The sequence below is a fragment of the Poecile atricapillus genome, chromosome 1 (genome assembly GCF_030490865.1).
Source record: "Poecile atricapillus isolate bPoeAtr1 chromosome 1, bPoeAtr1.hap1, whole genome shotgun sequence".
NCBI classification, from domain to species: Eukaryota; Metazoa; Chordata; class Aves; order Passeriformes; family Paridae; genus Poecile; species Poecile atricapillus.
Window position 1 is genome coordinate 139,191,234 of NC_081249.1, and position 72,089 is coordinate 139,263,322.

A 72,089-nucleotide genomic window follows, 5' to 3' on the forward strand; every position below is an offset into this window, starting at 1 on the left:
CACATAAAAACTCGTAAAAGCTGTTATGAAACATTTTCGTAAGACTACGAAGCTGGTATAACAAAGTACAGTATTAATTTACTTGTCTTTTCTCTAATTCTGTTATCAACTTGTGATCAGTGGGAACAGGGAATCTTGAAATGATTAAATATAATTTTTAATGTGTTAGAATATTTTAGCAAAAAATACAATTATTCTATTACTTTTCATACATTTAGCCCTTTTTGAAAGAAAATAAAATGTCCATCTTCTATGATGAATTGGATGGAACTCACTTGGTTTGCTTTTCACATGCTATTTCTGCATATGGCACAATTCGCAAGACTTGATGAAAATTCCAGAAAGAAAATGCTTTGCAGTTTCTATTTGTACAGGACAGTAGATAAACATCTTCAAACTCCATCAAATGAACTGAAGAATGATTCATCATTTCTCATGAGCCCAATAGAAAGCGATAGATCAAAATCAAGAGCACAATTTCTTTTTTTTGCACAATTGTTTTACATCACACACAATGTGGTCACCTGGAAGAGAAATTTCATTAGACCTTTCTGTCAGTTATGGTCTGTCATACAGGAGATACAGGCTTCCTTCTCAACATTGTTGTCTCTGGAGCAGTAACAGGAGGCACAGGCATGTGATTTGAACGCCAAAACAAGAGAGCACAGCACTCCTTTCATTTTTATTGCAGAGCTCAGTTCATAATTCAAATTATGATCTTCTCTAACTCTGGTATTTAATTCACCTGCAAAAAAGCTGAGTGTTTTGTGGAGGTAAGAAGGAATCAGAAGTGATATCTGTGGTTCCAAGAAGAATATGGAACATGGTGGGAAAATCATAACTAATATGATTGACATGTAACACATACATACTTACCCAACCAAACACACCCAGATGCTTTTCCTTTATATTTATCATGAGCAAGCAGAAGTATCTGGCTTTTTCATTGGCTAATAAAACCACATTAACACTCTATAAGAATTAATATATTGTTTAAAATAGTCACTGATAGTATTTTGTATTACTGCAAAAAGGATCAAAGTTCGGCACTGATCCAGTGTTGCACTTGACAGTAACTATTCCTGTTTTCTTATAGGCCTCATTCTAACCTACTTTAGGGGTTAGTAAAGTACTACATATTTATAAAACCATGTTGACCATAACTGCTTTCACAAATATTGGTTAGAGTAGTCATAATTTGTTAACATAAACCCATTAATTACAGATTTGAATAGTCCAGATTTAGGTTTCCTAAATGGACTTTTTTTTCAATTTTCAGATTAGCATTGGCCATGGACAGCCTATTACTAGCCAGATGGGCAAAGAACACATAGGAATGTGTAACTGTAGTAGTTTTGTACAGAATCTATCACAATGCTTAAAAGAAATCACCCATGAAATACGCAACTGCACTTTAAAGAAATAGGCAAACCTAGGAATCACAGCCGCAGTGTTTTACATTCAGGTCCATCTTTGCCCCCTATTAAAATTCCCTTTGAGTAGATGTTATTTTTCATGTAGCACATCAAAGGATAATGCCTTGCCAAATGTTTCTTAGAGATTGTTATAGAACTTTGGGTTTCATTCGGTCTTTTACTTATCAGACTCCTTGCAGGGTGTGATTCATTGTCACCTATCTCCACTGTGTCCTCTTTAAATCAGGCCTTCGTACCACAGCATTCACTTGCAACCTTGAGAACTGTGCATCCAACAGGAGATGTGTAGCTCCTCAATCTATCAGAATTCCATCTTAAACTTACAGAATAGAAGTATATTTTTCAGTGGGGTCTTCATCCTGCATGCTGTTCTGAACTAGAAAGATCCAAATAGATTTTGCTAACAATATTATTTACCTGGAACAAGACCCCAGAAACCCTCAGTAAAGGTGGTTAAGAAAGAAAACAGGTGAAAAAATGTTCAGAAATTATATATAAGATTCCTTTTTTCCCCTAATTTAAATAATTTTAAAATGCTTCTGTTCAGCTGCCAATGCATAAAGTAGTTTAATTTGGCAGAACTTCTGCTTGGAAGAACACAATGTCCTGCAGTGGGTTTTCTTATGGAAAGGTTTTCTTTTAGCTTTCAGTGTGCACAATATACACCAGTCCTATACCAATAAGCTAAATCCAGAGAATGTATGTAAACAGAAAGGCAAAGGGTGTGTGTTTCCCATTGGTAAATGAGTCTGAGTTTAAATTAATAGAATCTGGGATTCTAATTGTCATGCAAATTACAGTAACTTATAATATCCTCTGATTTGTCTGACTTTGTTCTTTCTATTTTTTAAACCCAAATCCTCAGATTTCTTCCTGTGATTTATTTTAGAACAGCATTTTGATTTGATTTTGCACATAGGGATACAGCTCTTATTACAGGTATTATTATGGCTAAGCTTCTTTCATATTTGTGCCTAGAAGTCCCAGAACAACTTAAATGGAAACCACTAGCTTTGATATAAAGATGAATTTTCTTATTGCCAGTTATAAATAATAAAAAAAGAAAAAAAAGTTTTCAGTTTTGTCTAATAAATTCAGTGACAACTGAAGCTCATTGCAAAACTTTTCTGGCATTGTGAAAAGCATCTTGTGATATAATAGAGATAATTGGAAACACCATTAGAAGGAATGATCTCAATCTTGCATTAGAAATCAAACAGCCTTGTTTGTCAGTATGTTGTTTTCATAAACTAAAATGAAAACTTTGATATCCTTCAGTAATGATACAAAATGGTTTAATTATTCTCTTTAAAGTGATTGTTTTGGACCATCAGAGCAGATTATCATAAGAATTTTTAACAAACTTTTGATGTTTAAAGTCACACTAAGAATGAGCTATATCCGAGTACAGAAAAAAACCAATATTTTATTTATAATCTTAGTTTAGTGTTTGAACTACAAATTCTGGTTCTAGAATTGCTTAAAAGATCATGGGTTTTATAGGCTTTCACAAGTAAATTAATTTTTGGTTTTTTTTTACTTTTTTTCCATTTTTTTCACAGAATGGTGCTTTTGGTAAATACAGAGCAAATCATTACATGGAGAAAAAAAGGTTTACTTGTTTTTCTCACTTGCAAAGTTACTGTTATTACTCCATTCTCTGTTGAATAATTTCAAAAAGGGCATGAGAAAACAAAAGAAAAAAGAGAAAGTGACAAAATAGACCGAATCTCACCACTAGAATTCACCATAAAAATTCCCAAAGTGTAACAGAATTCTTACAAAATTTCCTAGATCAGTTCTTTTAGGGAATCAAGATCTCCTATGAAAATATGGCAAATGGGAGTCAGGGTAGGTTGGGCAGGAAAACGGGAACGAGGAGGGTAAATAACTGCAGCAAAAACAGGTTCTGAGGAATACACATAATTTTGTCTGCTTTAGATCACAATAGAATTTTTAATAAATAAATTTCTTTTTCTTTGTAAAGACACTTTTGAAACAGTAGATTTAGCCCAGTCATTTGTGTCATTTGTTTTATAAACCATCTTTTGTTGTCCCCCCACCCCACCCCTTAATGTCATAAATGTTTTAGATTTGAGTCTCTTGAACATTGTCTTTCGAGTTCATTCGGATCAATAACGGTTCATGCACTGAACTGTGTATTGAATTTATTGTGTTAACTGTTGTTGTGTGGTTGAAAGGAGATTTATAAGAGTTATAGTGATTTAAGTGCTCATGCTCTATTGCTGGCATGGGCAAATGACTCTCTATGGGTGTGTCACCTGTAAGCTCATCATCCACATTAATGATCTCTACAGTCCGTGTTGGAGCATGATGGTTCTGCCGGTGATGCTGTTTCCTCATTTTGTAGAAAATTACCAGCATCACAGCAGCCATAAGAGTGATAGCCACAAAACAACCAATTATGATTTTGGTAGTCTTCATAACCTCATCTATTCCTGGGATCCCGTTGTTTGTGTCCGTCACAGGAATGGTGAATGTTTTTTCTGTTGATCTTGTGCTCTGTGGAGTGAGTGAGGTTGTCATGTTAATGGTTTCCCAGTTGGTAACTGGTGTGGGCCCAACCTGCTCTGTGGTCTGTGCCTCATCCTGAGAAGGTTCCACAGTCTCTACCGTGACGGTTGAAAAGTACGTGTAACCAGGGTTATCCAGGGCGGTCACATTCAGCGTGGCAGAAGCCGTGGTATTCCCAACAGAGTTACTCACCATGCATGTGTACAAACCCGTGTCTTGCACAGTTACCTTTGTAAAATTTAATGTGCCATCGCTGAGCACAGCAATCCGAACTCTGTATGCCCCATGTGTCATTACAGATCCATTTGGAGTAATCCAAGATACGGAGGTCAGGGAGGTCGATGCCCGGCATTTCATCTCTGCAGCCATGCCTTCTGTGACGTTGAGGTCTGCTGGTGGCTCCACTATGACTGGAGCATAACATGTGAAGTAATTCAGGTCCAGCTCACCAATGTACCTTCCTTTTAAACTGGGAGGCGTGTGGCAACGTGCACAGCATGCAGTATTCGAGGGTGCCTTGTCTTTAATCCACCAGCTGAGCCAAAGGATATCACAATTGCAGTTCCAAGGATTATGATGCAAGTGGATCCTTTCCAGGCGGAGTGGTGTGAACAGGTCATGAGGCAGAAGTGTCAGATTGTTGTGTGCCAGGTTGATCTCTACAAGTGACTGAAGGTTATCAAAAGCATTCCTTTCTATCACTTGAATCTGGGACTGTATCATCCACAATTTCTGAAGATGCATTAACCCTTGGAAAGAGCCTGGCCGGATGGCAGTCAGGTGATTCCCAGAAAGATCTAACTCATCCAGTTTTACAAGTGGAGTAAGGTTAGGAATTTCTCGAAGATTGCACATGGCAAGGTTCAAATACCTCAAGTTGGACAGACCTTCAAAGGCACCTTCTGAGATGTATGAAAGCCTTTTCAACTCCCCCAAATCCAGCCTCCGGAGAGAAGGGATTCTGTTAAAAGCATAAGAAGGGATGCTCTCAATGGGGTTGTTTCTCAACCACAGTTCCTTCAGTTTTGACAGGTATACAAAAGCCCCATTTGGGATAGTGGTCAGACGATTGTCAAAGAGTTCCAAAGTGTTGAGATTGGCCAGACCATTGAAAGCCCCTATTTCAATTGTTCTGATGTGATTCCTGCTGAGCTGCAGGATTTCTAGGTGCCTCAGATGCTTGAAGCTATTAACTTTAATGATTTGGATCTGGTTCTCATGGAGATTGAGTAGCCGGGTGTTGGTGGAGATGCCGTCTGGCACGTCTCTAAGATTTTTCCGTACACAGATCACTTTACTGAACTGGTTGCTGCAGGAGCAGACAGAAGGGCAAGTTTGAGCCCTCACTAAACCAGCCACCACAAGAAGCTGAAGAGCCAACAGCACTACAAGCAGGGGGTCAAATAGGGCCCTGTTAAACCTAGGACCTATCATTATCTGCTGTGGATGTAAGGTCATCTTGTTCAACATTCATAATTTATTTGGTGTTGGTCCTTCTGGAGTTTGAATCGTCTGAAAGAAAGGAAGAAAGGAAAAGGAGAACATTAATCTCAAATAATTGTGTTCTCTCAACAAAGGCTTCCTCAAGTCCTTTCAGTCACCTCTACCAATTTCTTGAAATTTGATAGTGAGAACAGGTAAAGAATTGCTAATACTATTTTTCTGTACAGATATGTACGTCAGCTCCAACTGGCAGTGAGATAAGAAATAGCCATACATTAGTTCTCCTGCACATTCCAATGTACAATGCATGTAGGTGGATGGCAGATAAGAAGTTCAACCATAGTGAATACCTAAAAGAAATGTAACTCAGGGGAGAGTTGAAAGAAAGGACAAGCATCTCAAAAGGCAAAAATTTGCAACATAGGAACATAGTAATATTGGAATCTACTAAGATAGGAATTATCAGAGTATTCAAGGTGCTAACCTTTTTTACACATTGCAAGATAAGACAACAGATAATGTGAAAAGCAAATGAGACTTCTGTGTTATGGATAAAAATCTTTGTCTATACAAACATGATTCCTGAATCAGACTTTAACCAGAAGTAATTCTCTAAAACTAAATGTCATGCAGATAACAGGGTAAGATCTTGCCTATAAAAATAAAAAAAAAAAAAAAATTAGAATAAAGAAGCATGCTCTATCCAATTTAATGATATGTCCTCTTCAATTCTTTTATTTGGCACCCAAAGCAAAAAAAAACCTCATCCACAAATGTATACTGAACACAGAAATGAGAATAGCCATTTATTTAAATGCTGAAAAATATCCCTGTAGCTGCAGGGCTGGCAGTTTCATTGGCACCTTGAAAAAACTCACAAAAAATTCTTACTGCAAAGGGAAAAAAGACCTTTACACTACAAATGATCATTACTATTTTAAGAACTTCAGTACTGATTCATGTGTGGCAGTTTTCACAGTCCCCAGCATTCAATTCATTTTCAATCTGCTGCTCAGTTCAAGATTCCTCTGTAGCCGAGATTAATGAAATTTCTATAAATCAGCCAAAAGTGAAGTCTTAGAAATTACAGCAAGCTTAAAGCATATTTATAACCTAGAGCACCCAGATGGATAGTACATATATATTCAGTAAAACAAAATACCATAAGGCAACAGTTTTCCACTCCAGGCTCCAAATTGATTCATTATGTGTAAAAAAAGGAGACCTTTCTTAAAAAAAGACAAAATCTCAAAAAACCTCAAAAAAACTCAATAAACCAACCAACAAACCAACCAACCAAAAAAAATTAAAAAAAAAAAGAAAAAAGAACCCAAACCAGGAAAATATATTGACTTTCATCTCACAACAATTCATTTAATGAAAGACCTTTTTTTCTCTAATTATATATTCAGACAATGTGTTTTTGAGAATTCATTTCTGCATTTTTAAAAAACCTGTTATAAGGGTTTAGAGCCAGAAAGTGTTCTCATCTCATTTTTAATAATTTACTCAGAGAAAGCCAATATAATGGCTAAAAAACTGTGAAGGGAACTAGAAAGTCTGGGCTGTATCTGTATGTTTGATCTCCCTGTATGTGCTATTTATAAAACATCATTCTTGTTATGAAAGATTCATGAAACTAATGTGTTTTGCAACCTTGAGCAAGTCACTCAACTTCTCTCTCTGCAGCTTACAGTTCTGTCCCATGGCTCTGGAGAACCCCGTGGCTGTAGTGTTAGATGTTACTGCTCCCACCCCTCCATCCCTTCCCTCTGCCAACAACGGTACTCCTGAGCATCAGCTTCATGGGTTTAGGACAAGGTACTAGACTAGATGAGGGCTGGCTGCTCAACACACCTTCCTTTTCACTGCAGGCTCACAAGGTCACTTATCTCTTCAGAGGTATTGAACAGGATGTATGGAGAAACACGCTAATCACTAAAATTCAAGTTCTCTTGCAAAAGTCCAAGTGTAGTAAAAGTATGTTCAAAAAGCAGGTGAAAAGGCCATAGTTCCCATCCTTCTTACATATTTTTGAAGAGAAGTCTGCAGTTGTGGTCAAACAAATACTATTAGAGCCTAATATCAATTTTAAGTTCCTTAGTCAAGATCTGTGACCCATGAATTTTGCTGCTGAATACTAATTAACCATCATCTGTGATAGTTAATGTGATTGTATTAGCATTTTTGTCACCTTTTTTTTTTTTTTTTTTTTTTTTTTTTGTTCAGTAATTTGTTTTTCCTTTCTCATTTTCAAAATTCTTCTAAAACTTTTACCCTGAGGACTTGGACTGAATATTGAATTCCATTAACAAGTAATAAAACAGACAGAAACACAACAAACCAATTATTTTACCATTACACTGGTGCAATGTTTTTGTCTTCACTGAAACTGGGATGAGAACTCAGCCTGCTGTGCCTGCATTCAGAGCTGCCAGTTACCCTTCTGTACAAGTGAGGTAGGCACAGGCAGCACGTGGGGCTTGCAGAGGTACAGGAATCTTCTCAGACCAATTCTCTACTAAAGGCCAGCTTTCTAGGATGCCATATAGCTTCTCTACCTTTCTTTTTGTGTCTGTCTGCTCTCACTCCTGCATCCTGGGTTCCCTGAAGGACCATGGAAACTACTGCATTTGTAGAAGAAAAAGGTACAGAGAAATAAGAAAGGCCATGGGAGAACAAGCACCCTCAACATCAGACTATGTATGCACCAAGCCCCTTCAGCTGCTCTCTCCTGGCCTCCATAAAGCTGATGATCCCAAGCCATGCTGCAAGCACCCCAAGGCACTTTCCTCCTGTTCCAATTACTTGAACCTGATGGTATCTCCCAACATTTCCTTTACCTAAATCTTCATCCAGCAAATCTTCCCTTTTCATCACTACACATGCACTCCATGAGGGAAAAAGGAACCATTTTATCTGAATACAGTACATCATTACAACAAATAAATTATCCAGTTATGAGACTGATCAGTAAATGTTGTCTAACCCAAACCCAAATATTTCCATGTCTCAGTTGCAAAAAGATTTTTGAAATCAATGCTTTTATCTAAATTCCCTATATCCTTCCTATTTTTGGTTATTGACTGAAACAATGAATCATTCACATAGAACAGCTTTTTCCTTGTACTGAAGGCCAAAATTGCCTGTGGCTTTTACATTTACTGTTCTCCCTAGTCCTGTGCTAGGGATGTCTCAATCAAACATATGCCTTAGTAAAATGATCTATCAAAGACCTCCAGGGAAATCTGACACCCTCAGCTTTCTGTAAAATTCAAATCTGTGGATACTTCAAATACAAGTTTGGCTACTGACTAATTGATAGCTTCTCTGAGTCTAGAATTTTGAAGACAGGATCACCATTTTGTAATATGTGAATACAAAGTTCTAGATATGTTTTCACATGTATTGGTATGTTTGATCTTTCTGTGTCTAAGCCATATCCTGTTTAATATATAAGTACAGAATATCTATATTTCCATCCCTCTGCAACATTTTCCAGGAGATAGTGAGAACAAATATTAGTTTTTGCAGCCACCATATGATTTAATTTTGGATTTATTTATATTACTTGATTTTTTTCCCCCTCTTTATTGGCAATACAAGAAGCAAAATGCAGTTTTTAGGACAAGACAACATTAAGTGGACTTGGTGGTGCTGAAGTACAGGGGAGCTGATGATCCAAAAAAGGTGACCATGACCAGCAGAAAATAGACTAGGCAATACTTTGCTAGTCCTCACTTCCAGCTAATGAGGTTTACATGAGGCTGTCATATGGCAGTAAGATTCCTAGTGGCAGGAAGAATGTAGTAAAAAGATAATTTCTTTTATACTGGTGGTTTTCCAGAGCTCAGAACTTAAATATTCAGGAGGCCTTGGTGCAGGTATTTCATATCAGGGTAATTTTAAATCATAAATATCTTGGAAATACCCTGGAAAAACAATTAACCAGCACAAAATCACAGTGGAAAATTAATTTTAAGCCTTGAAGGGTGTTATGGAAATATTTTAATGGACTTTACATAGAGATCCATCTGGAGCTCTGTACTAGAGTAATTTGCTATTCAATACCTATTTATGCTAGAGACACAGGAAAGTTTAGGTTGACAAACCCACACATGGAACACAGACCATCAAACAGCTTCTTTAGTCTATGTTGACACCTCTTTATCATCTAAGTTTTTTTTTTTTTATTTTTCTAGTACCAAAATAGCAACTCTATGGTCAATTCAATACCACGAGTGCCCTCTGCTGTATAGACTAAAAAATTTAGTTTAAAATGTTAAGAATTTCCTTACTGCACAGTTGGTTCCCCAGACACAGTACAATTATCAAATGTGTTTCCAAACATGGCCTTAAGTCTGTCTGTGGCACTGCTCTAATTACTACAGCATATATCATCTTTCTTTTTTAGCACAGTAATGTATATTCCGTTTATGGTCATGGAGACATTCCCAGACATACATGGAGAGTTGTTTGTTTGGTTTTCTATTTGCACAGAAATAGAAAATCTTTTTTTTTTTTGAAATTGACATTTTATATGCACGTTTTCCTCTCTATATCTATCTGAGTCTTTGTTACTCTCGATGTACTACACATTTTCCTCTGAGCTAAAAGCAGTGCCCTCTTAAGATCCACTGTAGAAGAGGAAGCAAGGAATGACAGAGCTAATCCACCTCTGTAGCCAAGCACAGTGTGGCTTTCCTTAGGGACAGCTTGAAGGATGCCGTAATTACCCTATTGAAACATAACTTTGCCAAATGTGTACACAGAAATGCTTTCCTTATGGGCACTGTAATAGTACAATATCTCCTGGTTTTTTTTTCCTATGGTAATTGGGTCTTGAGCCTGACGTGCTATGCTCTCCCTTTGCTGTACTACCAGGAGAAAGTGACTATGCTCCCTCTGATCGCTGAAAGATTTTCCTGTAATGGGGGGCTTTGATAATAAAAGAGAACTTCCACACCATTTCCAAAGATCTGCCTAATGAGGTATGGCAGGTGGCAAAGATATTTCCCCAAGCTCCAGTGACCCTTAGCTGGATCACTGGCAGTTTAGTTGCTGTTGGCAACTCATACTTTGCTTTCTATCTTGTCTGTGGGTCTCTGAATAACTGTCTCAGCAGCAGAGCTGTGCAGTACAAAGGCTATGGCTTTATCAAAATATATGGTTTAAGATACAGTATTATCTAGCACACTTTGGTTCATGATGTACAGCTGCCATGAAAAAAATTTAGATGTGATGCTATATGTACTGCATTGAAAATATAGACAGAAACTATCAAGTGCCAGATGATTAAACTATCACAGTAAAATTAATTATGTCATCACAAATACATCACAGTTAAGTCTCAGATGAATAATTGTTAAACCAGAAAAACTTTTCCTCAGTGTGTCCCAGAAAATTTCAGGATGAGAAGCATTCAAATAACGTGTTTCAATTTTTTTCTAGTTGAAAAATATATATGAATGCATTCAGAAAATACATCTTTGTTTCACTGTATATAGCACAGTTATGTATGCTGTACCTCACACCCTTTTAAAGAGGTTTTCTGAGGGAAAAACCCTTTGCAATGATATCTGCATTTTTTCAGAAAACAAGTCTCTCTACAGCTGCAAGCAGATTTCCAAACACGTGAAGAGGAGCTAGGTGCATCAGGCAGCTGATTATGCTGGGAAGTCTCTTCCGGTAGCATCAGCACGAGAGAATTGAAAATAGTTTCTGTATGGAACAGAGCGTGGAGTATGGCAGTAAAAATAGGTCCAAATCCCAGGGTGACCTTATGCAGAAGTAACTCTTGACTGTCTTTTCAGGAACTCTGAATGCTCCAAGGGCCTGAGACTGATGCCCTTTTGGCAGCAGTGCCAGCAGAAGCAGCCAAGGGAATTTCAACATAGAGACACACACACAATATGCTTGAGCTCCACAAAGCACTGAAACACATGAGGGTTAACCCTCGTCCCAGAGCAGAGACTGAACTGTGGGCAGGGAGTTCCACCGGGGTCAGAAATCCTCTGCCAACATCTGCTCTGCAAATGCTCCAGCAGCCTCACATGTGTGTCCCCATATGGCTGTGCAGGGTTGGGCCGATGGAACCACACTGCCAGGGATTCACTCACCATAACCTCCTGCCCACCTCACCTCCCCCCTTTCCTCTCAGGAAATACCTTTCCACCTGGCTAAACCCTCAAGGACTTGAGCTCTCAGTTCAAGAGCAGTGCAAACAGTTTGCATGCTGTTCCCTGCCCCTACACAGTACAATGATACCATTCTCATTTTCCATGGGATGCTTTTGTCAAAGGAACGCATGCTATGCTTTTAACAGAGAACTACAATGCATCATCATGCAAAAAGGATGAAACAGTTTACAGTAGATCTCATATCTTCCTCTTCCTAATCTTATTTTTTATTTCTTCATGGATTGGCTCCTGTCAGAGATGTTTGGCTTTTTTAAAACAGATTGGTTTACAATGAAACCCCACATCTGTGACTATAGAACTGGGTAACTTTATCCACATTCCTAAAAATCAGTTTTCCCTTTTCACTGCTATAGGACTTTAAAAGTCTCAACAACAGTTAAGGGAGCTATTGCAATTATGTCTAAAGACTTGTGAGGTTTCAAAGCCCAGCGGTTTTTATCTATTTGTTTTTTATTTTATTTTTATTTAAATACAGTGGAGGCCAAAGCGGGCTAGTAGACAGCCCTGCAATGCAAACTGATTACTCATGAGACCAGACAAATCAAAACACTCACAATGCAAATTATTCTCCTCTTTGCATGTTTCACTGTTTTGCTTTGGGACATAGTTCTGTGGCTCCTTGAAGCATTTAAGTGTAGGAGGCAGAGCGGATATTGCTGCACCGCAGATACTTCCCAGTTCTCTCCTGCAAGCCTTTTAGGGCTCAGCTGAATCACTAAGACACTGAGCTGAAAGACCTAAATGTGATTGGACACATTCAATCCTCCTGAATCACCATTGATTTCAGGGGAGTTCAATCAAGGGTGAGTTTGACCCAGTCTGCCTTTTTCTTCTTGTCTTTCATTTTGTTATACAGAAAACAGCTTTATTTCACCCACCTCATTTTCCAGCATGATTTCATGTTTCCTCTCTCACTTCTTCCTAAGGTTTAAAATTTTCTCTTTAACATCAGGCAAAAGAAATGAACACGATACAAACACTTAAAAATAAGAATTTGAGTGCCCATTGGTCCAAGCAAAAATATTTGCATTTTAGCTAGAAATTAAGATACTTCACAGCATTTGAATCTCAGTCTGGTATTTCTCTTTATTTAAAAGTATGATTTTACCCTTAAGCACCATTGGCAGTTTGTATCCCCAATAAAACTTATTTCACAGGAAAATTATAGAAAGCATCAGATGATATGTAATGAATATTCTTTAGGACAAACTTAGATTTCTAAAGAGGAATTATATGACTTTGTCACCTCAGGGAGTCACTCCAAGGGTGATGAGGACAAAACAATCCTAACTTCTCTCTTCAGACTATTCACAGTGGTACGAATAGGAGCAATCCATGAACCATTCATGATGAACTAAAATTCTTTCATAAAAGCCACCACAATACAGCTTGGTTCTACTGCACCCAGAAACATTCTAGAAATTCAATTGGAATTAACTTTTAAGTGGGTTAATTCTATTGCATTAAATCTTGGTGTGGACATTCTTATTTAGAATTTAATTTAAGCTAAATTGAATCAAGGCCACTGTAACTTCAATTAAGAGTGTCCATAAAAGGATGTAATGTAGTTTAGCTAGTCCCTTTTCAAAGTTAATTTGGGTTCATTTTCTCGAGACCCCATATAGACATTAGTAACTTTTGTTCTGTATTGACTTGGGCTTGATTCAAACCAATTACATAAAGGTAAAAAGGTTTTCTACCTCATCACTAATCCCCCTGGGTTACTGAAGTTCCATTTTGCTTCACTAATTCAGTTGATAAAATACATTTTCTCTGTCATTTTGTTGTTTGTTTCATCTCATATCTCCTTCTGGACAGATATTTATGCAGGGGAAAATAGGCAACTGAACAACAGAAATTTTACAAGAGCCTGATAATAAAATTCTCTTAATTACAGAAGTCTGTCACAGCACTTCATGTGCCAACTATGATATAAGGGGAAGTCATACAAGCACCTTCAAGATTTCTCTCTCTTATGGCAGAAATATCTCAGTCAGAAATTATAAAACTGCTCTATTTCTATAACTATGCTTTGTTAATTATTTTTTCATTTTTTATCAAATTAAAATCACAGATCCATGTTAGGAAGGCATCTGAGAACCACAACAAAATTAACATAAAACCAACCTTTAATAAAAATATTATGTGCTGTTAGAAAGCATTGGTCCAAAACAGTGCAAGTTTTAGTCCTGTCATACTGGGGTCATTTTTTTAAATACTATAGTATTTTTGTTTGTTTGTTTTAGCAGTGATTTAACAACATCTATTTAAACATAATACAGTGATACTTTATTTCAAACTAGTTTTGGTCTGGTGGATTATAAATTTTTATACATGGAAACATTAAATTGTAAATTAATATCCTTTTCAAAAATGTACTAGAACATTTCAAATTGATACATACATTGAACTTTGAGTATATGTAATATTAAAGTTTGTGTCATTTCAAAAATGGAAAGGCGAAAATGTGCAAGGCTCATGGAATCCAAGGTATTACCCCTGATTACTCCAGAATTTTCTCACTACCCACAAATGATGAAAACAGATGTGGGAAATGTCAGATCAACTTAAGAATGCATATATAAATGTAGCCAGTATGATGAAGGGAAACAAACAAACAAACAAAAAAACAAACAATCAAAACAATTGCACTTAAGAAAGTTTCATCCTCACCTTAGAAAACTGGAATCTAGTTTTTAAAGTCCAAAACTTAATTTCCTAAATAACAATATTTGCACTTGTCTACCTAATGTGCCAATGATGAATATTATTGTCACCCATACACATCATCCTCTGAGCCTTGCTGAGCTCTTGACCTCAGCAGGTAACATAGACAAGAAGACAACAATATTTTAGTTTCAAGAACATGTAATGCAGTAGCAGTTTTCTATACTTCTCTACAGTTATACAGGCAACAGAGATACACTGGTAAAATCCAAACTAATTTTAAAAGATTTGAAGATTTCTTTGATATTAGCAAATCCGAGAATTGTCCATTTCAGTGGCATGAAAAGACAGAGTTTGTACCATAACAACTGCAGTTTTTCCAAATTCACTTTGTGTTATGTAAAACAGAGGAGACTGACGTATGAAAGGAAATCATATTAAAGCAGCCATGGAAAACCTGCATCAATATTTTTTGGAGTATGATTTAAAATAGATACCTGCCTAAATACTTCTGTGCCTTGATGATGTGTCAAGAATGGTGTTTCCCTGCTTTCCTTTTTTAGGTGCTGAATTATTTGATGCTGAGTTGGAGAAGTGCTTGGTAGGTATTTCATAACCTTGATAACTATAGACTATATTGTTAGTATGTATTATTTTAAAATACCTTCTGGGAAAAACATACCCAGCTAACAACACACTAAAGCACCAGAGTCCATTTTGCATCATTGCATTTGTAGTGGCTAAGTGAGTCCAAATTACTCCCTCATTCTGTTAATAAACAAAGCAACAAAGAGAAAAAGAGACATGAGTTAAAAAGTTAAGGCTGCAAATAGCCTCGAGTCTGGCAAATGATGGTTAAACTTCTTGTCCTTGTAACTATGGAAACCCCTTAAGGTAAGAGTGGAACACAGGCACTTTGTGGTCTGCAATTTACAAGCTGTTTATTTAATTATGAAGGAATATGAAACTGTTAGGGGCAATGCAATTATCCTACTGTGATAGTGTTTTGAGAGAAAAAATAGGTACAGAAAAATATAAGAAGTTAATTTTTTGGAAAATTACTTGTTTTAGGACTTCTATGAAACTGCAGCACATTGTTTTTTACTGAAATCTGTGATTTTTTTTTTTTCCCCCAAAGAGAGTGAGGAGCCAAAATTAGTAATACGACATTTTGCCATAATATCCCTCAGTAGATTCATAGTAATTATGTCCATTCTATGCTTCATGAACAAAACCAATGTCAGGGTGCATTTCAATTAAACCCTAGGTGTTACCAAAGTGCAGTACAGCCAGAATAGCAAGCACATTATTACCAGATCTATCACTGCTGGGCAATGAACAGGTCACAGGTGCTCTTGCACACAGCATTTGTACACCTTTAAATATTGCAAGTGGGAAAATGTTTCAATTCAATTTAAGAGGCAGCTAGTGAAATAAAATTAAGAGTGAAACTATGTGGTGACTCAGGGGGGCTATAACAACTACTTACAAGTATTTTCCTGGATCTGAACAATAAACTTTGACCTGAGAGTTCTGTTTTTGAGAATTGCATGGATGTACTGACTGTAGGACCCTTTGCACACAATGGGAATTTTTGGCGTATATCCATCATTCATTGAATTGCCATAATTAGATGTCAAACATAAACACACTCTCACAAAGGCCTCTGGAAAAAGGACAGGTAAAATTCTCCTTTACAGCTGAAGAAACTGAGGCAACAATGAATTAAATCAGTTGCCAAAATTTAGCGTGTGTGTATATAAGACACTTTGCAAACATGACCTTCACACCCCACGCTGGCCAGATGCAATACATGTATTGTCAAGTATCTGCTGCAAGTTGTTGATGCTATAGATGGCAAATCTGAAGAAATACTTTGGGAGTTTAAAACTGCAATTTATAATGCTATTCCTACTTGAAACTTATTGGACGTCTCTTCTACCCAGAGAACAAAGCAGAGACATCAGTCTGGATCACTTGAGACACAGTGCAATCCTTCCAACAATGATAATGATAAAATTACTACAGTGATAAAACCTGAAAGAAAATTTCAACCATAGGATTGTATAATTGGCAAAATGTGACATTCATTATAATTTGGGGCCATCCAACTAAGGAGATGTAAAGCCCTAGAAAAAGAACAGCAGTCCACCTTCAAGGAACTGGCCTCAGTAGCTGAAGAAGGAAAAGGAAGACCAACTGGATTTAATTCCATTCAGCACCACTCTCCATGCCCAGCCATCCAGCCAGGTTTTTACCCAGTGAAGCGTTCACCTGTTCACACCATGAGAAGCTAGTTTCCCCGTGAAAATTCTGCAGAAGAAAGTGCCAAAGACTTTACTAAATTCCAGGAAGACAACATCCAAAGCTCCTCCCACATCCACTAGGCAGGTCACCTTGTCACAGAAGGAGAGCAGGTTAGTGAAGCAAGACCTGCCTTTCCTAAACCCATCCTGGCTGCCCTGATCCCCTGGGTGTCCTGTACATGCTGTGCAATGGCACTCAAGGTAATCTGCTCTGTGACCTTCCCTGGCATGTGGTCAGACTGATACAAAACTTTACAAATCTCATTTTCATTAGCTATATTCTGTCAAGTGTCAATTCTTTAACAAACATGTTTCTGACCTGGTAAAGGACTGATGTTGTTTCATGTATTACAGAACTTTTGAAAGATAATGTTTCAAAACCAGTTTCACTCTAAAGTGACTAATTACTAAAGTTTTAATTTCTAGATTCCAATAATTAGTTCCTTAATCCCAAATATCTTTGTATAAAACATAATCATAGGGTCATGCATGCATATATAAGACAACATTTGGATTTTACCTTAACAGGGAATAAATATTCTTCCCCTTTAGCTAGCTTAGTTTAGTCAGACATTGGAAACAAGAATAAAGAGACAGACTAGGTCCAGTTTTATAACAGTGTCAACCAATTTAACATGGCAAAATAAAATAAATATGTACTTTTATTTTAAGCAGTTTTAATTTTATGCAAATGTTAAATTAATTATGGAGTAATTTAATATTGGAGCATTCTGTTTCTATATGTGCTGGAGTATGACACCAGCAAAATCCGATATCATCCATCCCAAAATGTGTTTTCTTGAGGTATACAAGACATAGTGCATATCTTTTCAGAATATATTATCTGATTCAAGAATTGATAATATGGAACTGCCTAGCAAGTCATGATTAACAAAGAGAGCTTTGAATGCAGCTGGGTGAAAATCCAAGGCCTTAAAGGAATTTGTGAGAAAATATGGCAAATTATATGAGTTATTCTCTGTGTCCAGACCACCTATAAATCCAAGAATCATAAATTATAGAATAGATGTTATCTTTCTGGAACTTTATACTGTAGTAATTTTTATAGAGAAAAATAATAGATGACTTTTTGCATAGACATGGTTTTAAAATTGATGCATACACATTTATTTAATAGAATGTCTTCTGTACGTAGGCTCCTTATAGCCTGCTTGTCAAAGTCACTGGCCAAATTCAAAGTATTATTCCACCAATGTGAAATTCATATCAGATTCAGGAAAGCTAGCTTATAATACTTTAGCAGATGATAATTTTTACCACGGTTCTGTATATCTGCTTCAAGCTACCTACAGGCTTTAATGCCCAGTATCAGCAGTGCTGCCTGCTTGTTCAGCTGTTCAGACTCTTAAATGCTGATACAGTATTCTATGTTCATGAGCTCACCACACACTTGCATTTTTAACTAGTTCCATGAGAGGAAAATCATAGGTAAAATTTTACTCCTACAGAAACCAAAGGGAGTTTTGCATTTGATTTCAGTGGAGTCAGGACTCCATGCCATATATCAATAAGAATTTCCTATATAGTGCCAATTGCAGATTATTGCTGATGTAAGCACTAGGGCTTTGATGACATTCTTTTAGGATAGTTTTCAGGGAGATGGAAACATAATTTTCATTTAATTAAAACTGTCAAAGAACATAAAAGGAAAAAATAGTAACTGAGACAGCTAAAAAAAGAGTTCCTATATATATAAATCAGCTATAAAAATCCCAGTAACATAATATTTTAGAATGTCAATATATTAATGCAGCTGATTTAAGGCAGCTGTCATACCTTATGGTAACAAATAGCTTCTAGAAAAGGAGAGCTTTAATGATACAGAGCCAAGTACTGAATTTAGGTTATTTTTTTCATACTGCTCATTGAAAGACAAAGAGTTAGTATAGGCAACACATGATCTGGCCAATAGTTAAAGATAATAATGAAACACAACATAGCCTGTGAAGCTTTCTTTCAAACTTATGCATTTATACATTCATAGCTATACCTAATACACCTAAAGATACCTCAATGTTATTTTTAAAAAGGCACTTATTTGTTCTCTATCAAGAAAATACTTTATGAATTTTTGAATTCTGTTACTCTAGCCTGAGCACATCAAAAATACAGTTGAAGAACAAAAGTGCTAATGTGTCTAAACATTGTCTCTTTGGCTCAAAATTATATTCAGGATTCTTGTGTATACTTCCTACTCCAGAAAGACGCATGAAGAAAAGGACATTAAATATTTCCAAGGTGTCATTAGCAGGCACCCATGTAAGCACTTTTAGTGGATATGGATAGTGCAATCCTCCTGTGAAGTGTCTGAAGACTTTTGGCATCATCAGGCACTCTGTCACCAGAGTATTTCAGTGTTCACCAATTCCACATGGCTGTGAGCTACTAAAAGCAATGATAAATATAAGTGTTAATTTGCATTTAAATATCAATGATACACACAGTATATATCCCCAACACTGCAATGCCTTGCAGACCTGCATCACAGAGTGGACTTTTTAGACTGGAAGATTACACGATTAACTAACTGTAGAGTGGATTCTGCTATCTGCCTATAGGCAAATGCATTTCTTTGCCGATTTCTAGATGTATCCACTTGTGCAATAATGCCTAATGGCAGCTATTACCAAGTAATTGTCTGTCATTGTCTGCCTTTGATCTGCAAGAATGGTTTTAAAACTTGGGCTCAAGCATCTTCAGTAAAGCACCTTAATTTCTTTATTCATATCGCTGTTCATATGTTCCATACTTAAGAAAGCTCAGAAAGTGACAAAATGTAATCACAGAAACTAGAACCAGCAAAGATTTCAGGGAGTTCTATCTCACATTCCTCACGTAGAAGCACAGAGATTCCTTTACTAGACCTGATTTCTGAACTGGGATCTAAATCTCAGAAGGATTTCATGGAAGACAGGACAGCTGCTGTGTATCAGATATAAGGAACATGCACAGATTTAAGAATTTTCTCTAACACTGCAGCCATAGATCTAAATCTAAGCTATGACTAGATGGGAGGGGATGATGGAAAAAAATTATACAGGGAAAAGAAAGTGATATACATAACAGTTTCCTGTGTCTGGTCTTTATAATTTTTTTTCCTTTTCAGTAGATTGAAGGCAACATTTTTCTCTGTAATTCTAAGAAATTATCTGAACTTAGTTCAATACCCCAGATGGGATAAACTGGAGTTGTTTCATTCAAGTCAATGAAACCAGATGATTTTTATTCCAGTTTGTGATCCTTGGTACTCTCTAAACTATATTTATCCATTCTTGAAAAATAAGTTTTCTTGGGAGACCTTAGAGCAGCCTTCCAATACCTAAATGGGGCATACAAGAAAGCTGGAGTGGGACTTTTTACAAGGGCATGCAGTAATAGAACGCGAGAAAATGCCTTTAAAATGAAACAAGACAGATGTAGATCAGATATTAGGAAGAAATTCTTTACTGTTCACTATTCCAGTGAGGCACTGGAACAGGTTTCCCAGAAAAGCTGTGGATTCCCAATCCCTGGAATTTTTCAAGACCAGGCTGGATGGGGCTTTGAGCAACCTCATCCAGTAGAAGATGTCTCTGCCCACGGCGGGGGGGGTGGACTTGGAGGATCTTTAAGATCACATCAAACCCAAACCATTCTATAATTTCATGGGTTTATGAATGTCAATAGGTTCAGACAGCCAGCTGCTATGAAAATGGAGCTTTTATAAAATAGGCTTAGGATGGTGCGATGGATTACTATCTGTGGTAAAGACAAAATGAACAGTTTTATTTTAACTATGTAATAAAGAATTCTGATTGCTGAATGCTGAAAGCATAGTAATCATACCTTAAGAGTGGACCTAGTTTTAGCTCTCAAGAAATAAACTTCCCTTTCTCTGAATAATGAGTTATTTCTTTTTCTCCTTTTGCTTCCTTAGTGGGATAAATTATAGAGTTGCAATCAAAATTATGAAATAAAAACAGCAACCATAATTCTCATCAAGGAAAAAGAGGTTCTTATCTCCTCCTTTACAATGCTGTCTGGTGTACATGGAATTTAAGAGGTTTTACATTGACTAATAGATGGCAATAGCTTAGAGTTATATAATGACTTTTATCTAGGTGTTTCCCTGTGAGTTTTAAATCCTTCACTGAAAAAAAAGTCTATCTATCTATCTATCTATCTATCTATCTATCTATCTATCTATCTATCTGTCTATCATCTCTGTCACAGTTACTTTATTTCCCACTGAAACCTTAGTATTTCTGCAGAAGCCCATAGCATAGGTTTTTTATAGTTTACCATGTTATATCAAGAAATATTGAAGGCTGCTGTCTTCAACAGAAATCAAAAGCAAAGATGTGGGCTATATATCTATGCTCAAATTTGACATAAAGAAATTAGGGTAAACTTCCCTAGTGTTTTGGAAAGTACACATTTGGAAAAGGATTTGACTCCAAGTGGAGTGGATTTCTCAGTCACCTCTATCATGTTAAAGAACAGTTATTTCTGTCAGAACAGCACTAGAGCACTGCTGTAGAATTAGACTGGGAGAAAAATCTGCTTTTACGAATTTGACAAAAACGCTTCTTGCAACTTTCCATTTTGTTCAGCAGATGCAATGGATCCTTTTTAGGAGAGTCACAAAGCTAGGTACCCACTGAGAAGAGAATGGTACCCTGTATCCTGTAAGATAAGTACACTGATAATCTCTATTGGTGTTTGCAGAAGCATGTGCCAGAAAGTGTCTTTTTGTATTTGTTATGAGTGAGACAGGGTGTGAGAGATTACTTGGGAAACAGACATGAATTATCTTACCTCTTCCTCAGAGTTACCATCATTTGGTGGGATCTACTAACATTCATTTTCTGCTGCCCAGACTGCCCTGAGCAACATTTCATGCTTAAAACAGGTAACAAACTAATGCTCAGCGGCAAATACCAGGATTTAAAGCCCACTCTATGGGGTAACCACAAAAAGAGAGCAAAGCTATATTAAAATATTTTCATAATACTTTACAGCTGTTTAAAGAGGGGAATGTTTTCTGCAGCTCCACTTATCAGCCCAGAAATAGTTCAGTATACTGAAGTCAGCAAAACAGCTTAATAATTTCTCCTTAATGTATGAAAGTAGCATAGTAAGGCACCTTTCAATTTAATTAAGGGTCTTCTAAGAACTGACAAAATTCGTTTCTCCTTCTTAAAGAACACTAAATCCTTCTTTTAAATTTTAATTTACCTACAGTCTTGTGTCCAAGTTGCCAGCAATTTCTTTTTTTCCATAAGTGTAGTACAAATTGCTAAGTAAATTCAAAATTATAGAGCAGCAAAAAGAAAAGATTTTTTTCTTTTAATGGTCTTGGGTGTTTTTTTCCTCAGCAGGATCCCTCACATTTATACTAAATACAGCTTCATTTCTCAAAATGAAATTTAACAAGCCATACTTAAGAGTGAGAAATGCACTTACTGGACCACATTCAATTGCTCTTTGATGTTATTCTTTATGTCCCAATTTTTACTAAAAGGCAAAGTAAGAACATACTAGGACATGAGAGGAATAATTTTATTAGTCATTGCTGGACAATACGAACAATGCAAAAACGGCAGACAGTATACCTGGAAGCTGGTATAGAGCTACTGCTGTCCTCGTGAAATTCTGATTTTCAGACTGTTGATTCAAGGATTTTGAACTGGACTTTGCTTCACCTTTCTTGCAGACTGCAAGGAATAATGACCAATTCCATTTTCAATCCAATGATCCTTGGCCATGTCGCTCTGCCCATTATATAGTGGCACAATCATCAAAAGCATGAATAAAATCCAAAGATCCATACTTCATACTACAACTAAAATGACCTGACTTTTTATGCTCCTGAGAAAAAGTCCTTTTTTTCTGAACACATGCTGAATTTTGCTATTTCTGGAGTGTTCTCTCAATGGGAAGTTTCAATATCAATTCAGTGCATAGCGATCACTTCATTCAACACCAAATCAGTTATGGATGCTGAGCCAGTGCTCTATGTCATGAAAAATGCCTGTAGAAAGTCCTGACTGTGCTGTAATAGTGGTTACTGTCAAAAATAAAATTCATAGGCCAGATCCACAGCTTGTATAAATCAGTGCAGCTTCACTGGCACAGGCTCTGTCTCGCTGCATTCATTTAAATAGTTTCTCAAACTCCTGATCCAACATTTTCATCCAAGTGCTGGTTCAGGTAACTGTGGGCCAAAGTACATACACTTAAAAAAAGCAACAACAAAGGATCTTTGTTCACTGCTAATGAGAAAGAACTAGTTTTTTAATATTTGTCTGGTAATTAGTTCATTATATTCATATATAAATTATATTTAATGCACTATTTCTCAAAAATGTTTCCACTTAATCAACAACAGGGTCATAAAGATCTTCTACAACAATTTGTGTCTCTGTCCTTTACAATGACAATTGGATTTCTGTCACAAGGAATAAACAAGGGGAGGTTCCTAGGAGATGTGGATGATGGTTATGAGGAATTCAGTTTTTGATATGCATGGGAATCTTTCCTCTGGAATGAAGACATTAAAAGGCTTAGATTATAAGTATTTAAATTTAAATTCCATTTTCACTCCTCTTCTGATGAATTATGACTTGAAAAAGCTATAGCAAAAGTAACAAACAAATTCAGAATCAAAAGTCGCAAGCTCAAGTTTTCTTTTTTACTGTAAACAATGTTGTTTTCACGATCATATTAAATCCACTTTAGATGCACTTTCATCAGCTGGTACTAAATAATCAGCTATTTTGAACTGTAGAAACTAAGCTAATTACTATTTCCCCAGTCACCTCACGCAAGGATATCTCCTGTGCCATTGACCAGCGAAGTGATTGAGAGGATTTCAAAAGAGAAGTTGGAATGTTTCTATGATGTTGTTGTTTCCCACTTGTCCCTTCAGGCAAATGTCATACCCCTCAACAGTATCACATTCTCTTAGGAAATATGCAGAAATACCACCTTTCTGTTTAAAGTTACAGATTTCTCTTAAACATGAGTTAAAAATTGGAGAAGGTAGCAGCCTTCCATTACTTTGAATGTTTGATCTTAGTGAGGCCTCACAGCACTTCAGTTGAGTTAGAAAAAAAAAATGTATAAAACTATCAGGACTGTATTAGAAAAAGTAGTCATAATCTTTGATGCTGATTCCTTTCTTACTCACAAATATGAGCTACTATTTTTCTTTTACTTAAAGCAGCTGGCTACAAAATCTGGAAAATTCAAAAGGACTTTGTCAAGAGAGTGAACTTCAAAAATTGTTCAGTAGTTTAAGACCTGTAGTTGATCAAAATGTATTTGAAAGTGCAATAGTGATATACTTTACAGTATCACTCAATATGTTGGTATAGGAAAAAAAAAATATTCTTATTCACTTCACAGGGTAGAACTCCAATAAAATGCAAATAAAAATAGCATTTGTCCAAAGAATTCAGTCTTTCAGGGATTTTTCCCCCCTATACTTTCTTGCCTACATGTGGTATCAGGTACCTGATGTATCTGAAAGATCATTCTTCGCAATCTTACATCTGTTATAGGAAAACAGAATTAAAACTTGGCTTTTGTAAGCAGTGTAGGGATTTTTTGCCCCGCCCCTTCTTCATTCACAGTAACGCTGAGTAGTGCATGTGACATTTGCCATTAGCTGCAACTCTTAGTTGAAGAAAACTATGTCCTGTGCCACAGTTAATGGGGTAATTCCTGTAGTACATGTAGCAGAACTTTTGTGCTGCAATACTGAGGATTATAAATTTACACCCTGCTGCTAAAAGATGCTGTTGGGGTCATTACTCTGTCTGAGCTAAAGCTGATTTGATCTTGAAACTCAGCAGAGTAGCTTTCTGACTCAAGATCACAGAGTTATGGAGTCTTTCCCAATAAAGGGCCAGATTAAAAATAAATAAATAAATAAAAAGAAATCACAGGGGGGCAAAAAATCAAGAAGCTCATTTCAGCTAATTACTACCACCATATCTCCCTCATTAGTGCCACTGACTCATGTGGTGTGAAAAATCAACTGAAAAGGTTGCACACCAGCAAACTAAACATGAAAAATACTCTTTTGTAATTATAAATGAAATAGAATAATTGATTTATGGCCAATTAGTCCTCTGACCATCTAATATAAGTTATGTCATAAGTAGGCAAATAATGCAAAAACCATAGTACTTGTGAGAAAAAATAATTAGAAAACTTATCTTCTTAATAGGCTGCTTTATTTTCATTTTTCAATTTTTTTTTTTTTTTACTTCATCTCCTCCCCTTGTCCAAAACTACTGCCAACAGAACTTACTGAACAATAGCCTGTTATGCAATACTATGAAATGTACACAGTGGTTTTGATGATAATAAACTATACAAAAGCCTGGAAATACTTTTTGCAGAGCCTGGGGATAAAAATCTAAAGAATTTAATTTCTACAGACTTTACAAGAGAATTTTATCCATCCTACAAGATTACCCCCAACTGCTATCTAAAAGAAAAAATTTTAGTTAGGTTCTGGGGAGGAAATACTGGCCCCAGTAAAATAATTAGAGAAATACTTTCTTCCACAATAGGTTCATTACACTCCATATGTTCTAAGAAGAAAAGAAATCCAGTCCTGTTCAATTTTTAGAAGACCTCTATTCTTTTTATGCCTGTTAAATGCTACATTGGGTCCTCTCTCAGTGATATGTATTTTCTTGTGAGTAATTTAGAGATAAGCACAAATACATGGAGATTTAAAGGACTGAAGCCAGCATGCTTCATGATAATCAAATCTTTAATTCCTAAAGTAGGAGTAAGGTATCCACCTAATTTTGAGGATCTGAGCCAGAGCTACTCCTTGCAGCTCGTTTTTGCATTGTTCATAATAATTTTCCAGGAGGTTTAAAAGCCTTCTTCTGTTGGGTCCAGTTAAGTAATATACAGATCACCTATTTCTAAGCTAGAAAGAGAGCCATGTTGTGATGTCCTCTATCCCTAATTTAGTGCCATCCACCCCTTTTAGTAGTGCGTGCACTCCAGATAGAAATATGAAAAAATGATGGAGCGGAGAAAGTGCAGAATTATAGCATGCAGTGGATGTTTATGCAGTGGATCTGAAACCATTACCAGTCCTTTGGCAAAGTCCTGAGAGACTAGGATTCAACAACCTGAATATTGCGCCATGCAAATGAAACTGAATTGCTTCTGGGGAGAGGTAATGAAATGGGAAGATGAGTGTCTTCGTTGCCATTTTCTATTTCATAGAATAATCATGCCTTTAAGCTGCTGAGACCAGCTCCTCAGATACTTATTTGCAGCGTGGAGTTCCAGACAAATCATGACGCTCACAAGTGCTGTTTCATCCTGCCAAGGATGTTAGCCCAGCTGACTGTCTATTCTGTTGTTAGTTGAGAGGTGAATATATAAACATACCAAAACATATATATTTCATAGAGACACATACTTAAAAAGAGATAGGGTCTGGAATTAAGGTCTCAAAAGAGGAAATTAACTCACTTGCCTACTGACTCACCCTAGCCTAGCCTTGTTGGAGGGCAGTCACGTGATCCATTAATTTGAAATCTAATTATGCTCTACTACTAAGCACAAATGCAAGGAACTGCATGTACCCAAGGAAACATTTCAAAGAGCTTTCCTTGTGGAATGTCTGCAATACCTATTTTTAAATCAGGACTCAAGATTTTTCCTTCACTGAAATGAAGCTAATCTCTGCACAGTGAACCAAAAGAGCATTCCCTTAATTAGTGGTGTCTGTGTTGGGCCAGACACAAACATGAGAGAATTACATTCCAGTCCCCAGAATTACTCCAAATCTCCTTCAAATGTGTCTTGTTGAATTGGCAAGTATATGTTCTTATGTGATTAAAAACCTCACTTTTTGAAAAAAAAAAAAGTTTATAGCTCAGTGTTTTAATTACATTAAATTTTCAATTCTAGTTTATCCTTTGGATTTAACAGCATAGGGAAACAAGTCCATAAACACAGGAATGGATCTCTTTAGTCTGCCTAAAATTCACCCCAACTTTTCTAAGATGGATTCATGTGGGAAATCTTCCTTTGTTGAAGACCTATTTCTTTTAAAAAAAACCTCATTATGGTGCAATTGGTACCCCAATGTCCCTATAAAGTACTAGATGTGCTGGATTAGGTGTTTCATTTGAAAACACATCCAGCAGCATCACAGAGATGTACAGCTCACTGCACCTGGGATTCAGCACACACTAAAATGACCTCCTAAAACTCTGCCTCATCAAAGATTTCATCTAAAAATTTGTCACCCATAGTTTTAGTCCTACTGAAACCTTGAAAATAAAATTACGTTAAACAGAACATTTTAGTCTTATGATCACTGTGAGTATAAACAATTCAATCAAAATTATCACAGCCAATAAAAATCAGCAAAGATCACAGGTCTTAAAAATTACCTAATCACTAGAAAAGGGAAATCACTATCAGTTTCTAAAAACAGCTGTGGACAGACTGTGCTTTCATAACCCATTAAAGGTTTCTTAATTTGTGCAGTTATCAGGGTTCCCTTATTTCACATTGGTGCTCCAGAGGAGCTTTATCTGAACACAGTGTTCCATACCAGCAGCCCTGCAATCAGCAATAAAATATAATGAACCAGTGTTAACAGCACAGTGTGCTAGGTTTAGCAGCATGTCAGTCAGTGGTTTTGTTAGTTTGGCCAGGAAAATTCCAACTTGCCTGTAAATTCAGGTAGATAGAAAATACCTTTATCACCAAGTCTGTGTTGCAGATGTTATCTCTGGCTCTCACTACGTTTTCTTCCCCAGACCAATTAAAGACAGCTTGTCATTATTACTAAAGTATTCCTAAGTCCAGCTCCAGACACAGAAGGGAGTCATGGCTTTACGGTTTATTATGGAAGTAGCTGGGTTTTCAATTCCATAGGCACCCAGAGCCAATAAAATAAACTCTTCCCTTCTGCCACATGCAATTCTCCGGGTACTTTGTTAGGTGCTTTCAGCTTCATTTGAAACATCAGGTACTGGTCACTGCTTAAAGCAAGATGCTGGATGTCATGGTTCTGTGACCTGATCCAATATGGTAAAATCTCTCCCTGCGGGAAGCAGGCGTCTCTCTAGACAACTGCGGCTGCTGCGTGGCGATCACACTGCGTGCAGTGCCGTGTCTGCAGGGGGAATTTATGGGCATTCACTGCAGGCAAAGGAGGCTGGAAAGCTGGGGGCAGAGCAGCCGGGCTGTGGAAACATCGTGGATGGCCAGCAGTCCCCATTGGGCTGTACCGCAGCGGAAAATGAGAGTGCGAGGGAGCTGCTGACAGCCCACACACTGGATGATGGGTTTCTTTCTGAAATGAGGAAAGTAAAACAACACTCAGCAGTGATGAAAAGACGTAAAAGAGCAGCCCTGAACTATCGCTTCTTTCAGTGTTGCAGGGACTGGCTCTGTGCCCAAGGCAAAATTACATCTAAACTCTCGCACGCAGCTGAGCAGCTGAGAGGGAAATGGTGGTGTGTGCAGGGACTATCTGAGTTAAGTTCCCATTTCTAATTGGTCCTAAAAGGAGCTGAAGATTCCAACCTCAGGATTCAGCCTAAATGTTATGAATGTCTTTTTCTTGCAGTCTTGTGCAGCCAAATGTAGTGTTGTGAAGTGATACCAGAGTGTCCCTATAGGACACGTAAAAGTCCTTACTCAGGAAAGCTGCAGCTCACAGAAGCAGCTCCCCAGCGCTGTGCTCTCACATCTGTGCTCCACTAAAACCAAGGAACCTCAATAAACACTGATGCCGTCCCCAAAAAAGCAGCTGGTGTCTGCTATTCACCGAGAGGTATCACCAGGGTAGAGGCTCATTTAGATTTAACTGTGAGGGTCAAGGGTCTCGGTATTGCACATACCCTAAGAGGTTTAAACCCACAGCTTTGCTGAACTGAATAAAGGAGCTACAAAGCCCTGCAATTCAGAACATGCATTGATATATTTATTGAGATGACTTTAAAAGAAAACTCCGTTACACACAGGTTATTTTATAACTGCCATCTGTCAAGGAATTCTATATTTTCCACTAGAGCACTTGTACTGCCCACTCTCAGGGATGGGAAAAATGGAAGAAAATAATCTCTAGGCTGAGCCAGTATGGCAGTTCCTCAACTGTCTCCCTGCATATGAGGGGATGTATGAGTGAAGCTACAGATGGGCCAGCTCCAAGACAGACGGCTATTTCATTTTTTAAATGGCGAACAACAGATAACATTGCCAGCCATCTAAAGCCATGTTGTTAGCTGTTCTTTATGCTGAGTTAGGGTCACTGCCCGTGAAATCAGCTTGTCTGAGAATAATCAACATACTGTTCTCAGCTATGTTCAGGGGAAACAGAGCTGGTTTTGTTTCCTGTCATTTCAAGTTTAATTTTCTCTTCTTAATCTGACTTTTAAAGGATCTCACAGAAGTGTCAACTCTGTGTTGCTTGATGAAGGAATTTCATTAGTCTAAGGTGACATTTTAGGTTTTGTTGAAATCATTTCTAGTATTATTGCTTCCTGCAGAGAAGGATTCTTTTAAATCACCAACACATTGCTGTGCACAGTAGAGACCTCCCTTGGCAGGATATGAAAGAAAAATCACGTACTGATAGCTATTCATACTCTAAAAGTGGGCAGAGAGTAATGAGGGAAAAGGCAGTCAGAGAAACTCTGATCACGGACAATTTTTGCAGAAAGAGTAATTAGAGGACAAGGCATGTTCCAAAGTTGTTGACGAAAAGCTTTTCACATAAAGAAGCAATTAAAGCTCCCGTGACCACAGTTCAAAAATAGATCTATGGCATTTCCTTCTGCACCACACTTAAAACTAAGTATGTATATGCACAAGGATAAAACATGAGTGAATGCATTGCAACTTCATTTGCATCAGCAATATCCTTAAAAAAGAATTAGAAATATTCAGCAAAATATGATATACAAGAAATGCAGAAAATTGTCACAAAATTTTTTAGACCACAGCTGTCAAAGTCTGTCTCTGTATTTTCCAACTTACCTAACATTTCTACAAATTTACACTTACCCCAGCCAGCTTGACTTCATTAAAATCAATGCCCAGTTCCCAAATACTACGCTATTAATTGTTCTAAAGTTGAATCTTAGAAAGCAAACTCAAGTATCTGAACATAGCATGCTCAAACTGTATTTTAAAGTTGTTTTATTGATGGTGGCTACAAATAAGATTTAAGCATTCAAAAATGTAGCAAGGTACAGAAATTATTGACAAAATTAATTTTTATATCTACTAGCTCCCTTTCTTTTCAGCTCAAAGACAAAACATTTTTAATTACTTGTTTTCAAAGATCTCTCTAAAACTTAAGATCTGTCTAAAATGTAGTTTTTTTCCTACATGAAAAAATTAATTTTTGTTCATTAGAAAGATCTTGAAGAACAATGTCAATCTCAATAATGAGATTATCAAAGCCATTTGACACATATTTAAATGTGCATCCTTTAGTTATTTATATTTCCCATTAAAGAAACAGCTATTACAGGAATGTACTGTCAACAGAAAATTTAATTTAAACACAAGGGATTATTTGCCTCTTTTTCACTTTTTTTTAATTTATATTTTAACATTTTCCTGCAGAGCTATGATCACAAATAACAGCAGTATGTTGGCAGAAACAAAATCTTATTGGTGCTGAAAAAAGTGCAGAGTGCAAAGTGCACATGCATTAGCTATAAAAATTCTGTCCACTTTAATATTTTATGCTATTATTAGTAACACTGTGTGAGCAAACATGTTTCCCAGGATTCCCTATACACAAGGCGGAGTTCAAAATTCATGTATGTCCTGTGGTTAGGCTTCATTATTGCATGAAAAGTAATAAATTAGTTTAACATTTAAAAATATGAATGTTTCTATATAGACCTCCTTAAACTCAGCTGCTGGTGTTTGTCCTTCCTCAGGATGCCTTAATCTTTTCTTTTTAACAGAGCCATTCCTACTTCTTTTCTATTTAGGTCATGATAATGAGTTACCTGCTTTGGTGAGTCATTATGCTGCTATTGACAATTCTTACGATTTATAATGAGGTATTTTTATTTGTCAAATTATTTTACCATCCTGCAGTCAGACAAAACACTTTTGTCTCTTTAAAATGACTACTGGCCCCACAAATATATTGGATTTTGCTGCAGAAATTGCTACAGTCCATGTGTAAATATCCGCTGTTTTTGTCTGGTTTTAATAAAATAAAGCTAGACTTCCCTGAGAGTTAATGGTCACCTCCTAGATTTGATTTTATGCTTAGTGGACTGAATAATAAGACTGGTCAGGAATTTTACAACTTTTTTCACAAAATCCTTGGCAATGAAATAACTTTGTCAGAGCTTCCAGTGGAATGGGAAGTCCAGAAAGCGTGTCAGCCCTACTTAGAGATACTATCTAAGACCATCTCTCTACCTGCTGCAGAGTGAGGGTCCTGGTGGTCCTGGACCTTCTTCCTCTAAAGTTCTGTAAGTCTGGCTTAAGCTGATTCTCCACAGTTCTTGTTGCCCATCTTTGCACCTAAGCTTATGTAAGAAGGATAAGGAATCATAATGTTTTATGGTTTTGGTTTTTTTTTTTCACTTTAGTTTGCTTGAAACAATATCTTAGACTTCCTAGCACACATAGAATTTGAGAATTTTATTCTGCAATTAATTTTTTTACTCTTATTATTATTTTTGACCTTCATCATCCATACAGTTTTACTGCAGAAAGGGATAGGCAAATGTAGGAAGAACAGGATGGTCAGAGGATGGCAAGGACAATTTGGATAAATGCATCCTCTAATGCAGGGAAACAGCTGTGCAGAGGAGGATTTTGATGTAACAGCGATTAACTTAACAAAGCCAATTTTATAGCAGTCAAAAATCATATTAACATCAGGAATTATTAGGGAAAGAATAAAAAATAAAAGCTTTACCATTCCCTCTTTAAATGCATTACTCCTACAAAGCTTTTGACACTGCCTCATGTAATATTATCATAGGTAAGCTCAGAAAGTGTGAGCTGAATGAATGGACAGTGAGGTGGGTTGAGAACTGTCTGAGTGGTAGATCTCAGAGTGTCGTGATCAGTGGCACAGGGGCTGGTTGGAGTCCTGTCACTGGTGGTGTCCCCCAGGGTTCAATACTGGGTCCAGTCTTGTTCACCTAATTCATCAGTGACTTGGAGGAAGGGGCAGAGGCCTCCTCAGCAGGTTCCCTGCTGACTCAAAGCCAGGAGCAGCAGCCCATACCCCAGAGGTTGTGCAGCCCTTCAGAAGGGCCTCAACAGGTTGGAGAGATGAGCAGAGAGGGACCTTCTGAAATTCAAGAAAGGAAAGTACAGGGTCCTGCTCCTTGGGAGGCAAACCCTGCTGCACCAGCACAGGCTGGGGCTGAGCTCTTGGAAAGCAGCTCTGTGGAGAAGGACCTGAAGGTCCTGGTGGAAAACAAGCTGTCCATGAGCCAGCAGTGGCCAAGAAGACCAGTGGGATCCTGGGGTGCATTAGAAGAGCATTTCCAGCAGCTCACAGGAGGTGATCCTGCCCCTCTACTCAGCCCTGGTGAGGCACATCTGGAGCACTGTGCCCAGGTTTTGCTGCATCTTTGTACACAAGCATTAGAAAACAAAAAGTATATTCATCAGGACACAAAACTAAATACTTTTTCAGAGAGAAGGTAATTATCCAGAAGTGGATGCTAGGCGAGTTTTTGGAAGAGTAAACCAATATGAATTATTAAATATTACTCTACTTCAGGCTCAGAAATTAATCTTAGCTGTAAAGAGTTGGAGACTGATAATTACCTAGCTAGAGAGGAAGTATAAACAGTTGACAAGCTCTAGGTCTTTGGCATGTTCATAAAATTCCTTATAGAAAAAGAATACCTTGGCCAGTATCACCATCCTTATGTTGAGGCATTTATCATGATAAAAGCAGTTAGCCAGGTGACCTTGCATCAAAAACCAAGGAGACAAGCTAGCAGAATGACAAACTGTCAAGAGTAACACAAAAATAACACCCCAACAAAGTTTTAAGTTGAAAATACTAGAGTAAATTATTATTATTATTATTATTATTATTATTATTATTATTATTATTATTATTATTATTATTATTATTATTATTATTATTATTATTAATATTATTAATATTACTATTATTATTACTATTATTATTATTATTTTGTTCTTTTCCTATAATCTTTCCTATATATCTACTATGTGCTACTACAGGAAAAATATACTGAAATACATGGATTTTTGGTCTAACTTGGAAAGACCATTCTTGCATTCCTGTTGTGTAGTTGGAGACTATTATTGATATCATGCATTAAAAGAAATATGTTGATCAGATGTTTCAAAATACTAATTGCCCTAAGTGAGAGACCTGCTACAGAAATGAAAAAAGGGTTAGGACATTGAAGAAAATGTAAAGAACAAATATAAAATGGACTTTGTTAGACATAAGGAGGTTTACCACTTTGCTTTTCTGCAAGAATTTGGGAATTAAATATGTTAAATATGTTAACAAGTGTGTGTTAAATATGAAAACAAGTGTGTGACTAAAGCACAGAAAAGAAAATGCAGGACATACCCCACAAAGTGTGAGTGATGTTCAAGAAAAATCTCTTCAATACTAAGCATTGATAGTGGTTAGAGACAAGAGAATACAATTAACCCTGTTCTTACTGGATTGGTATCTGCATTTGGATTGGGATGTTTTAATGCTGTCAGTACCAGCTAGTTACATTTATAATATCTGTTTCTTAAGTCAAATATTTAAAAAAATAAGAACCACAATCTTTAAGATATCTCTTTTAATTCAAGCAGTGAATATATTTGCTGTCAGTGGAGGTGTTTTCCAATAACAAAGTAATAAACAATTCTACAGATGGGCTAGAAGTCTGAAAGAAAAATTCTTTCAAGTACTTCCAGTGGAACTCTACTAGACAATACACCATGCTCTACCACAGTACCAACAAAATAGATAAGCATTAACAGGATTCCTCACTATTCACCAGGAATGCAGACAGAAAGACTTCATTTTCCTGGTTTTGGACAGCGTATATACTGCCAATTCTACACAGTAAAATTAGATTAATAGAAAAGAGTGAATTCCTTTCCCTCCTAAGTGGGCTTCAAAATTAATACTCATGACAAGGAAACATGACAAACAGAAATGTTTGATGCAAGAATGCTATAGGCACATATATTCCAACATGTGCACACATTTGTATGCATACATACAAATTCTTGTTTCTTATTCATACATCTTTTAGATTATTTCTGCTTCCTAAATCACTTTGAACAGGTGAAAAAAAAAAAAAACCAAAAACATGCTTTGTACCTTGATTAGGTATTTGGCCAAAATTTTGGTGCCAGAAGTGGAAATTTGATCAGTATTTGAATCCTTGATATAGTCACTAAAATAGTAGCTATTAAAGAATTGACATGTTAATTGTCGATGCAGCTTATTTTGCATTAAATACTAATTCTTTATTTACACCCCAAGATTCAATATGGTAGAACATCTTCCAGATGAAGAAGCTGAAATTGCAAAGCACAAATACAGAAACAAAGTAAAGCCTAAAGACACAGAGAGAAGCCAATCCCTGAAAATAACTCACTTTTTTCCCCCAAGCATTTATTTTTATTCATGGCATAATGTGGCCTGCTCATAATTTCACAATCCAAGATGAACCATGATCCATTCTTATTCCAAATTTCACATATTCAACACAGCTCAGGCAATGTCTGATTGTCTGAAGGAGAACTTTCATGTCTTTCCATCCCACTGTTCCAGAATTTTACTAGTAAATGGTCATTTTTTTTTTGTTTCGGTTGGGTTGTTTTTTTTCTCATTTTTGGTTTTTTACCTACTACTATTCATTACAAACTTAGGAACATTTTATGAGAGTGCTAAACTTCATTAAATTCTGACTCAGTGTTAGCCCAACTCTGGTGTTAGAGAAATCAATGAAGTGGAAGCAAAGACACTTTCAAATATCTTTCTCCTATTCATCACAGACATAATCAAATGATAACTCAGTTGAAAACCTTGGAGTTTTCATTCATTGAACTCAATGTCTTCTGTGCTTTAGAGTTCAAAGTATTTTTATTTTCATATTCCAGAGTCATATAGGCATTTTTGTGTGCTCACATTTTAATTACACTGGTTTCTCCTCTTTTCTTTCTCGAGGATCTGTCACTGAGATTAAAACTGTTGTTCAAAGCACATCTAAGAAAGAAGGTGACTTTAGGGTTCATTATCTAATTGATCAAAAAACCTGCTAATTAAATGTATCTGGGCCTAATCAAAGTAGAGACATAATGCAGCAACACTGAAACTGTCAGCAAGGTGTGTGAGACTTGCACCGTCAAGGCGAATGGAGCTCACTACACTGCTTAATTACATTAAAGCTAAGATTTTCCAAGGAGCCTAGCTGAGAGAATTGGCTGTGTATCTTATGTTGCTCCAGATATGTAAGACTGTGGTTTGGAAGTGCCTGAGTCTTAGCAATAAGTTCTGCTCCACATGACTGCTCTTGCCAAGCTTGCTCAGCTCCTACAGTCTTGACTCAGCACATTTGAGGCTAGTGTAAAATTTGGGCTGAATGACCTATGTGAATGGTCTTCTTCATGGTTCCATAGTCAAAGCCAGACATATAGATCTGCTATATCTCTAGTGCTCAATAAACCCCCTTGTTTCTATTGTTTAAAAGTAATGAGCTGCAACGAGATTTACACGAACTGCCTTGTGCTCTCCCTTAACTCTAAAGCCAGTAGTGTTTTCTTTTTCATTAAGGTCTACCCCCATTCTGAAAATAAAAACAAACAGCTGACTAATCTCTATAAATCTGCTAATGGCAATGACTCATCTAAAAAGAAAAGGAGATCAGGGAAAACTATTCTCCACACTTTTTTCTACTATAAGAAAAAACAGCAACTGTATCCACTGAGGGAAGATTTAACAGTCTAGATTGATAACATGGGTTGGAGACAGATGAAATATATTCTTAGATCTAGCAGAATAATAGGTAGGTCTCATCGACTGAAGGCTAATCTATTCAGTCAAGGCTAATGTATACTTTACACACAATGTTTCTTATGCAAAGGTGAACTGTGTTATTTTTCATCATAGGCATTGCATTTATTGCAGTAACGTCTGGAAGTGCAAATCATGGTGGTAATGCTGAAAGAATCTTACCCTAAAATTGACCTTAAAAGTGAGGACAGAGGCAAGGTTATTTGTTTAATCCCATGAGAAAAATCAAGAGCACATCTATGGCCCAAGATCTCCAGCATCAGTCTTCTGCTCGAACTTGTGGGCAAAACTCCAGTTGTTTAATGATGTGGATAAAAACTCTAAGGCATGGCTCTGCCTGGTGTCACTCCTGGTTAGTGACCAGTTGTATGCTGCTGCAGTATAGATTGCCCTGGAGCCAGCACAGTTTCCCCATTATTTTATAGAGTGGCATTTTCAAAATGGAAGAAATTAGCCACTAATTATGATCACATACTGCTGCCACATATCCCCTAATTGTTTGAGTATTTTCAAACTTCTCACTACTGTGAAAGATGCATAGCAATAACCTCCAACAGAGAGAAATATCTTCTGCCAAAGAGGACATTTGCAGCCATTTGCCTGGGTAGGGATCTCCAGTTAGAATTCATTTGGAAGTGTTTTCCTAAGTCCAAGTATAATGGTTCTCACGCAGTGCCTATAAAACCAAAACCAGAAATAGATAATATGGTTTTATAAACCTGAAATAAATAAAAGTAGGTTCCAAAGTAAAGATCTAATAAAATTCACTTCAATGTGAAGAGGAGGTAAGTGCAGAAGAAAAAAAAGAAAAATTAAAAGCCAATGTTTTTACACAGATTTTGCAGCCAAGTCAGACTTCAGGAGCTCTACCCATAATTATATTCGCAAACATTGTAATTGTTCCTGGGAAGCATCAGCTGGTTTTAAACAACCTCCCTTCTGAGGTTAGTTTAATATGTTTACTACTATCTCCCCAAACTTGACTGACATACTCTGATTTGAATCTTAATCATTGTGGGTATATTTAGCCAATGTATCCAGGGTAATTTCATAAGCTCCAAAGGCTGTAACAGCAACAGAAATTACAACATAACCCTTTTAATTGAAAGCATTTTAGCAGTCAACATAAATTGTGATGGAAATTTCAGGTGCATGAAATTTCTCATGAAGAAAGCATGCACATATATAAGTTTGAATATGTATGTGAACTAAAATATGAAGTTCCAGTTTTGGTGTCAAAGAAATTTCATCTGACCTGCAGTTTTCAGAGGCAACAGGCCATTAATTGTCAGTGCTACTCTATTTTCAGCAGTCCTTTCACTTCTTTAGTTTTACTTTTGAGTTATTTGTACAAGAAGATGAGCCAACTGGTTTCATTTGAATGCAAAAAGAAAAGCAACCAAAAAATCCCAAACCAATCACCTAAACCCAAAACTCATATCTTAGTATGTGCAAAAGAACTTCAAAAATACAGAAAATCTTGCATCTTTTCTCTAGGTAATAGCCTAGCAAAAATAAGTATTAGTTCAGAGACAGAAGTTGCCTGCTGAAAGTTTCAGAAGTTTAGTACAACTAGAAATTTCACTACTAGATGGTGACAAGGACACAGATTTGGGGAAGGAGCTTCATTGGGTAAACCTGTAAAGTTCCAAAGTATTTAGACTTCAGTCTAAAATTATTTAAACTTTAAAGTACTTAGACTTTAGACAGAAGCTGAGGACCCTGATGCAGATTCAGCCAAAGGATCCTGTGAGATTTTGTCTTTACTTCACAATTAGGGAAGTCAAGAAAAATTCAAGGAATTGGAATGGCATGTAAAATAGGCAATAACACCAACATTAAGAGTCAAGCAACAGTCTTCATACCCTAGAAGCTGAACTACTTCTTTAGTAAGAACAATGGCTTAACTTTCTAATGTTTTGCTATATATGAGACAGAGGAATCATCCATTTTGTTCTGAATTCTCCAGTGTGCTTCTGTAGGCAATCAGCAACTTTTCCTCTTCCAGGAACCTCTTTTGCAATGTTCAAAATCTCAGGTGCTCATTGAAAAAACGTCAAAGAAAATATTTTTTTTTTTCTTATTTTGATTACAAAGGATTTCCATCTTGGGATTTCTATCTCCCTAGAGACTTCTAGAATTGAATTTTATAATTTTTCTTCTATAGATTTTGTAAGAGAAAAAGACTTTAATCATCAAGTACTCCATCAATATGCTATTTATATTATCTTATATGGAGTGAGAAAGATTTTATTTTTTATTTTAAAGAGTTAATATAGACCCATGGGTGGCAACTAGCAAAGATGAAGTCTAAGGAGTTTCATTGAAGCCAGCAACTTACCAAAGTCATTGTCTAATTTAAAATACTTTTGTTTTGACTTTTTCTAGATTTCTAGTAACATGAAGGAAATCAAGAAGGCAAGAGCAGGAGATTTGTCTCCTGCTGGCACTCTATGTCTTTGAAAAATGTTACTCTCCTTCCTGTTATGAAAGGAGACATTTAGCCCTCAAATTCTAGCTTTATTAGATTTTACAGCATTCAAGTGAGCACAGGTATTTCTTGCACCAACATGGTAAATGTCTATCAGCCTGCAAGTACACAGAAAAAGTACATTTGTAGGAGCAGGGCAATCCTTACTCTCTGCTGCTGAAATGTGGGCACTGCAGCAGGTCATTAATAGTCATATTTTAAAATATATTGGGGATGTTACAAAAGAAAATAACAACTGGAGTTCCTGTAGGTTGGAGGGAACGCTTAAGGGATGTAAATAACACATTGTGACTCCAAAATTATTTACTTGGATGTTATTTTGAAAGGGGTCATTGCCTCTCCTGCTTCTAGCCAAAGCAGACCTCAAGCAAGGAAAGGTGGGATGCCTTGGCACAGGCATATCAGTGGCAAAACAGGGAGAATTCAGATCTCGGACTTACAGCTCGATTTATTTCCTCTACAGCAGATTCACTATTTACTAAGTGGGGAGTTGGTTCATCCAGATCAGTGAGTACTTGTCTTGTCTTATTCCAGCAATCTGCATTTTACATTTCTTCACAGTTTTAACAAATACGGTGCAAAATGCTCAGCCAAATGAGAAGAGTTTTCTTTCCTTTCAAAAAGGAAATGATCCTTGCATGATTTGCAGTTGCTGTATTAATTATGAAAAAAATCTATTTACTTATGATTTTTCTAAGCTACTCCAAAAGTAAAACCATTTAAATGTTGACTCAGTTTCAGTGCCCAAGAGAACTGCCCCCGAGGAATCCCAGCCACTGAATCACTTGAAAATGCCCTTGTAAATTAGCAAGCATTGCACAAACACTGCTGGCAAATTCAATCATTTCTGTGTCATGCTGCATTGTTATCTCCTGCTCACTTAGAGAGCTGAAGTTCATTCTGCCTTGATTCCACGTAGGTTAGTGAGATGATACAAACGACTTTGGTTAAATAGCACTGACTCTATTAATATTTAAATACAGAGAATAATAAAACCAGAGCAGAAAGACTTAGAAATTAAACTACCAATTGCACAGTGTTTCCTCATGTTCTCCCTTTTTTTAAAAACCCATCATCTCTTCAACAGTATTTTTCCATTTTAAGAATTCCTTTGTATTTAATGTAGAGCTATTAGAAGAAAGAAATGCAAAAGATCAAGGTTCAAGCTACAGTATCTCTAATGTCTCTCAATTCCTGTGGGCTTTCACAGAGTCAATCAGGGTGACAATTTTGAAAACAGATGCTTTTGCCTAAGCCCAGACTTCATTTTAGAGATGTTGCTATATAAGCACTTTCAGAAATCAGCCTTGGTACAATAAAATCAATCTCTTGTTCATTCTTTGACTGATTGCTTCTTAAATGACAAGAAACAAAGAAAAATATTCAAAACTTTAATATCACATATATCCTTCCAACAACAAAGGTAACAACGTGTGACACTATCATATGAACCCCATGTCAAAAACAATTCCTACTGTATTCCTACTATAAAACTCAATTGCAAGTAAAAATTAGTTAATTGAGACTAAAAAGGACAAAAAAGCTAGATTTTAGAATTTATTCTCATCTGTTATAAAATGCTTCCTAAATTTTAGACTTCATGAATTCATACTTATTTTGATCATGTTATAAACTTATCTCAGTGTTTTTTATGGTTACATAAGTAAATGTTTAAAATACCTGCGGTATTATTGCAAATTAAATATAAATACAAAAAAAAAAAAAAAAAAAAAAAGACTATGTTCTGGTTGCTCTGGGGTTTTTTTCCGAGATTAGGAGACAGTTCAAAATTCTTTTAAAAAGGCAAACTTGCCTCATGACTTTTCATTTCATCAGGGTTAAAAATGTTAACTCTCGGCAGAGTAGTGAGGGTATAATTAAAGTTTGCAGATGCAGTGTTTCCAATATTTGTAAAGGCTTGTGAAAGACATGATGAAGAATAATTCTTACAAGAGTATTACAAGTGTTATTATCTGACAGCCTATTAATATTTTCCCCATTTTATTCCCTAAACTCAAGTAACACTGATATTGTTCTCAGGCTTATTACAAAGGTTCTGCCTATTCTGTTCTTTTAGTTTCATAAACTCACATAAATTGATGTCAACTATACTTGTATAGATAAATATTATTTAATCCTTTCTCAACCAATAAATATAAATGATTAAGCAATAGTTGGGTAAAGAACTATAGCCTCAGTTCTCTGCCCTTCCTACAGCTAATATTTCAGCCTTAAAGTTAGTCATCTTGCATTAGACCTCACAGTGCCAGGCAAATTGTCAGTGATGCCAATAACTTGGCAACCTTCTGAAAAGCTACTTCAGCTGTTAAATTGTCCTAGTTCTTCATTCTCATGAACTTGCTAGAGGAATACTTTGAAAATAAGGTGATCTAAAAATCTATAAGATATAAATAAAATGCAGTATTTTGCTCTAACACAGGATGAGGATTACATTCTTGGGTCCTAATCTTAGAAGTATTCAATACAGCCATGTTTTTACTTATGCATGAGATGTACTTACGTTGTGACATAAGATTCTTATCACATGAAACTGGAGTAGATTTTAATATAGGAAGGAAATTTAAATGGACAATTTGCTGTAAAAGTGCTTCCATGTGAATCTCATGAAGTTTAACAAGGCCAAGTGGAAGCTCCTGCACAACAGGGCAACCCCTGGTGTCAATACATGCTGGGGGATGAAAGGACTGAGAGCAGCCCTGCTGGGAAGGGCTGAGGGTACCGGTGGATGAAAAGCTGAACAAGACCCAGCAAAGTGTGCTTGCATCCCAGGAAGCCAAACATATCCTGGGCTGCTTCCAAAGCAGCCTGGGCAGCAGGGCAAGGGAGGAGATTCTGCCCCTCTGCTCTGCTCTGCTGAGACCCCACCTGCAGGGCTGTGGGGTAATATTTTATGGTCCCAAACAGTATTAATAATACTCCACATGTTCAGGCCTTTTTAGGACTTTCAGTGCAGGACATATCCCTCACCCGTAAACAGCACATTTTCACTGCATGCTTCTAAACTGCAGACAAGGTTGAAAGGAAAATAATCTACATTTTTCAAAAGGCTTATTTTAGAATGAAGGACTCCAGTGGTTCATATGGAGTATGAATAATAAATCTTTAAAATTCTCTTTGATACATCTATTCACAAGAAACAATCATTACTTAGAGGTGGATCTGAGAAGTGAAAGAACTTAGTTATGACACACAAAAGGAAGCTCTTTTTGTGGGGAGAGTAAAACAAAGTAGCATTTCCAAATCCATGTGATATTGGGCTTAAACACAAGAAATAAAATAAATTTATTGCTATGACTACTGCATATTTATAAAGCACTTTATAAATGGGAACTTCAAAGGGTTTTTCAAAGGATTCATTAATTAGATAACAATAATCCAATGAATTAAGTATTATGGTATTCATTTTAAACACCATTAAATTTAGGCAGCTTAAGTGACATACCCAACGCTGTATATACAAAACAGTGGTAAAAGAAAAAATTGCTCAGTTCCCTCAGTTCTGGGACTTCAACTTTCTTTTATGAACAAGACAGTAAGAAAAAATATATTCTGTCCATGAAAGAGGGTTTTGACCATCACAGATTTAAAACTAAGTGCAATAAAGGATCAAAACTCAGTGAGGAGCAATGAGCATACTGAGCCTGGAAAACATGGGAAATAAATAACAAGTTTTATCTGTGAAGTGTGATTTAGTTATCAACTGACACAACAGATTAATGTGAACTGTTATTTTCATAGTAGACATTTGCTAGATACCCACGTGATCACAAGAGGTAAAATGAGGTGGAGATTATAATTGAAATGCAAAACAGGCAGATAAAAAGATGGCATAGGTTGCAATCCATGGGGAGTTTCAACAGCTGCCTGGACAAGTGCTGGAATCCATTATACTGGATTAAAAAATGTCACCAGTGCAGCAGCCAGTCAGATTCAGTTTACAGCAGTTTGGAATAGAGAAGAGATCATGTTTCATTAGGATTATTCCTGTTTCCTTTTAACATAGTTCCCAGAATATCATGGAAGAAGTGATACAGCGATATAGTCCCAATTTTCACAACTTGTCAGGTTTCTTCTATGCACGCACCACTGTCATTTTAAACGCTTATCTACAGCATATATTTCTGCTGCAGCTTTGCTTGCAGCAATGTAATTGCATCTCCCACACTGCATATATCACTTAAGAAAGCAGCTAAAATTTTTAAAATTCCAAATCTCTAAAACTTGATTACCACGGAGCTCTTTAACAAAGAGTATAGATGCCTATCTTACTTCTTTCTGCTTGCCATCTTTCCCATTCTTTTCAATTCTACATATTCACCATTGATCACTTGTTTATTGTCTGCACAAGTCTGGAAATAATTGCCCTTCAAAACGCTACACTTTTTGAAGACATGTATTAAAGAAAGCTACCATTAAGATACCAATATCAAATCAAAGTTTCCATATTAGTTTTTCTTGTTTCACCCAAAAGAAAAAAAAATAAAGGCAAATCACAGTATTTTTAAATACTACCTCTTATTTTTTCATCATTCATCTTAGAGGCTATAGCTCCCCAATAGCCAGCTTTTTTCATTGGAGGGTCATGAAAAAAAAGCAGCACGACTGATTAACTTTTCAATTATGGACATGTCCAGGTATTTTCTGAGCTCTGAGTGTAATAGGCACTATAACCAGAGAGAATGAAATGCATTTGCAAAGATTATTTAAAGATAATTTTCTATGATCTTGGTTTAAAAATGCAGGTAGTTTATCTCTTAAATTTATAATATGACAAATATCTAAGCCTTCAGACATAAAAGTTACAGATTGCAGCATTAAGCTAGAGACCAGAATTTTGGAAAGCACTGGTCACCCTAAGGCCTCACAACCTGAAACAGAACATAAAAGTACTTAGACCCTAGCAGTAACAGTTATTATTTGAACTGGTATAACAGAACTTCTGGGAATGCTCTGGGGCTCACAAAAAACAGGTATTTAATGGAAAGGCACATGAACTGTTCTCAGAAGATGAGGGATGTGTTGGAGTGGTACCATATCAGCAGGAGCTGACTTTGATCCAAAGTTTAAACCTTTCTGTCTGATTTTCTTGGGCTTCTCTCCTGTTTCCTCCAAGTTATATTGGAACATTTTCCACATCATATGGATTGTAGTAGCCAAAATTCTCACATTCATTTGTTATGTGAACCTATCATATGAATGAAAACAATGACAGAAAAGAAACCAGGAAATAAAACAATAAAAAAAGAAGAATCCCTTGTATTCTTTAGAATGGAGAAGGCAAATACTTAATGACTGAACTAATTTCAAATTATAGTCATATCACGTAAGTATCAAATTTTACCCTGCTATAAACTTGACGAAAAATCAGTGAATATACCAGATTTTATTTCATCATACCAACCTCACACTCTGATATTGAGGGATGTCATCCAGCACCCAAAAAACCTTAAAATTTGCTAATAATTTACTTTGATAAGCTATAACAGCAAGAACATTTGAGGTGAAGCCAGATTGGGATCAGCTCCAAAAAGATGCTGAGAAAAAAATTCAGCACACTTTTAAGTCTACGTCCCTCAGTTGGTAATATAAGTAAAACCAAAGCAGGGCAAACCAGCCAACCAACAACAACAACAACAACAACAAGGAAAAAAAAAAAAAAGGAGAAACTGAAGTCTTTTTGTCTTTTTTGTCCACTTATAGGGAAGAATACCCATTAATTGTAGCTAATACAACCTCAAATTCTAGATTGGAAACCAAGCCCAAGAGTTTTCAGCACCTTACATCATCCTCCCCAAGTGCAGAATTCCTAACAAGCCACAATCCTTACAGTGGAACAGGAGGCAGCTCCTCCCATAGCAACACAGGTTTGGCACAATTTTATGAAACACGTATATGTCAGTAAAACAGACTGTAAAGATATCTAAGTGCAAAAACAAGGTAAGAAGGAACTATCTTTATGTCATCACTTGTCATTCCTTGCCCTGAGGTTCTGTCTGATCGGATCTCACTTCCTTGGCTTCTAGCTACTTGTGCCTAGTCAACTTGAGCTGCTTAACAAATTCTGTGTATGCATGGCTTCACATTCCTGCCATACATCTCCTAGTAAACCAACGCTCCACACTGCATTTCTCCTGATGGTGTTCCAAAGGAGCAGAGCCACAAGAGAAGATCAGATGACACATTTTATTCACAAAAAGGTGACATCTGAGACCAAGTAGGGCACTAGATTAGTACTGTTTTCTCTCACTGTGAGTCATAAATCCCTTGGAGGTCACACAAAGGTTAAAAAAAGAGAGTTATCAGTGAGCAACAGCTCAGTCTCTGCAGGGCTGTGAAATAAGAGACACTATTATTACTTACTCCAATTTTTACACTTCCCAGAAAACTCAAATTGCCTTTAATTGCTGGAAACAGTTCAGCTCCTCCAAAATGAAGAAGTCAATAAGTGCAGTTGTTTTTCACTCCCCTGTCCTGGGGGGACTTGTTAATACTGATTAGTGGAGATCATGCCAAAACAGATGAGCTGAGAGGGTCTTTAACTTTCAGAAACTTAGCTAAACGGAATCAATAAAGTAAAAGATCTGGGGAGAGATGGCAGGGGAATAGACCATTGTTCCACAGTTCCTCTTGGCAACTGTGACTTTCTCTGGAAGATCCTGCCTCCTGTGTCCCCAGCCAGGTTTCCATCCCCTGAACACACATTTGGTTGTGCTGGTACCATTCCACTCACTGCAGAGATTTCTGGAAAAGAGGGTTATAACTCTCAGGTTAATAACAAGTCTTCCTGTAAAGACAGAATACTTTTAAAATAGATCTTTTATATACTAATAAAATAGATATTTCATCGTGCAACCCCATTAACAGTCATAGGGGCAAACAGGGACAGAATAAACTTAAGCAAAATGTACTAGTCTATCAGGATGGAGTGGAAATAGAGCTAGAGGATGCAAGGACAAGGACTAATTGCTAACTAGAACAGCAATCTGGAAGACAGAATGACAGAGGGTGTACAGAAACCCCTGTACATATCTGGAGTAGAGAAGGACAGGGTGAGTCAGCAACATAAGAAATTAAAAAAAAAACAAACATCGCTTTAATGCAGACAAAATCAATGAGATGATGACAGAATTGCTTCCAAGAATAATTGTTTTCAGTGTTTTCTATGAGGTCTTTAAAATAACTAAACATGATAAGGCTCTTGAAGATTGCAAGGACAGAACTACAAGACAAAGCAAATACAGAAGCATTGATTAAATGCAGAGTAAGAGTACATCAAAGGAGACCAAAAACATCTCTTCAGAGTTGCAGGAGGAAAAAATTGGAAAGGTAATCAATTTTCCTTTTAGCTTATATAAACAATACCAAGTTAAACCAAATGTCATATTATAAATGCATACCTCTTTCTTTTGGAGAGAAACTGATGGAGTGTAAAATATGCAAATAGCAGCACAAGTCAGGGAATCTGGAGTATTTAGTCCTTGACATCCCTTCTTTTTGTACTACCTGCTGTCAGAGGAACAAAATCAGATCTAGGGAAGAACCCTCCTTTCTCAGATGCGCTGCTGAGCTCAACTCAGTAGCCTGCTTCCCCTCCATGTGCAGATATCCAGCTGTTTATACTGGGAGTACTGAGTATGCACTGAAAGACTTCTAAATTCCTAATAATAGCAGGGAAAATTGTATTATATATGTTAAAGCAAGGTGCTTTAATTAAAAAACCTAAAAACAAAACAAAAAAACCAAACAAAAAACAAAGAACTTTCTTTCAATTGCAAAGACAAGCATTCAAAAAAGATCCCAAAATGTCTTTGCAGTTCCTTTTTCAAGTCATCCTCTGCAACAAATGAGGCAAGGTCTGAATGGATGGTGAATTTAAGAGAAGGAATGACTAAAACATGATCATGCACTTGAGAATAATATAATAATATTTATATTGATGTATTCAGTATAACGATTCTATCCCTCACACATTTTACTGGAAATATAAAGGATTTTCTACCATAACAATCCTGATATATGTACTGCATTCTTTTTGAAGAGGGGAAACAAAAAAGGTGAAGTATGGCAAGTTTCTGGTTCAGAAAAGAAATGAAATAAAAAGTAGAGTTATAAATGGATTGTGCATGTACATTTTTATTGCAATTGTCATAGAAGTAAGAGAGCAAAAATCATAAAAAATTATTAAAATCTGAATAAAATACCAAAGTTAGTTGTTCCAAATTAACTCACCATTAGTATGTTTTACAAATCTCCTAAATTTAGTTTCATTTTACTGCTCAAAATAATTAATAAAGCTATATATAGAGCAGAGTAAGGATCAACATAGTTGTCTACATATCCAGTTCAATATAATTCCTTACATGCACTAAATTCATAGGCATGACTAGGGAATATGGAGCCTTTTCAAGTGAAGAACGTACTGTATAATAATGAGATTGAATTTGTTCTTTTCATCTGCAGGGCATTGGAGATAATAACTGATGTCTTTGAAATGACAGCATGGCAGGTATGGTTCTAAGCACCATATGTCAATGGCTCTGAAACTTCCCTCTGACATAATTCAATAAATTTCTTTCAAAATAAAACTTAACTATTGTAGCAAAATCCCAGCTCTTCTGCATTCTAAATTAGCCCATCCTATATTTAATTTCACTTGTTTACAACAATTCTGAGGTTTATGCTTTATCTGTAGTAATGTGGAAATCATCAAAATCCATACATACAATTTAATCAACACTCAAAAATTTTCTATCCAAGCTAACATGAAAGCAAAATAAACAAAAAATTCAAGAGTGTATATATCTTCATATAACTGAATGGACAGGCAATATATTATAAAAGCAAAGCTCCAACATTCCTCTGGAAAGTCAGAGTGCCTTTCCATCAAAATTAAGAGTCTAGGTTTACCATAGTTCATTGTGTTCTGAAAATGTTCACTTTTTCCTATTCTCTTGTTTGTTCTGTGATAACTTCAGAGATCAAAAGTAGCGAATGCCTGGAAAACATGCTGAAATCTGTTTCTGAGACAAAAAATGGAAGCTTCTTTATAATAATGAAATTTTCTCATCTGAGTGGTCTCAAAGTTTTTATATGTCTCTTGATTATATTAATATATTAATCATTTGAAAATAGAGGGATGAATAATGTGATTTCATATGAGAACCTAGGGTACTTTTTTCAAGGAAATCAGATCTAAATTTGATGGAACAAAATCTCCTTGTTATTTCATTTTGTAGACAGCATAGCTTATAGTTTTAACTCCTGAATTCTCACCAAATTCCACATTAGACTCTACTTTAGAAAATTCTCTGTTCACACTTGGCTCAGGAATAGATGAAACTTTGGCAAGTAAGACAAGCAATGCCTAATATTCCATATCCATAAATGAAGGAAGCTGAAAAACACATTTAGCAAAGTGGAACAGAAGATGCATGCCAATAAGTTCAAGAAAAGCATTCCAAAATAGAAGATTAGCTTTACATTTCTCACACATCAGATTAAATCCCATGAAAATCCGAGTTCTCTTTTCACCTTATAAAACCTTATTCATACTGTGCTTTTTAATCAAGCAGAAAAAGAAAATAAAAAGATAAAAAATGCATCTATTGTGAATGGCTGTACATTCTGTTTATTCAAATTTTCTTATTAGGCTTCAGCTCTTATTTGAATCTCATCAGGCTGTTATACAGGGACAGCGGAAAGGTCATCAGAAACACATTTCTGGTGGCATTTTGTCTGAACAGAACCATTAGAAGGAAAAAGCCTGGGAGTGTTACAGAAGAAAATAGAAACAAAACCATACTTCATAAACATGGAGCCAGGAAAGGATGCAAACCATCATTTTATCTTGATCTACTGCTCAGGAGATCCATCAGCTAGCGCTCTCTGATCACTTGACTGACACAGCAGAGGCACAGCAATGGTGTCATCGCTTTGCACAAATACCTAAACCCAGCACATATTTTCTGCTCTTTTGCTGCTAATCAGGTAAATAACAACTTTGATGTAAGCAAGTGAATGATCAATGATTTCACTCTGCAACCATCCAGAATGCACAAAGCTTATATACAGTTAGAATTTGCTCTTGCTAACACAGATCAATCCAATTCAGCGTGCAAGCCTAATTTTCCACTTTTTTCTTTTTGAACTATGACACTTTTTTTTTTTTAATAACTACATTTTTAAATGATCAGCAATTCAGTATTGAATGACAATTTCTACTTATAGAGCTCTTCTTCTTCATACTGGTAATTTTAAATTTAACTTTTAGCTGCAGTAAAGGAATGGATTATGGTGGCTCCCGGATTTGTCACTAGTGGATATTTGCCATTATTATGGAACTCAGCAATTTTGCAATGCTTTATGTATACTTAGAAGAGATCAGGACAGAAGAAATAGGAAGATCTCTTGCTTATAACTCAAAACATAGTGGACTGTGTGGCGCCAAGACTTTAGTATTCCTAGCAAAACTAATTAGGGATACTTATGCAACTGAAAAATATTTTCTAGTTTAGCTATTAATCCTTTGCTATAAAAAGAGCTACTTTATTTTTAAGATATGGGACTGGAGACAGGACCATTCTTGCCTCTCTCTATGAAGTGTCCGCAACCAAGACAGCTTTTCTCTGTTTAGACATGTTAAAGTAATTTTAAATTGTAGTATCTCAGATCCTCAAAGAGCTTTAAAGATATGCAATAACAAATTCAAATAGACTAAGTGCAGCTTTCTGTGGGGAACATGGCCCAGATTTCCAGACCAAAGGCAGTAGGGAAGAGGTTCTACCCCCCAATGTTCTTAATGCTGCATCTCCATGTCTTCTTTGTAAAACTGGAGTAATGATCCAACAGAAGTTGCAAAGGTAAATTACCTACTCATTTTCACTTATACTGCTTCTAAACATGAAATTTTGCTATACAATCACATTTTTGAATGCAATATTCAGAGAATTTGAACATGTCTGTGCTGTTTGGTTATTAAATAAATTAACCAGTGTGCTGTCATTTTTGTTCTGATGTAGTGTATTTTTCTGTGTTCATCAGAGGCTCATTGTGTACAGGGTGTTACTTCATGTATCTAAAGGAGTGAAAGACTTTGAAGCAAAATACTCTTGTATTCAGCCCACTAAAAAAGTTTTAAAAGAAATAGAAGTCAATAACTGTAAATCAAGAGGATTAAATATATTGCTTCCCTCATTGCAGCATCTGAACAATATAGACCCTGCTTTGATTTTGTGCTCAAATAGCTCTTTTCATAAAATGTCAAAGGCACTGCCATAATATAATAGTGTTAGAAAACCATTAGAAGCAATATTATGACAAAGTATAATAATCTACTTGGCCAATATAAAGCAATGCTGTAATATATTAGAAATATATTTACAGTTTAGTTCTGTTAGCTGCTATGTTCCATTTTGTATAAAATCAGCCTTGTTTGTACTGCTCGTTTGCTTTATATAAAAAGTGCAGAGATTGCCCTCAAAATAATTTTCAGGTTTTTCTAACTCATTGAAATGAACAATGAGTTACTGGATTAAAGCAAGCTTCAGCCTACAGAGGCACAGAATACCCAGGTCTGCCTGGTGATGTGGGCTTCCTCCTCGCCATCTGCTTCTAAGCAGGAGGAACAGAGAACTGTTCTGCCAGAGGGAATTCCTTCCCAAAGGCTGATACTTGGCATTCACAGTTCCCATAACGATGCTTCACAGAGCAGTAGGAAGTGCTCTCAGCACGAGAGTCTCGAGGTGCAGCTCCTTTTCCACTGCATACATATTCTTCTGACCTTTTACTCTTAGCCATGCAGACAGCCCTCCTGTCTCGCTGTGATCTTGAAGGTCTCTTCCAACCTAGCAATTCTGTAAATTCTGTGAATTCTGTGAATTCTGTGAATCTTGCTCCCCAGCACAAGACAAGCTTACATAAAAAAAGTTATACCCAGCAAAATTTGAGATTACAGCTTTATGCAAAGCAAGCAGAGCATTGTGAGATAAAAAACAAAACCTGCCATAAAACACCTTTCTAATCTATGCTTACAAGTATGCTTCATTCACATCCCTCATAGACATTTTCAATGTGCTCTTGCTCAAAGGCCATTTAGACATGAATTCTGTCCCTTCCCCTCACTTCATGAGGTTCCACAAGAATAACTTCCATCTCCAACTACTTTGGTATGGATTTTAATACCCTAGGAAGTTCTAGCTGCAGTCAGACACCTTGGAAGGTGCATTCATTTTCTTTGCTAATAATCATATTGCTTAACCCAGACTGTTCAAACTTCAGCTCTTCAATCTTTCAGATTTCAATAACTTCATGATAAATATTACATCAGACACTGCATATAAACAAAAGATATTATGCATCTGATTTCTGGTATGTTAGCAATTTCTCACAGGCGTCTCACCTTCTACAGCAGATGCAAATGTCACCTCAATAAAAAGTGATCTACTTGATGCATTTGAGAGTAAATTCTTCCCCCCCCTTCACTCTGTCTTAATACATTCGCTTTTGCAAGAAAAAGTTTAAAGTAGTTTTGAGCTGATTTTTTGCTATCAATTTTTTGTTGCCAAATCAACAACTGACATTTTCCAAATCCCCAATATGTCAAGGGAATAAGGGAAAAACAAATTTCTATTTGGTATTCAGATCAACTCATCCACACAAAGTTTTATTCTACTGTAGTCAAAGCAAAACACTAAAGGAAGTGTTAGAAACTGCAGGATATAATTTTGGAACGGTACAGAAATCACAATATTCAGAGGAAGGTACCTACTCTTTGTGATATCCAGTCTTACAAAGAGTTAATGTCACAAACTATTTTCCTACAGTATCAGATGACCAGTTTTCTGCCATCTATCACAACAGAACCTGAGAAATGAAATGGGAAATCATAATTTATCAAACTAAGAGGAGCATAATTGGAAAGAAATTAAATAACAACAAAAAAATAAGATAAAAATGGTAGATGAACAAAGTTCAACCCTACAGAGAAGAGGAAAAGAAAGAGATAAATTAAGAGACCAAATCATTGGCATTCTGACACAGTAAGGTGTGTCACACTAGTTTTTCAACCATTTTTTAATGATAGAATTTCACACAGTAAGTTCAAACAAAAAGAATATGAAGCATAAGAAAACAGTGCTATCAGCTGTAGAGACAGTAATTTAAATGGCATTCAATAATGCAGGTGAAGGCTGTCTGGTAGCTCATCTCTTCCATATTAGATTTCTCAGATCATTTCAGAATCCAGTGTTCCATCCTTGTCATGGCACAGTCTTTAGTGTTTTTGTGAAATACTGAAGGAATTTCTGCTGACTTGTCCTGTCTCTGTTTGACCCTTAAGGGTTATTGGCTTTTGTTCTGCCTAAAGGCTCTTTCTTCTAAGACAAAACCCTTGAGATTCTTGGTGCTGTCTTTCCTGCTGGCAAGGGGCACTGCCAGTTTTGCATGCTCGCACTTTGTGACTGTAGTCTTATTAATCTCCAGCTGTGAAGAGCTAGCTTTGCCCACACAAACAAACATTCAAGAGACAAACTTTGTTCTAAACACGGCTATGGAATTTGTTAGGTAAAAAGAACTTTTGTTTTGATTTGAATATCTCATTTCTTCTGTTTCAAATTCTGGGGCATGCCTCATTTTCAAATGGAGATTTTCATTACGTTTAAGAACATAATTAATTATGAAGCTGTATACACTTAATTTGTAAGGTTTGGATTTTCCATAAATCATGGAAGACAACTGGTTTCTCAGCTGTTACAAAACAGGAAACAAAACCAGACCCTGCATTGACTACTGTGACTTTACTATAAATACCCTCAAAGGGGCACAGTGATTTAAAATTCACAAGCATTCATCTTAAAATGAACCAAAAGAAAATATTGATCAAACAGACCAGCAAAATGCAGCCACTTGTAAAATGACCAGCCAAAGAAATGCAGAGAAAGAGCTCTATTTGCTAGGACAATGTGAAACATTTGTCATTCACACCAGAAGCAGAATCTGGTCAGAATTCAAGGATATATATTTAGTACTGATATCAGATCAATATCACTAGAGTCCAATGAAGATGAAAGCCTCTTACTGAAAATATAAATTACCTTTTACCATCAAGATTTCAAGTTATATTAAAACAGCCCTCTTATCTTCCCCTACCTTCAGTCAAAATGTCATTTCAAGAATAGTTCACATGGAACACAATTTAAGCAGGAAATCAGAGAATGAAACATCAATTCATTAGGTTTCCTATTTCTCAGGAAGTCTTAAGAGTGGAGAAGTTCAAACTTCACTTAATATGTTGCAGATGAAGTTATCACAATGTCATCCCCTCTAATTTCAATTTCTTTCCATATTTGTCTTGAGGGTGTGTAACTTCTTTTCCCAGTGTAAAACCTGAAATAACAAATGATTCCCTATAGCACTGAGGTTGGGTTCATAGAACCATGTAATGGGGTCACCCCAGCTTTCTCTTCTCCAAGCTGAGCAAACCAAGTGACCCTAGATGCTCCTCATAAGTCTTGCTCTCAAGACCTTTCACCATGTTGGTTGCCTGTGGGCACAGTCTAATAGGTGGACGTACTTCTTTTGTGGCCCCCAAAACTGCACACAGTACTCAAGGTGGGGCTGAAGCATAGAGTGGAACAATAATCCCTCAACCAACCAGCAGTGCCGTGCCTGATGTACCCCAGGACTCAGCTGGCTCTTTTGGTTACCAGGGCACTGCATATTCCATTTGACACTGACCCAGCTCCCCAGTTCTCATTCTGCAGGGTTGCTTTCCAGACTCTTCCTCTGATTTGTACACACAACCACACTGACCTGTCCCCAGTGGAGAATCCTGCACTTGTTCTTGTGACTCAACTTGCAGAAGTTTCTGGAGGACTGTTGCCAGTGGGATGGATTCACAATGGAGAAGTTTACAGAGAGCCATCTCCCTCGGGAAGGACCCCATGTTGGAGAAGGGGAAGGACTTCTTTCCCTGAGCAGTGGCGGAAACAGCCCAGGATAAACTGATCATAACCCCCATTCCCTGTCTCCCTGCACTGCTGGATGGGGGGAGGTAGAGCTGGGAATGAGGGAGGGATGAGGGGAGGGTGTTTTTAAGATTTATTTTACCTGTCATTATCCTGCTCTGATTTTGTTAGTAATAAGTTCAGTTAATATCCTCAGTTTGAGTCTCTTTTGCCCATGATGGTATCTGGGGAGTGATCTCTTCCAGTCCTTATCTCAACCCATTTAATGTTCTTTTTATTTTCTCTCTCCTATGCAGTTGTGGAGGAGATTGACAGAGCAGCTTTGGTGGGTGCCTGGCATCTGGCCAGGGTCAACCCCACTACACTGCTCATGTTGTTTATATTATTATAAAGGCATTTTAAATGTGCTCAGGTGTACTCAGCACATCATTGAGCAGACTGGAGGACCTGCTAGCACACCATCCCGCAGACACTGGCATGCTACCCCCAGGCTTTTCTCTAGTGAGCCTGGTTTTAACCCTTTCTCCCTTCAAATCTAGTTTAAAGCTCTTTTAATGATACCTGTTAACTATTGGGCAAAGATCCTTTTACCCCTTCAAGAAAGGATTGTTGTTAAAGCATCAACAAAGGAACATTACAGAAGCTTCATGAGAGTCTGCCTACACTGGAGGTAGAAAAATGTAAGAAGACACCTACAACACAGTAAGGGACCAACACTGGAGCCTCTGGATCTCAGACCAGTTCCAACCATAAACAAACTATTCCTCTTTTTTTTTTACTTATAGTAAAGTACCTAAGACAAATTGGTACATTTAAAAAAAAAAACAAAACTGCTAGGCCCTCAATAAAAAAAGCCACATAAACTCATTTCTATTCGATAATAGAAAACCAAATTCGGTCTGGAGAAGCTAGGTTGAATTGATTAGCAACAAGTTTGAGTGGAAGATTTTTGAAAAGCAGATCATAAGCTGAAAACTATCACCACACGTATAAATGCAGGAGGCAAGGTCTCCCTTTCCTGTATCAAACCTTTCTTCTGTCATGATTTTGTGAATTGTAGCAGTGGATTCTCTGAGCAGTTTTAATGAATGAATGTCAGGGAACTGGAGGGAGCTCATCAGCAGCAAAAAGGAAGGTATTTCCCAGACACATTTGAAAGCCTAACCTAGTATTCAATCAGCCGAAACATTTATACTGAGCAAAGAAAATATATTTCCCCATTAAATGATATTTTATGTTTTTTTGGTGTCTCACAAGATGTGGGAATAGATCCTTACAAAAACTTTTGCATCAAAAGTCTCATTTTATTTTCTACTAGTATGATTTTCCACTATTATTTTTCTTGCACTCTGCATACATTAAGATACATTAATAAAGGAAAGAAACAAGACAGCCTGTCAGATATTTCAAAACGTACCATGGGAAATGATCGGTTTAGGATGAGTGAACAAAATCTGTTTGTTCAGCAAACTTAATTTTAGCTGAGAACCAAGAAATGTGTATATAGCAGGAACATATGATCAGTTAGTGGGGCTCAAATACACACCTATAGCTGGGCTTTTGGGACAGCAGAAAATGTTTTGATGATTCGTGCCTCAACTCTACTTTTCAACAAGAAGGAAGAAGCATTACAGATACTCTGAGGATTTTTAGTTTGCACATTCTCTTGGACTTCTGAAATGCTAGGAACACAAACACCCATAATTAAGGTTTCAGGGTAGGAAGAGAGTCTCCACAAGCACGGTAGCTGAGATTGAAAGAACCCAATAAAACAAGATTATGAACTTTTAAAAATTCAGCTATTAACTCTCCCTGTGAAAGAATATTTTACTCTGTTAAATTGTTATAGAGTTTATAACTGGCATTTTCAGGGTTTTCATTCCTATAAGGAATTTCTTGGAAAGTTACTGTAAATTTGTGATTTGTATTCTCTAACAGGTCCACAGGAAAACAAGAAAACCCTTGTAAGATACCCCATCTAAATTCTCTCCCACACAAGGATGGGAACTGAAACTCAGCACAGTTTAAGAAGCTCTGGATTCAGGAGACTCTGCATGAACTGTCAGACAACAGCAGAGGTTTGTGTTCCCCTTCCCTACCAGTTTTCTGCCATGCATTCCAGCATATCCAGGGAGCCTGAAAAGCTGACTTGAATAACAATACCCTACCATAAATTACCTTTTCAGGAGGTTTACCGTCTCGGGAGGTGATGCTTCTCCTCGTTTCCCAAACTACCCCTGGACCTTCTCATCCTACTAGCCCACTGCAGACTGCAGTTCCACAGAGCTGCCTGGACCCCCCCACAGCATCCACCCTGCGGAAGAAACACAGATTGAGAAACTGTGATGCAGCAATTAAATCTTCTCTAGACATAAATTGAAGACATTGAAAGAGAGTAACTCAGATACTTATTCTAAATAACTAAACCTAAATAATTCTAGACCATGATCTAGAGCTGTCATACACAATCTGAGAAGGGAGGGCAGGTGAAGGATTACCGTGCCCCCTCAATGTACATAGGCAGAACAGAACTGCTGAAGGCACGGTTAATTTCAAGAAGACTTTTAAGGCACAAATATAAACAGAGATTTCAAGGGGAGGAATTAGCCAATAATGTGATCACCTAATCTTGCATATGACAGCTTTGCCTTGCCTGTTAGAAATGCCTATATTTTTGCATACTTAGCAGTAATAGGAAGGGGGTGGTTACTTCTGTAATGAGTATTTTCATCATACACCATACAGGGCAAGGTAGTTGAAATTAGGCCTTTTCCTGCCATTAGTGACAGTGAAACTTGTATACGTGCACCTCTTGAGGGCAAGGCATTCCTTTCCAACTTTCTTCTAGAGTCTTATATGCACACCATGGTAAAAATTAAAATTGGAATAAAGTTTAAAAATCAATTAATTTGATAAACAATTTTCAAGTTATAGCCCCTATATACTGCATCAAATTTCTGTGTCAGTAATAAGTAAAGATTAGAGACAACAGTCATGCACAAAGTTTCATAGCTTCAAAACACAGATAGGTATGAGATGTAAAACAGATCTTATTTTTTCAAATCTTTTAATTTCAAATCTTTTAAAAACATTGTTCATTTGCTAAAGAAAAATAAATTCTACTGTCTTTTGTTTATTACTAAACAAACTACAGTAGAATTTATTTTTCTTTAGAAATTATTTACACTTTATTTACATTATTGTATTATTTACAGTTGAGTAAATCATGTCTTCAGATAACCCATAAGTCACTGATTCTCTTTTTCAAAGACCTGCCTGCTTTCCATTCCTTTGGCCTTGGCTGCCTAGCAACCCCTACAGAGCTTTCTTAGTCTATACTAATTCTGGAGAGTTTTTATTTATATATTTATTTACGAGAATGTCTATAAGGAGGATATAGAAACAAAGACCTGTTTGTTCCTTCCTTCTAAGAGTGGATTCCAAACATGTCATCTCAGTGTCTCAGTGCAGGACTGGGTTTTGCAGAGAGGTACCTGCCTTCTTGATTTTGCTGGGGAACCAAGCAAATCTCAGTTTCTGTTAAAAAAAACAAACCCTTAGTCTCTGTAGGAAGCTACTGATGTAAGTGGCAGTGGTATTTCTTGCCCTGCCTGTTGGTTTGATTCATTGATAAGATTTTTCACACTGAAATCCTAGGTGCTGATGTAAGGTTACTGTGCTCATGCAGCCCGCAGCTCTTACTTAACATGAGGACAATTTGTGCTACTGCTCTGGGTCACCAACAGTTCCAGTATCAACCAAGCTCTAGAGGGAAATGGAGATTAAAGCCAATGTGCTGGGTCTGTGACTCAAAGCAGGACAATCTGGAAGGTTTGGATGGGACTGCTTGTTATAATAAGTACTTTAAAACTGTCTTTCCCTGAGCCAGCCATCAGCTTTGCATAGAAAAGACTATTTCCTCAGGGATTTTGTTGTTGTTGTTTTTTGTTTTTTTTCATTTCCTTCATTATAAGTGCAAACTCGAGGATGTCACAGATAATATCCCTATGCTACATTAAGAAAATACTTATTCTCTTGCCAGTTCTATTCAACCAGCACTTTACAAATACTTTATGCCCTTATCAACACAGCAATATCCTCCAGTGGAAAATAAGGGGGGCGGGGGGGGGAAGAGAAAAGAGAGGAAGAGATGGTCAAATATGTGCCCTGAACAACTTAACAGGCTCTCTCCAATGATGTGGTAATGAAATGCCAGGTATTCATAGCCTGTAGTCACATGGTGGAGACATGGGATTTGTGTCTCACTATTTCCAACCCTGAACTCAGATGGCAGAACTTGCACTTACTTCTGGATCAAACTGAAGCCTGAAACACAACAAATCAATACGTCTTATGATATCTCAATATGCCTTAATCACTTCATTCAATTTTTTCTGATTAAGTTGACCTTTAGCTATGTTTTGTCCTTAAAGGACACGCAGGGGATCTGTGACAGAACATAAACCTGAAAACAGATCATCTAACTTCCACTAAATTTCTTACCAACAGAGCTACATGCATAAAGATTAGGCTGTTGTAAGACTGTAGGATTATGGAAGCATTTTAAAACTGTGGTGTTTACATATACTTATACATCAGTAAAAATTTACTCCCAATTCAATTGCAGGAAAAGAATATATTAAAAAAATCTCCTCAATATTGTAACAGGCAATAAAAATATATATATTGTGTGGCATATCAATGTTCAATGAAATAAAATAAGAGCAACAACATGAATGATGGAATTATTAAGAAATAGCCTGCTGGTTAAAAGAGTGACATTTTGTAGTGGAAATTATGAACAGTGAAAATACCCATAGAAACTAAAATGGGCAAAATTATTCAATAAACAGGAGGAAGAAAGTTACTGGAAGTAAACAGAGATCTGAGATTTCATTTTTCTATTTGTAGGCTATAAAAACTATAAAACTATAAAAAAACTACAAAAAATTTTCTTAGTTCCTTTCCCTCTGTCATTTTACACAGTAATGTAAATCTGTACTCCTCTGAGTTATTGTAATACAAATAAATTCCAAATATAATCCAAAACTAAGTAGTTGCTTATTGAAAATCAGTTTCCATACGTATGTTCATTTTTCACAGAGCAAGATTATTGTAGCAAAACTTGAGCATGTGGTGTTTCTTTCCCTTACAAAGTATGATCACAATTACATATGTTTTCAAATGTTAAGTCAAACTCTCTGAAAATAAACCTACTGAAGAGTACCAGAAGCACAGACTTACATGTCTGTTTCCTCACTTTTGTGAGAAGTCTGCTTTTAATAAGTTCAAGGGCATGCAAATAGACAATAGAGAAAAAGACCTTTTAATGCATTTTTATAAAAAAATTAGAATAGGGTTTTCTACAGAATGAATAAAATTGAACCATGCCAAATCAGCCAGCAAAGGAAATTCTAGCAGAGAAAATGAACTTTCCCAATGTTTATGGAAAAGTAACTTGCAAGCAGTCCCATCCAAAATTTCAGAGACTCTAATTAGATACTAAATCTACCACATTTACACTGGAAAACCTCACCTTCCATGCACTTATGCTCCCAAAGAAGAGTGTACCAAAAAGAGACATAATCCATCCTTCTGTCCTCCCTCCCTCCCTTCTTTCCTTGGAAGAAAAGTGCAAAATGCCTTTGTTTTCTGGATATGAACTACAGAAAAATGAAATGCTAAGGAGGGTCTGGAAAAAGATCATTACAAAGGAAATTAAGCTTTAGGGGGAAAAAGAGAACAAAGAAATTATCGTCAATATAAGAGTATAATCTTTGCTTGAGTAACTAACTCACCAAGGAGAATTGCAAGAAACCTTTTGAAAACAATCAATAGCATTATTCCAACACTCAGCTTCTCATTTCAAGTGCACTGATTTTACTTCAGACTTAGGCCAGTAACTGACCAAAATTTAGTCTAAAATATTTAAATATTTTCTAACAATTCATTATGTCAGTAAGTAAGAAAAACTCATTGAAGTTATAATAGGGCTTTTGTAATCGTTCTCAAAGCAGCTGTATTTTTTATAGATTGCAAAGGGATGAAAAGAGCCGCAGTAAAACGATTTATTAAAGAAAGACTAAACATAGTAACATATGCTACATGATGACAGTAAAGAACATAAATAAGCAGAAGAGAAAACACAGTTACCCAGTTCCTGCTATTTTTAATAAATATCACTAACAGGGTAACATTCAACTGCCAGAAGAAAGGAGGTTGTTATACTCTGTTACTACGTCTGGCCCTGGGTTGCCATTTCGGAAGAACACAAGTTTCTCATAGATTCAAGGCCTTATCTGCCTGCTTCTGAAGTCTTGGATATCCTAAGATGTGTGAAATAGTATTAGATTCTGTTATTTATGAATCTGAATCACTTGCAAGCTGTTAGTAAAAATTTGTGTGAGCTGTAAGTACTTACATGTTAAGTAGCAAGAGTAAAATTAATAAAACAGAAAATCATAGTGTGCTATGCCCACACAAGACTTTCAGGTAAGGGTACAAAGAGAAAACACTAGAAAGTTCCTTAAAGAAAGGTGTCTTTGTACAAATCATTTACTAGCAGTAAATATAAAGTACTTAGAGTTAAATCTCACCTGTGACTGCTGACTCACTGTGCAGTAAACCAGCTATTGGTGTTTCCTTGATGGTTTGAAAAGGTGTTCTTACTTATGTTTTGACATATTCTGCAATTTCAGAGCTCTATTTTATTTAACATGTTTAACAGAATAGAACACTTTTTAGACTTCAGAATTGGCTGGACTTTCATAAACCCTGATTATTTATGGCCAAGGTCACAACTACATTTTTTCTTGATCTTTTATCTTCGTTAAACCCCGAGTAAGAATTATTCTCCTGCATAAAACCTATATATTAAACTAACCTATTCTATATATACTGCACTTCTCCTTTTTCTTCTTTCAAGAAAGCCAGATGGAAACACACCACAGAATAGTTGCATGCCTGGTATGCTAATATTTTTATACTTCTGCATTTGAATTAAGCAGATGGGGATTAGGTAATTCTGTATGGCTATCTCTCCAAAACCAGTTTAGTTAAGGTATACATTCTAAATTCTAAAAAATTTTCTCTGTGATCTGCTGCAGCAAAGATATTCACTCATACACTATTGATTGGAAATGTTTTTGTACGTCTAATCAATAAACTAGTTAATATGTGTTAAACCAATCTTCTAGACTATTTGTCTTGCTCAGCCTAACTAATACAAAGCTGTGAGTGATTCATTTCAGAGCAGAAGTACAGTGTGAAAAGCAGACTGGTGTCTTTGTAACGTGAGTGTCTGTGTGTGCTTATAAACACAAAATGTCATTAAAAATATTTTCCCCTGACAATATTTCCCCCATTTTAAGATCAGTTCTACTGACTCGTAATAATGGTCTCCAGATACTCATCTGACAAATGGCTGTTTAATTTATTTTTTACTGTAAAAGATTTGACCTGGTTTCTTCATCTATAAATACACATTTTGGTGCTCTAGACACAAATATGTATTTGTTTTAGCTTTCATCCCTGCTGTGTTTGTATATAACACAGTGTGATATTCACAAACAGAAAGAAAAGAGATTGAAGAACATTTGATAGTGTTGTCTAACATTTAAAATACAGCAAAATAAATAAAATAGTGCCCACTCTATCAAGTGCTAAATTCAGTATGGCTGAAATGAAAGAGAGAGTGGGACAGAGAGAAAAAAATCTTCATCTTAGGTGGAAAAACAACTCATGTTGTCAACAAAGCAATAGGATTAGTGCTACTGAGTTCTACTGAACTGATAATTTTAAACTTACATTCACCTTCCCTACTAGCATATCTGATGTAGCTCCAGCTTAGCAATAATTATAAGGAATTTTGCCATACCAGAATGTCATACCATCAAAGGAGTCTGTGAGGATCTTTACCTCTACAAAAGAGGAGGGTGACAATCTTAAAAGATGTAGAGCCACAGAAAAATTCAGAAAACAGTTTTCAGTTCCAGAGTCCTATTTTAATCACAGTAAGACACAAGTCATTATTTTTGCAAAGAAGCTAAACCCATTATTTTTTCTTTTCAAAATGAAAACTAAAATTTTCTATTATTATTAGTATTATTATTATTTATGTGAGTTATTCCTATTTTCTATTCCTCTGCTGGTGTATATGTCACTTATATCAAAATTTTATGAATCTTTTACCTACTTAATACCATTTTGTAGCATTTTCAATCATTAAGTAGAAGGGAATTTACGTAATTCAGCTTCAGAAACAAAGCATGGATAGACAAGCAGCTGGCACTAAATGACCCTTAAGATCTGTTCTGATCCAAACAATTTTATAATTCTGTTACATGAAAGGAATTACAGGATGCTCCTACTCACTAGTTTATGTGGATACTTCCGAGTTACAATTCACTTCCTACATCAGAGTTTCCAAATACAGAAAATTTCAATTATATTAATAACGCAAAAGACCTACCCCCTTATTTAATCTATTTTCTGCCCTTTGTACCCTCAAGGTATTGTGAAATAAATTGACATCATTTGCTGGTGTTGCACATGGGAAAAACTTATTCCCTAGATTATCAAAAAGAAAGATTTTGAAAGATGCTTGCTTTGTAGCTGAAGAACTCCTTTCAGAAGGATTTGAAGAATATTTGAGGCTTGCATTGCTGAAAGGTGGTATGCACTGTTACCTGCAAAAGAACAGGGAAAAATCCCCAAATTGTTCCTGAAAACTGAAAACAACCGACCAAACAATCAGTGTAGAGCCACTAGAGATTGAAGATCAAAATATTTCCATTGAGTGCTATTGCAACAGTGTACTCTACAAGTACAAATCAAAGCAGTTAAAAATATCAGTTGCTTTCTTATCTGCAAATAGTCTATAAATTAGTGATATATTTCTCTGCTAATAAAGATATTTTCAAAAAATTTCCAAAAAAAAAATACAGATAATAGAAATCAAAACCTTCAAATTAACAGATTGATTATGTTTGATTGGTCATATAGTAAAATGTTCATGGTTCAGACTGGATGATACAACTTCAACAGATAGAAACAGGCAAGAGAGAATATTTTAACATCTTTGGGAAAAGAAACTGAGTCTTTAAACATGAAAAGGACATAAAAATAATTTTATCTCTTTTAAAAAGAAGATGTTTTGGAAATTACGTTCAATTTAAAACTAGTTCTCTTCCCTCTGAAGAGCAGAAAGGGAATAGTCACCAGATCTCTACCAGGAACATTTGCTTCCTGTTACACTGACTCCCAAGATGTGAAAAATACCATCAGTTCCAGCTCAATACTCCAGTTTTCCAAAACTGTCAAAACAGTATTCATGCAAAAGAAGTATCCACACAAGCATAATGAAACAAACTGATAGAAAATGGCACAAACATAACCACGGGCAGTGGTGTCCAGCTCATGAACCCTCATTAAGATACATGAACTCAGCTTGCAAAATTTTCTCTCCAAAATATGCAGTGCCCATTTTCACATTGCAAATTTGGAATCGAAGTTAGCATCTAGCGGCCTTATAAAGTCTCAGAGCAGACTTAGACTTTTCAGCCAGGTTATGTGGTTCAGCATTTTAGAAATATTTGCAAACAGAATTATATCATCTCAAGTATTAATTTATATGGTCTGGGAATCACAGTTGTACCTGCATTATCTATGCTCACCCTTTGTTATTGCAAATAAGGAACGGTGACATTTGCAAAATATCCCTTTTCCACTTTGTTTTTTTAATTCTACACTTAACTTTAGTCTACATTTTTTAGATACAGTGCGATGCACGTGTAATAACCCATAAAATTTTGTTTAACATAATTAAAAGTGTGGAGTGTGCACCCATCCTAAGGAAAAAAAAAAACCAGCTTGGTTATTTAAAAGACCAGGAGTACAGACTTTCTTCTTTTGCATATAACCTAGTAGGTAAAATACTTGCAAGGAATGAGGGATACTCGGTTAAATTCCTACTTCAGTTTGAACTGAGGGTCTTCCAGAAAAAAAGTTTATTTTATAGCATTAAGGCTGGAAAAGATCTCTATGATCACCAAGCCTAACTCTCAACGAGTACCATCACAATGCTCACCATAAAACCATGACCTCAGCTGACATATCCACGTGTTTTTTAACATTCCAGGGATGGTGACTTAACCACTTCCCCGGGCAGCCTTATTCAATGCTTGACAACCCCTCCTGTGAAGAATTTTTTTTCCTAATATCCAATCTAAACCTCTCCTGGAACAACTTGAGGCCATTTCCTGTCTTCCTGCCACCTGCTACCTGAGAGAAGAGACAAACTCCCACCTCACTACAACCTCTTTTCAGGTGGTTGTAGAAGTGATAAAGTAGATTTCATGCATCTGAAGGAGAACCATACTTGCTGGCCATGCAAAACTTCTGCAGACAGAAGGAAAAGAGGAAGCACACAAGGTGGTGAGCTGGACATGGGAAGATAGCACTGGGTTCTGATTCCTTCATTTGGGATTATTACTTTTATTACTGGATTATAGTAACCAGATCATATAAAATGTATCTTCAATATTAGTAACCCAAAGCTAGTTTGGAAATCAATTGTAGTCATATGCAGTTCTCCATCCATTCTCTTTTCAGGGGTTACACGTTATTATCTCCAAAGTCTGTATTTTCCTCAATTTGAATCATGCAATAGAGTCATGATGTGAAAACTCATATTTTGTTGACTTGTTAATTAAGAAAGTAGATGGAATACTTGAAACATGTATTATTAAACTTTTTTTTTGTTCCTGTCAAGAAGTTTTACACAATTTGTGAAAGCTTGGAAATGCTAGCTGTTGCATTTTTACTCATATTTATTCATTAGAAAAATTAAAATTAAGCAAAGAAAATTGGCATATGGTTCTGAAAGCTGGTTCTAGAATGAAGTGGAAACTTGCAATCCCCTTAATTTCTATGCTTAAAGAATAATCACTGCAGAGAAAGAATACCTAATTTACAAACATTCATTCAATTCTTTGCTTATCAGCTAAGGTAGTCAAGAGAAATGTTATTATACAAAACTGATGTTTGCTTCAGCAGCAGAGGGAATGAGAACAGAACACTTTATAAACACCTCCAAGGAATTGATAAGGGATGACTGCAGTTATCGGCATCAGAGGCATAGACAAGGAGCTCCTCACCCGTTGCTAATGCCACAGGCTACCCAATCACTCCATCTGTAATGACACCCACAGGAAATTATCTGGGACCGTACTCTGCATACTTCCAAAACATCCACCACTGAGCATTTCTTCCTCCTAAATATATATTGTAAAAGAGTTTCTAAGGAACTATCAAACTAATTTATGTACTCATAATTCAGTAGATTCCTGACTGCTGACTTCTTTCAATGGCTTGGAGTTGCTACTACCTGGAAAATTTATTTTGCTTCAGGTGAAAGAGTTTTCTGTCTGGGTAAAAGGAGGATGCAAATCCTACATTGTAATTTATTAAGTTCCAGATGGTCACAGACAGCAGCACAGTGACAAACATAACCTTCCTGAGTAATCACAAATATGCTAATAAGTACAGCATATACAACATACCTGTACTGTTACCTTGACTAACTTTCTATGTGTGATTTACTTCTTCAGAAATTAAATAACTGTTGAGGTAGCCCATGGGTTTATTGCTTTTCTGAATCACACGTACACCTAATGGTTCTGATTCCCATCCTAAGAAATATGCATAGCACAGCAAGATTTTGCTGTACTGCAGCCACGGCAGAGCTATTTAAGCAAATGAAAATGTCTCCTTAAGAGCTGGTTTCTTTCTGTGCTTGTTCGCATCACAGAGAAATAGAGCTAATGCTACGCTCCTATGAGTGCTTTATGCATTCTGACAAACCAAACGAGGTTTGTCAGGAGAGGCTCTAGGCAGCATGGAACTGCTGCAATTTTACATCTCATTGATTACCGCAATGGGAATTGAAAATGGTTCTCTGCTTTCGACATGATATTAAAAATACTGTTGCAGATCTCTGAAAAATATGCAGGTCCTCCAATGAAGGGAAAACTTCGTACAGCATTACTTCCTCTCGAATTTGAGTCAGGCCCATCTGACCTTTACAAAGGCTAATAATAAAGCAATAAGGTGACACGCAGTAAAGCATGTCACTCTGTGAGTCGTTCTGCAAGAGGATACATGGAGCAAAAAGGCAGTTCAATACCCTGAGGCTTTGGGGATCTGCTTGTTTTGTGGTGTGTGCATCCTGTGTACTGCTGGCATTACACAGAGTTTGTGGGAACCCACATGTCACAACAACCAGTACTAAAAGAACAAGGCCTAAAAACAACGGTAAGAAAATTAAGATTTATTATTACTGTCACACTGCCTTTGTCATTGGCTGGTTTGATGTTTTGGAGAGGTTTTCTATGAATTTTTCAGAAGAATGATTATTGCTTTTATACAAAAATCTCAAATCTTTTGTTCCTATGTCTTCAGTGATTTATTTCTGCTGGATCCAGCAGTCCCCATCCACAAAATGCTACCATTTTATGAGGGACAGAGTCACATTCTAAGCACAGCAAAACAACCCCAAAAGCACAGAGAATAATCCACAGTGACAGCAGTAGAAGTTTGTTCTACTCAGAGATTGCAAATGACATATGTAGTACCATGTGCTAAGCAAGCTGTGATAGTCACTAACCCTTTGAGGTGCCTAGCAACCCTCAGCAGCGTTCAGGAGGAAGAGAAGATTTCCAGCACTCAACAGAATTTAATTCCTAATAAAACTGTTTACTCAGAATCCTAGCAGCCCTCAATGGTCTCTAAAATCAAGCAGAGGAAAACATACTTAGCACAAGACCAAGTGATTAGTTACTGCAATCACAGCCTCAAAACCAATTTAATTTAAAAAGGAAATCTCTGTATTTAAAAATAATGTCATGCTTATAGAACTTCCAGTGGACTGGTCAACAAACTGAGAATCAGAAGATCAAAGCTCTGACTTTCATCATATCTTTTTGATATTTTTACTATATTATATTTACAAATACCTATTCCAATAGTTTACATTTACATACAATTCAGATACATATTCAGCACACACATCATATAAACAGCAGTTAGTGTAACAGGTAACCTAATCAATGGAATTTGAAATGATACAGAAATTGAAAACTGGGTTTCAGCAAACTAATGACACCTGTGCTTTTCCCACCAGTAATATCCAATTACGGGAAGCTGCAAAAATTAAACACACTGGCGTTTCCAGTGACTCACATTAGGACATACTGGGATCCATGGATCAGCTGAAACTAAATCTGTACAATAAACAAACAAGCCATTCAATAAAAAAAAGAAGCAGAAACTCAAATGGCACTCAAATACTACCAGGTAGTCAGAAAAACTAAGCTATATGTGAGGACAACTGGTAGTTTGATCAGTAGAAGAACAGGAATAGAAAATCCCTCTCACAGACACAAGGTAGCTTTTGAGAATTCACAAATTTCTTGTCCTTGCCAGAGAATAATATGATAAAGGCAACAGTCTGCCTAGAAATCCAGTAAGTAATCTCAGTAATCATCTTAAGGACAAAAAAGACTATGAATAAATTTGTGTAAAAAATATGGTCTTGGATTTCTTGATCCTTTGATATAAATCAAGATAAAGACAAATGAAATAAAGCCAAATTAGATGGTGCTGGGACAAGGCTGCTGTTTCTGCTTGAAAAAACTGATTCTTCCAGAACAGAAGTCATCTGCTAGCCAAACCCAGCAAACATTTAATTTTTCTGTAATAAGACACACTTTCACCAAAACTTTCTGATGTGTACAATTGCATCTGTGACAGCTGTTCTCACTTCTGGTTATTGGTCTGCTGGAAAGGCATGAATATGAACTTTAATACTAATGCAACCATTATCATCCTTGGGTTTCTTATATGTACATGTATAATCTTAGTAACCTATCAACTACTACTTCATATAGTGATGGTGCTCCATAGAATGAAACCCATTGCAAACTTTGCTATACTGAACACAAAAAATATTCTTCTCTATGGTTTTTTTTTAAATTTTTGTACATGCCATATATGTACATGCCATTAACTAAACCTAATAATACCAACAGCAACTTAAACATGTGAAACACAGAGTATTTAAAATTAAAAAAAAAAAATCAAAATAAAAAAACCCACAGAAATAGAGAAGGACTTTATACATTTCAATTAATTTTAACAGTTTCTAACACAACACTAATAAAGAGTTTTAAATTGGCTACTCTTCAATATAACTGTCTTCAGCTGTTCCAGAGGGTCATCAGCTGCTAGGAAATGCCTGACCTGATGGTAACAGTCACTGAGAGTTCTGTAGAGAAAACACTGAAATAATAATTTCATTAGTATAGCTCTAACACAGAGCAATGTATTGGAATGCCATTGAATCACAGAATGGCTGAGGTTGGAAAGGACCTCTGTGAGCCATCTGATCCAAAACCCATTCTCAAGCCCCAGACACAGTGGTCTCTGGCCCTGCACTAGTGCAAGGGGCTGCTGCTCCTCAGGTACAGAATTTTGCATCTCTCTTGTTGAATTTCATGAGGCTCCTGTCAGCCCATTCCTCCCGCCTTTCAAGATCCCTCTGGATGGCAGCACAACACTCTGAATATGCATATATAACACGTTCTTGGGTCACTTGTTTAATGCCCAGCTAATTTTGTGACTTCACCTTTTTTATTCTTTATTTTTTCCTGTGAAATATAAAAACATTAACACTTTCCCCTTCTTCTTTTGCCATTTACTGAATTGATAATATATGCATTATGTGGCTTTTTTGCAGGGACTGAATTTTTTTCTTACTTTCTGGAAAGTATCTATCACATTGCACATGCTGCTACATGAAAAAAACAAAACACTGCAGCTTGGGCCTATTAGCCTCACAATAAATACTCTTCATCTGAAAGCATTAAATCATATAAAAAAATGTGATATAATAGATGAAACATCTGTAAGCTTATCCTGGTGCTCTACTGGAAGTCTAGGAGTCTAAAGAGCTGAATTATAGCCAAAGGGATTTTTTTGTTGTTGTTTTGGCTTTTTGGTTCTTTTGTTTTGTTGTTTGGTTTGAATTTTTTTGAAAAAGAAAAGAAAAAAAAAACTAAGGCACTAAAGTTCTGGTTTTGGGTACCCAGTGATGGAAACCTTATGGCCTGAGCTTCAGGATTACTGAAATCCCAGTGAATTCAAAGTCAGGCATCATCAGCGTTTTGTAAATTCAGACTTTGAGGGTATTTAAACTTGGTTACTTGCATACCAACACATCCAACACAGAATATTAAATAATGTATGACAATCCACTCCTTTGTAAAAGGATTATGTAATTTTAATCACCTCCTAAGAAGTGGAATGATCGTAATCACTGAAAATCAATAAAATATTTCATAAATGGAATTCAACATAATTTTATAGTTTTATTACACTATTACTCACATTATTTTGTACTTAAATGAATAAAAATGAAATAAAGCAGGTATGAAGTTTTCAATAACTTTGAAACTTTAAACCATATATGCATTGTTAATTCAGATATACTGAATCTCGTTCATGCTGCATTAGTGGCAGTCTCAGTGTGAAGAAAAGTTCTAGAAGAATGTTTCAAAGGTAATTGGCAAAAATACAAATTTTCTCTCAAATGTGCCTTCAGAGCAAAGGGAAACCAAAAACTTGTCCTTTGCTCCAGCTCTTTTCCACTGACAAGGAATGATGGCCGCTGAGGAGGAGATACTGACAGGTCACCACAGTCTTGATCATGTATTTGGCTGGCACCTGAAGGAATTTTGGATTCAAAGCATTATTGGACGACAAAGAAATTTTATCTGTATATCTCACATTATCTTGGTCCATCATCTCCTTCAAATATCTTGCACGAGTCTGATGCAGTCATGGGTGCAAAGTCACCCTAAGTCTAAGCAATCTTCTTACTAAAATGATAAGGACAAGCAGGATATTCAGAGATGAAAGAGTGACCAGAAGAGCTCATTTTAGGACAGATTAGTCCAACATGACTAAATAGAAAGAAAGTGATTTGATGAATATCTGAAGGTTACAGATCTTGAGGAAGAAAATTTAGCATGATACAGCGAGAATGAAATGCCAATAAAACAACAATAATATGAAATGAAGGTAATAAGCTGAATAGTGGCAAAACACTTCATGAGACTGAAATCTATCCAATAGAGACATAATTCTGTAAGGCAGGAACATTTGGAAATAGAGTAGACAAAGCATGAGACAGTATGAAACAATTGTGTACTGATGACACAGAAGGCTAAATCATCTATATTTGCCTTTTTGTCTTTGAGATTACTTCTTCTAGTCAATCATTCTGGAGCACCACTACATTTTACACCTCTTTCTTTCATTTTCTTTCTCCCTTCCTCTTCCTTTTGAAAGCACTATCAAAATAGATATGACCTCATTTCCCTTCTTTTTCCTCTGGCTTTAAAGGAACAATCTGTATAATCACTGTGTTTACCCAAATGTTTTCACATTTGGTTCTTTATATCTGAAAACCTATTTTCAGCAACATCTGGACACAGTGTTCAACATTCCGCTCTTAAAATGTACTTTTCTGCAGTCACATGATTTTTATAAGGTCACCTACCACAAAAGTCAGTGACCTTATAAAAAAGCAGATGAATGAGTGAGGAAAGATTTGGGCTGGAGAAAATGTTAAGTATCATGACTGTTTACCACAGGCATACATCCATATACAAAGTTCATTCACAAAGAACAGACTAAGGCTCTTCCAAAGAGAGCAAAAAGCCTAGAAGCCTACAAGCATTTTAGAGAAAAGATTTAATATTCATACAAGTCTAGAAAGTAGTATTCAAAAGTTCTTGACGACAGAAGAAAATAAATGCTTCTCTCTCCTTGTTTAAAAAAAAATAATAAAAAAATCAAACCCATTCTGGCTTTACTGGGAGACTATTTTAAATACAAGAATATCTGTACATGTTTGTTGAAATGCTCTATATCTGCTAAAGGGGATGTGTAATAATTCTCTATGATGTTTTTAGTAATATTCAATCTTTTTCCAAGGATTTTTTTCAAACATTTTTAAATGTCAAAGAAAAAAGGAGAAAAAATACAAAGATAGTTGCTAGTATCCTAATAGCATATTTTCTGCCAATAGCTGTTAGTATTTAAATTATTTTAAAGATGCTAGGCCTCTTATGAAATGATTATAAATTTTCCAATGCAAAAATATCTACTTTGAGTCTTTTTTAACAAGTGTCTGAAAAATAAGATTTTTTGTACCCTAATCATCTCAACATTGTCACTATTAAAGTTAAGGAATGTAATTTTCATGTCATTCAATAAAATGCCAAAGTTTTTGTTCCAAATAAAAAAAAAATTAAAAATTATTGCCACATTTTATTTAATTATCTTGATTTTCACTTGTAGTGTGAAACTGGGGGATTATGAAAAGGCTTCTACTGCTTTTTGTTGGTGTACATGCAACAGAAAGACGTCCATATAGAGTTGTTTGAAAGACTTGATGGTATTTGGGGAATAAGAGCAGGTTCTTTTAAAGAAAATAAATTCCTGCTTGTTTCTTCACATATAATAAAAAGTGAGGCATAATTTAAACTTTTTTTTTTTTTTTTTTTTTCATTTTTAATTCTCAGAAGTTCTTATCATCCTTCTCACTTCAACTCCAGGAAAAAGAACATTTTTTGGTTGATAGTCTGAACGCATGATTTAAACTCATATATTTCACATCCTCTATTAAATTAGTCTTAAAGGCTGGTGAAATTCAACAATTGGCAGAATGCACACTGAAGACACACAAGAATGGAATAACAAGGGTTCTACATATCTGGGACTGTGTGGGAAAGATGTGACAGAAAAGTTTACTGAATAAGAGGTTTAAAAGTAAACAAATAAGTAATAAATAAGTAAATACATAAATAAATAATGAAGTAAGAATAAAGTAAGACTAAAATAAATAATAAATAAGTAATAACAAAGTAAAACATAAATAACCTGTGGTAGTACAATCTCATGGCCCACTGATACTTTTTATATCATAAGAACCTGCAGAATGCAGGAACTCCAGACAGAAGAATGTACAAAACTACTTGGAATACAATTTAGCTTTGTATCCCTGAAAAAAAGTATATGTACTGAGCTAGGTTTGGAAAAAAACATCCCAAAGAATACTACTGAAGAATTGCTGTCTCTCACTAAGCACTAATCTGGTTTGAATTCCAAGGAGACCTTAGAGTTTTTGTTCTCTTATTTATAATACAATGAAAGGAAACTTTGAAATGAAAAGTAATTTCAAGCAGAAAAGCCCCCCTCACCAAACAAACCCCAAAAAACCCACAATATTTGTATTCATTTGTGATGAACAGGAAGAAATGTCTATTCTTGTCTAAGAAAGGCAGTCTATTGAAATCAAGTAGAACCTGGTGGGTCTCTTGCCTTGGTAGCCCTTACCACCTCTTGGGATATGTATTGTGAGGTAAGTGAATGATTGCCTTGGAGGAACAAATGGCTTAGCCTAACTTGACTCAAAGGCTCCATCATTTCTAAAGGACAGTTAAATAAGAAAGTATTCCCTCCAACCAGGCTCATTTCAGGGCAATTACAAGGAGTATAGTACAGAGTGATATGTCTATTAAGTATAAATAACAGGGAGCTTTTCTGACCATTCCATGTTTTATTATAGGAAAAGGGTTTTTTGTTATCTTTACAGAACACCAAGAACAGCTAAAAAAGCTATTTTACATAAAGTTCCAACTTGACATATTTTGGAGTTTTGTTTTGTTTGATCAGGTTATTCTCAACATGTTCCGGAAGCCAGAAGCCAGTCCTCTGAGCAAAGCAATGAGTTATGATTGAAATCTAGCCTTTCTCTAAAGGAGATAGGGAACCAAATCACTACAGCAGCACTTGGATCCTTTAGCTGCCATGTCCTGGGCCTAGGCACTCAGTTCTG

General features: G+C 36.3%; 1 protein-coding gene across 2 annotated transcripts; it reads right to left on the reverse strand.

The window, feature by feature from the left end:
• Nucleotides 1-3,129: 3,129 nt before the first annotated feature.
• On the reverse strand, nt 3,130-55,430 carry LRRC4C (leucine rich repeat containing 4C). 2 transcript variants are annotated; one of them, XM_058850723.1, is made up of 2 exons: nt 55,307-55,430; nt 3,130-5,483 (listed from the first exon to the last, which is right to left on the reverse strand). In XM_058850723.1, exon 2 carries the CDS (start codon nt 5,439-5,441, stop codon nt 3,525-3,527), a length of 1,917 nt encoding a protein of 638 aa, XP_058706706.1. In that variant the 5' UTR covers nt 5,442-5,483; nt 55,307-55,430; the 3' UTR covers nt 3,130-3,524. The 2 variants fall into 2 exon arrangements, with proteins under 2 accessions (XP_058706706.1, XP_058706714.1); XM_058850731.1 differs by lacking the exon at nt 55,307-55,430 and adding an exon at nt 27,340-27,394.
• Between the last annotated feature and the right edge of the window lie 16,659 nt (nt 55,431-72,089).

Coding starts and splice junctions, on each gene's coding strand:
- LRRC4C (XM_058850723.1), bottom strand. CDS start 5,441: ATGTTGAACAAGATGACCTTACATCCACAGCAGATAATGATAGGTCCT.